Genomic DNA, 71,799 nt, shown 5'->3' with positions numbered 1-71,799 from the left:
GGAAATCAATCCTCAATATTCATTGGAAGAACTGATGCTGAAGTTGACGCTCCAACACTTTGGCTACCTGTTGCAAAGAGCCAACTCATCGGAAAAGACCCTGATGCTGGGAAAGATTGAAGGCAAGAGGAGAAGGGGATGACAGAGGATGAGATGGTAAGATGGCATCACAAACTCAATGGACTTGAGTTTGAGCAAACTCTGGGCAATGGTGAAGGACAGGGAAGCCTGGTGTGCTGCAGTCCATGGGGTCATAAAGAGTCAAACATGACTTAGCAACTGAACAACAACAAAGAATAGTTGCTTTACAATGTTATATTAATTTCTGCTGTACAACAAAGTGAACCAGCTATATGGACACATATACTCCTCCCTCTTAAACCTCCCTTCCACCCCACTCCATCCCACCACCCTAAGTTATCACAAACCACTGAGCTCCACTGCTATAGAGTCACTTCCCACTCGCTATCTGTTTTACACATGGCAGTGTATATATGTCAATGCTACTCTCCCAGTTTATCCCACCCTCCCATTCCCTTCCTGTGTTCACATGTCCATTCTCTGTATGCGTGTCTCTATTCCTGCCCTGCAAATAGGGAAATCTGTACCAATTTTCTAGATTTCATACATATGCTGTAATATACAATATATATTTTTCTCTTTCTGACTTACTTCACTCAGTATGACAGATTCTAGGTCCATCTACTTCATTACAAATTGTCCCGATTTCATTCCTTTTTATGGTTGAGTAATATACCATTGTATTATGTACTACATCTTCTTTATCCATTCATCTGTCAGCTGACATTTAGGCTGTTTCCATGTCCTGGCTGTTGTGAAAGTGCTGCAATGAGCAGACAGCTACGGGTAAAAGAATGAAATTAGAACACTTCCTAACATCATACACAAATTCAAACTCAAACAGATTAAAAACCTAAATGCCAGGCCAGACACTATAAAACTCTTAGAGGAAAACAGGCAGAACACTCATTGACATAAATTGCAGCAAGATCCTTTTTGACCCACCTCTTACAGTAGTGAAAATAAAAACAAAAATAAACAAATGGGACCTAATTAAACTTGAAAACTTTTACACAGCAAAGAAAACCATAAATAAGACAAAAAGACAGCCCTCAGAATGGGACAAAATATTTGCAAATGAATCAACTGACAAAGGATTAATCTCCAAAATATACAAGCACCTCATGCAACTTAACATCAAAAAAACAAACAACCCAATCAAAAAAAAGGCAGAACACCTAAACAGACATTTCTCCAAATAAGACATACAGATGGTGAATGAGCACATGAAAAGATGCTCAGTTTTGCTCATTATTAGAGAAATGCAAATCAAAACTACAGTAAGATATCATTTCACACGAGTCAAAATGGCCATATCAAAAAAATCTACAAACAATAAATCCTGGAGAGGATGTGAAGAAAAGGGAACCCTCTTGCACTGTTGGTGAGAATGTAAATTAATACCGCCACTATGGAAAACAGTATGGAGGTAAAAAACTAAAAACAGGACTACTATATGACCCAACAATCCCACTACTGTGTGTGTACCTTGAGAAAAACATAATTACAATTCTTAAGACCCTACATAAACTTTTTGTCCACACTGCCCCCCATGCATGGTCTTAGTTCTCTGATCAGGGATCAAACCTGTACCCCCTGCAGTGGAAGTGCAGTCTCAACCTCTGAACCACCAGGAAAATCCCCTAAGCTCTTTTCTTATTTGCAGGTCCCTGCATTATTTTTTGGTTGACACTAGGCAGAACAAAAACCAAGGGGTACACTGACTTGGAGCACCAGGGAACAAAAGTATATAAAAGAATTCTTAATTAAAAATGGGAAAGATAAGGAAATGTCCATGTTTCCGATGGTAGATAATCATTAACCTGAATTACTGTTGCCACCCTGAAAACTGAGATGAGAGAAAAGAGGGAACAACACTGGGTATTATATATCTCCTCCTGATCCTATAACCATTATCCTATAATCAGTAGGCTTCTCTGAATCTCAGTTTCCTTATCTAGAAAATATAGATAATAATTTCTACTTCATAGGTGCATAGTGGGATTAAAGATTAAAGGTAATCATGCATGAAAAGGGTTTAGGAGAGAATTTATTACATGATAATCATTCAACAAAATTTACCTAGGAAGCCATGCCTAATCATACACATTTCATTTGGGTCTGAGCCTTTAGACCTTTAAGTGTGGTGGTGGTGGTGTAGTTCCTAAGTCATGTCTGACTCTTGCGACCTCTCAGGACTGGAGCCTGCCAGGTTTCTCTGACCATGAGATTCTTCAAGCAAGAATACTGGAGTGGGTGGCCGTTTCCTTCTCCAGACCTCTAAGTATAAAGAGTAGTTGAAGACCTGGGAATAGCTGTTAATCAGACAATTAAAATAGTGAAGCATGTGACAAGAGGTGGTAGACCAGTGCTCACAGATCAAGTGAAGTACTTAACACTCTCCTCTGTTTCATTTATTTGTTCAGTCACACAGCCCAGATCAGAGCCATACTTCTCCTGTTTAAACCTGATACACATGATTTTGGAGCTGGAAGAGACCCTAAGGGGTAATTCAATGCAACCTCACGTTTCACAGATGAGAAACCAGAACAGACAGAAAACAAGGAACCCTGGCCTGAAGTTCTGGGTGCAAGTTTTTTTTTTTTTAACTTTTCAATATTGTATTGGTTTTGCCATATATCAAAATGAATCCACCACAGGTATACATGTGTTCCCCATCCTGAACCCTCCTCCCTCCTCCCTCCCCATACCACCCCTGTGGGTCGTCCCAGTGCACCAGACCCAAGCATCCAGTATCGTGCATCGAACCTGGACTGGTGACTCGTTTCATATATGATATTATACATGTTTCATGCCATTCTCCCAAATCATCCCACCCTCTCCCTCTCCAACAGAGTCCAAAAGACTGTTCTATGCATCAGTGTCTCTTTTGCTGTCTCGTATACAGGGTTATTGTTACCATTTTTCTAAATTCCATATATATGCGTTAGTATACTGTATTGGTGTTTTTCTTTCTGGCTTACTTCACTCTGTATAATAGGCTCCAGTTTCATCCACCTCATTAGAACTGATTCAAATGTATTCTTTTTAATGGCTGGGTAATACTCCATTGTGTATATGTACCACTGCTTTCTTATCCATTCATCTGCTGATGGACATCTAGGTTGCTTCCATGTCCTGGCTATTATAAACAGTGTTGCGATGAACATTGGGGTACACGTGTTTCTTTCAATTCTGGTTTCCTCAGTGTGTATGCCCAGCAGTGGGATTGCTGAATCATAAGGCAGTTCTATTCCAAGTTTTATAAGGAATCTCCACACTGTTCTCCATAGTGGCTGTACTAGTTTGCATTCCCACCAACAGTGGAAGAGGGTTCCCTTTTCTCCACACTCTCTCCAGCATTTATTGCTTGTAGACTTTTGGATCGCAGCCATTCTGACTGGTGTGAAATGGCCCCTCATTGTGGTTTTGATTTGCATTTCTCTGATAATGAGTGATGTTGAGCATCTTTTCATGTGTTTGTTAGCCATCTGTATGTCTTCTTTGGAGAAAAGTCTATTTAGTTCTTTGGCCCATTTTTTGATTGTCATTTATTTTTCTGGAATTGAGCCGTAGGAGTTGTTTGTGTATTTTTGAGAGTAGTTCTTTGTCAGTTGCTTCATTTGCTATTATTTTCTCCCATTCTGAAGGCTGTCTTTTCACCTTGCTTATAGTTTCCTTTGTTGTGCAGAAGCTTTTAAGTTTAATTAGGTCCCATTTGTTTATTTTTGCTTTTATTTCCAATATTCTGGGAGGCGGGTCATAGAGGATCCTGCTGTGATGTATGTCGGAGAGTGTTTTGCCTATGTTCTCCTCTAGGAGTTTTATAGTTTTTGGTCTTACGTTTAGATCTTTAATCCATTTTGAGTTTAGTTTTGTGTATGGTGTTAGAAAGTGTTCTCGTTTCATTCTTTTACAAGTGGTTGACCAGTTTTCCCAGCACCACTTGTTAAAGAGATTGTCTTTAATCCATTGTATATTCTTGCCTCCTTTGTCAAAGATAAGGTGTCCATAGGTGCGTGGATTTATCTCTGGGCTTTCCATTTTGTTCCATTGATCTATATTTCTGTCTTTGTGCCAGTACCATACTGTCTTGATGACTGTGGCTTTGTAGTAGAGCCTGAAGTCAGGCAGGTTGATTCCTCCAGTTCCATTCTTCTTTCTCAAGATTGCTTTGTCTATTCGAGGTTTTTTGTATTTCCATACAAATTGTGAAATTATTTATTCTAGCTCTGTGAAGAATACCATTGGTAGCTTGATAGGGATTGCATTGAATCTATAAATTGCTTTGGGTAGTGTACTCATCTTCACTATATTGATTCTTCCAATCCATGAACATGGTATATTTCTCCATCTATCAGTGTCCTCTTTGATTTCTTTCACCAGTGTTTTATAGTTTTCTATATATAGGTCTTTAGTTTCTTTAGGTAGATATATTGATAAGTATTTTATTCTTTTCTTTGCAATGGTGAATTGAATTGTTTCCTTAATTTCTCTTTCTATTTTCTCATTATTAGTGTATAGGAATGCAAGGGATTTCTGTGTGTTGATTTTATATCCTACAACTTTACTATATTCATTGATTAGCTCTAGTAATTTTCTGGTGGAGTCTTTAGGGTTTTCTATGTAGAGGATCATGTCATCTGCAAACAGTGAGAGTTTTACTTCTTCTTTTCCAATTTGGATTCCTTTTATTTCTTTTTCTGCTCTGATTGCTGTGGCCAAAACTTCCAAAACTATGTTGAATAGTAATGGTGAAATTGGGCACCCTTGTCTTGTTCCTGACTTTAGGGGAAATGCTTTCAATTTTTCACCATTGAGGATAATGTTTGCTGTTGGTTTGTCTTTTGCATACAAGCACTCTCTGAGCAAGTGAAACTAGACTAAGCACAAAGGAAAAGAAACAACTCCTCTTGAAGTGACAATTTCACTTAGCAAAGTAGAGCTTAGTGTGGTTGAACCTAAATTTTTTGCATGTACAGCAACTAGTGGACCTGAAAGTATAGATTAGTATAATCCTCAAGGAAAGAAGGTAATTTCAAACAGAAGGTAGTGGTACAAAAGGAAGGTATTAGGTCACAATTAACCATCTACGTTGTAAATATAGAAGATGCACAGATGTATATTGTCAAGTAACAAATGCCAAAGGACAGACACAGGAAGCTATTGTTCTTTTGGAAATTCACCAAAAGCTCACTTTCAGAGAAGTAGTTCAAACAGGAGAGAATGCCAAAGTGGTTTGCCGAGTTAGCAATGTATTTGCACCTGTTGTCAGCTGGTTGTATCGTGATGAGGAAGTCACCACTATTCCCCCATTAATTCCAGGGTGAAATGAAGCTGGAACTCCATTATAGTACTCCTTTCCTTGGTCCTGAAGCTTTGAACAACCTTTCTAACTGCTCTGTGCCTAATTCAGATTCTTTGTCTGTAAACAATAAATTATTATATACATTTACAAAAAAATCACTTCACTCATGACTGACTCTTTGCAACTCCATGGACGGTAGCCCACCAGGCTCCTCAGTCCATGAGATTTCCAAGGCAAGGGTACTAAAGTGGGTTGCAATGTTCTTCTCCAGGGGATCTTCCCCATCCGAGGATCAAACCCAGGTCTCCTGCATTGCAGGCAGAGTCTTTACCACTGAGACAGCAGGGAAGCATCTATTTTAAAAAGAGAGAGAGAGAGAAAATTATGAAAACAAAATCACAATGCAAACTAGTGACTTCAGGGTTTTCCAACAAATTATAAAGAAAGCGGATGTGAGAGTTGGACCATAAAGAAGGCTGAGTGCCAAAGAATTGATGCTTTTGAACTATGGTGTTGGAGAGGACTCTTGAGAGGCTCCTGGACTGCAAGGAGATCAAATCAGTCATTCTTAAAGGAAATCAAACCTGAATATTCACTGGAAGGACTGATACTGAATTGGAGCTGAAGTTCCAATACTTTGGCCACCTTATGCGAAAAACTGATTTATTGGAAAAATTATCCCAATGCTGGGAAAGATTGAGGGCAGGAGAAGGTGGGGCAGACAATGAGAAGGTTGGATGGCATTGTCGACTCAAAGGATGTGAGTTTGAGTAAACTCCAGAGACAGTGAAGGACAGGGAAGCCTGGTGTGCTGCAGCCCTTGTAGTGAGGACCAATGAACCCAAAAAAAAAAGCCCTGGGGTACACGTGTCTCTTTCAGTTTTGGTTTCCTCGGTGCATATGCGATGTATGGCAAAACCAATACAATATTGTAAAGTAATTAGCCTCCAATTAAAATAAATAAATTTATATTTAAAAAAAAAAAAAAGCCCTGGGTCAGCTTGCTGCTGCCCCCTCATGGTGTTAGCTGGAAAACCATGAGCAAATTCCTCCAATGTATTAGTCCGGTTTGAGCTTTTGTTTGTGTTTTTTTTTACAATTTAAAAATTCTATTTAGAGGATCCTGCTGTGATGTATGTCGGAGAGTGTTTTGCCTATGTTCTCCTCTAGGAGTTTTATAGTTTCTGACCCACCTCCCAAAATATTGGAAATAAAAGCAAAAATAAACAAATGGGACCTAATTAAACTTAAAAGCTTCTGCACAACAAAGGAAACTCTAAGCAAGGTGAAAAGGCAGCCTTCAGAATGGGAGAAAATAATAGCAAATAAAGCAACTGACAAACAACTAATATCAAAAATATACAAGCAACTCCTACAGCTCAATTCCAGAAAAATAAATGACAATCAAAAAATGGGCCAAAGAACTAAATAGACATTTCTCCAAAGAAGACATACAGATGGCTAACAAACACATGAAAAGATGCTCAACATCACACATTATCAGAGAAATGCAAATCAAAACCACAAAGAGGTACCGTTTCACGCCAGTCAGAATGGCTGTGATCCAAAAGTCTACACGCAATAAATGCTGGAGAGGGTGTGGAGAAAAGGGAACCCTCTTCCACTGTTGGTGGGAATGCAAACTAGTACAGCCACTATGGAGAACAGTGTAGAGATTCCTTAAAAAACTGGGAATAGAACTGCCTTATGATCCAGCAATCCCACTGCTGGGCATACACACTGAGGAAACCAGAATTGAAAGAGACACGTGTACCCCAATGTTCATCGCAGCACTGTTTATAATAGCCAGGACATGGAAACAACCTAGATGTCCATCAGCAGATGAATGGATAAGAAAGCAGTGGTACATATACACAATGGAGTATTACCCAGCCATTAAAAAGAATACATTTGAATCAGTTCTAATGAGGTGGATGAAACTGGAGCCTATTATGCAGAGTGAAGTAAGCCAGAAAGAAAAACACCAATACAGTATACTAACACATATATATGGAATTTAGAAAGATGGTAACAATAACCCTGTCTACGAGACAGCAAAAGAGACACTGATACATAGAACAGTCTTTTGGACTCTGTGGGAGAGGGAGAGGATGGGATGATTTGGGAGAATGGCATGAAACATGTATAATATCATATATGAAACGAGTCACCAGTCCAGGTTCGATGCACGATACTGGATGCTTGGGTCTGGTGCACTGGGACGACCCAGAGGCATAGTATGGGGACAGAGGAGGGTTCAGGATGGGGAACACATGTATACCTGTGGCGGATTCATTTTGATATATGGCAAAACCAATACAATATTGTAAAGTTAAAAATTAAATTAAATTTAAAAAATAAATAAAAATTCTATTTAGGAAAAGCCTCTTACTGAGTGCTCAGTCTCTTAGACATGTTGGACTCTTTGCAACTCCATAGACTCTATCCCACCAGGCTCATCTGTCTATGGAATTTCCCAGGCAAGAATATTGGAGTGGGTTGCCAGTTCCTGCTCCAGAGAATCTTCCTCACTCAGGGATCAAACCCAGCTCTCTTGTGTCTCCTATACTAGCAGGCGAATTCTTTACCATTGCACCACCTGAAAAGCCCCATCTCTTATTTAAAAACACAATTAAAAGAAATTGAAATATTTAGATACTAGGGTTGTAAGCTCAACATTCAGAAAACGAAGATCATGGCATCCGGTCCCATCACTTCATGGAAAATAGATGGGGAAACAGTGAAAACAGTGGCTGACTTTACTTTTGGGGGTCCAAAATCACTGCAGATGGTGATTGCAGCCATGAAATTAAAAGAAGGTTACTCCTTAGAAGAAAAGTTATGACCAACCTAAACAGTATATTAAAAGGAAAGACATTACTTAGCCAACAAAGGTCCGTTTAGTGAAGGCTATGGTTTTTCCAGTGGTCCTATATGGATGTGAGAGTTGGACTGTAAAGAAAGCTGAGCACCAAGGAATTGATGCTTTTGAACTGTGGTGTTGGAGAAGACTCTTGAGCATCCCTTGGACTGCAAGGAGATCCAACCAGTTCATCCTAAGGGAGATCAGTCCTGGGTGTTCATTGGAAGGACTCATGTTGAAGCTGAAACTCCAATACTTTGGCCACCTGATGCAAAGAGCTGACTCATTTGAAAAGACCCTGATGCTGGGAAAGATTGAGTGCAGGAGAAGGGGACGACAGAGGATGAGATGGTTGGATGCCATCACTGACTCAATGGACATGGGTTTGGGTAGACTCCAGCAGTTGGTGATGGACAGAGAGGCCTGGTATGTTGCGGTTCATGGGGTCACAAAGAGTCAGACACGACTGAGCGGCTGAACTGAACTGAATTGAACTGAGGATTGTATTTATCTGAACTACGAACATTTTAATAGATGATCATAGATTCTTATTATAGTCAGTTGTTTTTATATTTGCTCATTGAATGAAATATAAAAGCATATGAAAAATATCTGTACATTAAGCTTTATGAGAACTGGGAAAAAACATACAGTGTTTTCATGGAGTAAAGCTGCCAAATTGTATCTACTTAATCCTTCTGAGGGAAGAATATTGAGGTAACATAATCAGGAAAGAAGTCTAAAAAGAACACAGAGAAAAGAAGGCAGAAATGTAATTGTTCTAGAAGACACATAATTGCCGTAGAAGACTGATAAGAACTGTGGGATAGAAGATTTAGATACTCTGGAATTTCATGTCTATTTCTGAACTTTCTTATTGCTTCAAAATTTAAAATAAACATCTGTAAAGTTGTGGATACTGCCCAACTAGACTCTACCCGCTGCAGTGTAGACAAACAGAAATGATTGTGCTCCTTCTTCCACAGAGATTTTATTAATAATCCACTCATTCATTTTTTTAATTCACTCACTCAAGAAGCATTTAATGATCACCTATTGTGTTCTATGGGCTTCCCTGGTGGCTCAGTGGTAAAGAATCTGCCTCTCAACGAAAGAGATGTGGGTTCAAACCCTGGGTTGAGAAGATCCCCTGGAGATGGAAATAGCAACCCATTCCAATATTCTTGAGTAGGAAATCACATGCACAGAAAAGCCTGCTGGGCTACAGCCTATGGGATCACAAAAGGGTCAGACATGACTTAACAATGAAAGAACAACAATGGTGCTGTGTGCTATAGTCAAGAAACAGAGATAAATAAGGTGTAACTCCTAATCTCTAAGAGCTCTGATCTGATGAGAAAAGCAAATGAGTCAAGAAGCAGCTAGACAGATCTGAGTTTGGATAAAGAATTAAGGGAACAGAGAAGAGAGAAGCCAGCCAGATGGAGCAAGGGCAACCAGCCTTCTGGGCAAAGGGAGAAGCAGGTATGATATCAGAGGCACCATAGCAGCCACGGGGCATTAATGGCTGTACTTTGGAGTGCAGAGAGAGAACAGGTGGGGAAAGCTGTGCAGAAGCCACATTGTGGAAATCTGTTTACTTTTCAATGGAGAAAAACTAAGGAGGCTTTCCCAACAATTTGTTGCTCCATAGTCTAGACTGTCAATTTACTTTTTCATACCAATCATGGAATAATGGACCAGTTCAAAAATGGGAAAGGATTATGTCAAAGCTGTATATTGTCACCTTGCTTATTTAACTTATATGCAGAGTGTATCATGAGAAATGCCAGGCTGGATGAAACACAAGCTGGAATCAAGATTGCTGGGAGAAATATCAATAACCTCAGATATGCAGATGACATCACCATTATAGCAGAAAACGAAGAGGAACTAAAGAGCTTCTTGAGGAAGATGAATGAGGAGAGTGAAAAAGTTGGCCTAAAACTCAACATTCATAAAAACTAAGATCATGGCATCTGGTCCCATCACTTCGTAGCAAATAGATGGGGGGAAAAATGGAAACAGTGACAGGCTTTATTTTCTTGGGTTCCAAAATCAATGCAAATGGTGACTGCAGTCATGAAATTAAAAGACACTTGCTCCTTGGAAGAAAAGCTATGACCAAACTAGACAGTGTATTAAAAAGCAGAGAGATCATTTTGCCTACAAAGGTCCATATAGTCAAAGCTATGATTTTTCCAGTAGTCACATATGAGTGTGAGAGTTGGACCATAAAGATAGCTGAGCACTGAAGAATTGATGCTTTTGAACTGTGGTGTTGGAGAAGACTCTTAAAAGTCCCTTGGACAGCAAGGAGATCAAATCAGTCAATCCTAAAGGAAATCAATCCTGAATATTCATTGGAAGGACTGATACTGAATTGGAGCTGAAGCTCCAATACTTTGGCCACCTGATGCAAAGAGCCAACTCATTGGAAAAGCCCTTGATGCTGGGAAAGATTGAAAGCAGGAGGAGAAGGGCACAACAGAGGATGAGATGGTTTGATGGCATCACCAATTCAATGGACATGAGTTTGAGCAAGCTCCAGAAGTTGGTAATGGACAGGGAAGCCTGCCGTGCTACAGTCCATGGGGTCACAAAGAGTCAGACCCAACTGGGCAATTGAACAAGAACAATAATACAACTGTAACTAATTTACTTCTGAGGGTCAGTCATTCCTTCGTGTTCTCACCTCTTTTTGCAACACAGGAAGTGCTTCTGGCTGTACCCAACACTCAGACAACACTCAGGTCACACTTCAAACATAAAATAGAGTGTAATAAACACCCACTTTCCTCAGCTTTTTGTGGGTAAAGACCAGAGTTTGAGCCTCTTCTCATCTAGATTTCTGAGGGCTACAATAACTCAGGATATATTTATATACACACGATCTGTGCTGAGTCTTCTGTTGCCACTCGCAGGCTTTGTCTAGTTGCAGTGAGTGGGGATTACACTTCGTTGTGGTGTGCAGGCTTCTCTGCTGTGGCTTCTCTCATTGCAGAGCACAGGCTCTAGGTGCAAGAGCTTCAGTAGTTGCAACATACAGGCTCAGTAATTGTGGCCTGTGGGTCCAGCACCTGGGCTTCAGTAGTTGTGGTGCACGCTCTGCAGCATATGTGCACTCACAGGCAGGCTGATTCCCATCCACTGCACCACAAGGGAAGTCCCTCAGGATCGTTTCTATCAGGAATAAGCCTCCCATGTTGCTACCCAGCTGAGGTTAGTGATGAAGTACTCCACTCCCACAAACACTGGTGACTTCTGCAAGATCTCTAAAACAGACCCTGAACAAATTCTGCCTTCTCCCCCATATTCCAGTGCCAGCCTACAGCCCATGAGTGAAGGGTGCTGATTCTCTTCAGATGCAGAGATTGAACAGTGCGTTGTGACACAGGTTCACATTCTAAGTCTGTGCCGTCAATCACTGTGTATGTCCTGTCACAGAGCATGCTGTGTGGGGTGCCTGATAGACAGCTGTGTGGAGCAGTACACAAGATCACTGGCAGCCCCAGAATGACTTCCTCAGGACATTTCATTATCTTTATAATAAGCATAAATATTAACTCGTTAATAATGTTGAATTATGCTGAACGCATAATTGAAGCTGGATTTACTGAAAAGATATCCAACAGTGATTAAGTTTATTTGTTTCAACTAAAGCTTCACTGGTTATCCCTGCACCTTTGTTTAAACTGTTCTGAGGAACTTCCATCTCCGATCTAAGTCTTCCCATCCCCAATTTCCTAGAACTTTCAATTGTCTTGTTGTTGTTCCTTACCTCTTTATGGTTTTTAGTATTTTAATTTTTTAAAATATTACATATATACACACATATGGCCTTTAAAGTTCAACTTAGTAACATAAAACATAACAAAAAATAGTCAACCTCTGCCACAGGACAGAACTTCTCTCTCACATAGGTAACTATCATCAATTCTTTGTTTCTTGTATTCCCTTGATATATAGAAATAATATATCCAGTTCTGCTATTTCTTGAGTTCAGGCACTATTTATTGACTTCATGCTACGGGAATGGGTATTTGGCTGTCTTATACCCTACACTTCTTCACCTTGCTCACTGCCACCCCACATCCTCCCTATAGCCCTTAACAATGCAAAAAACTTTCCACAAAGTCTACCAGGAGAGTGGTGACATGCCTTTTTGTTAAACTAATATTCAATATTTAAGATAATATATTCTTGCATGTGAGTCACATAGAGCATTATGACTCCATTTCCTTTCTAACAGCTCTTGGTTTTTCCTCAAGCCAATCATTTCCACTGGTAAAACTTAGCTTAATGTGGTCAAACACAGGCATCAAGTAATCTAGCAATTCCACTTTTCCTGTGCCTTCAGAACTCTGAATCCTGCCAGTAGGGCTTCATAATATGTGACCTCAAAAAATGTCACTTTAGGATTTATCCTCTTAACTACTTTTACATGTAAATACATCAATGTTGATTATGTTTATCATGCTGTATATTACATCCCTATATTTATTTATCTTATAACTGGAAGTTTGTACTTTTTAAACACCAGTTCATCCAATTCTCCCTCCTACCTTACTGCTTCTGATAACCACAAATCTTATTTACAAAACAGAAGCAGAGTCACAGACATAGAAAACAAACTTTTGGTTACCAAAGGAGAAGGTGGAGGGGGTGATAAATCACTTTGCTGTATGCCTGAAACTAACACAATATTGTAACTGACTATACTTCAATAAAAATTAATAAGTAAAATTTTTAAAGGGTGGAGTCTCTATTCCCCACAGCTCTCCGGCTCTCCCACAAGTAAGCCCCAGTGATCTTCAAAGCCAAACATTCTGGGGACTCATCTTCCCCCAGTGCAGGACCTCTGCTCTGGGGATCTCGACATGGGGCTCAGACCACTCACTCCCTGGGGAGAACATTTGTAATTGCAATTGTCCTCTCATCTGTGGATTGTCTACCTGAGGATACTGGTCTTGACTATACATACCGTGTCTCACTGTTGTTACTTCCTTGCCTCTTTAGTTGTAGAAAATCTTTTCTGCTAGTCTTCCAGCTTTTCTCATTGATTGATAGTTCTCTGTAAATAGTTATAATTTGTGTGCCCATGGGCTTCCATGGTGGCTCAGAGGTTAAAGTGACTGCCTGCAATGCAGGAGACCTGGGGTCGATCCCTGGGTCAGGAAGATCCCCTAGAGAAGGAAATGGCAACCCACTCCTGTATTCTTGCCTGGAGACTCCCAGGGATGGAGGAGCCTGGTGGGCTACAGTCCACGGGGTAGCAAAGAGTCGGACACGACTGAATGACTTCACTTTCCTTCTTTCTTCATGGGAGGAAGAGAGTTCAGGGTCTTCCTACTCCATCATACTCCATTCTATTCCTTTTTAAAATGTAATATCTTCTCATGTTTCTAAGAATATTGAATACAGATTTGGGGGGAGTTTTTTTTTTTTTTCTCTTGCTCCCTGCATGCTCTCTCTTTCAAGTTTTTTTCTTTTTTCTTTTTTTAATTGATTCTGTTTGTCTGAAGACTCTCATTCACAGTTTTCCTCAAATATCTTGCGATCTTGGCTGCCTATTTATATTTCAGGATATATCACCAACTGCTTACTAGAATCTTTGTACTGGATGGAGTGTCAATCCTCACTGTAAGTGAAGTAGGAACTAAAGTAATCAGTTGAGAGTGAAAAAAAGAGATGTTCAAGGTCATTCTCTCACCTAAATTATACTTTTGGCTCCATTGTTTGCACATGGTTCTAATTCTAGAGCAATCTATTTAGCACTTCAAAGCAGCTTGCTGTCAAAACCTCCAACTTCTTTCTTTTGCTAACTATTGAACACTCAAGGAAATTTTAGATTAAAGATTCCATTTTCTTCTTCCTTTTATCAAAAGCAGAAAGGAAAAAAAAACACACAATCATATAGGACTCCACTTTTTATGAAGCTTCCTAATAGTCCTCAAATCTTAAAAAGAATTTTCTCAACTCCGATCCACCTAGTCATTCATGTGTTAAAATATATATATATATTGAAATATCTACCATGAGCCAAGAACCCTCAATGGCTGAATGTCTTGTGGGGGAGATAGACAAAAACAAGTAAACTAACAAATTAATATATACTTACAAATTGTGATAATTTGACAAAACCAACTGGGTACAATGACCCAGGAAGATTTGCTTAAATAAGGTGGTGAAAGAATGCTCCAAGGAGACAAAATTTAAGTTGAATCTGGGCTCTCTGAGCCCATTTACATAAATTTTAACAAAAAATAATATCTTATGCACAATATTTAACAATTTTATTATCATTATATTTCAAACCATTCAATTTTTCTTTCTGAACACATTAAAACACAATTAAACAAAACATAAGCAGATGGTTTTAAACAGAAAATACGTAGCTGTTTCTTCATTGTTTTGAACTCAGTTTGCAAACAAAATAGGTTTCCTGCTTTAATCAGTACAAGTGTTTCTCTCTCACACCTGCAGATTTGGGTATCAGGCCACATTCCTCTTTCTTTCTCTGTGTAGACTTCCTTATCTGTGTTTCACAGAGTGACCTTCTTTTCACATTCCCACTCTTGGCTTCTCCACATGTCAAGTTCAAATCTGTTTAATCTGCAAAGCTCCCAGGATCAAAAAGAGAAGAAACTCTTTCCTCAGGCAGCAGGGTAGGAAGGAACCTGAATTAACAATGATCACAGGTTAGGATCACAGTTTAAACATCTATTACAAGCTGGGAATTGGAGGTGTAGAGAAAGGTAAGCATGGGCTTTGTCATGATTCAGTTGAGGAGACAGACACATGCACAAAGGCCATTTTACAGCATGCTCCATGTTCTTCTAAAGTCATTTACTAGAGTTAGCTGAAGGTGGTGACGATTGTGAGTTCCCCAAAGGGTGGGAATTTATCCAGACCTCTTCTCCACCGTATCTTCAATGACTAGAACAACACAGGCCTTAAAAATGCTCTGTAAATGTGTGCTGCTTATGAACAAAGAGGTGCTAAAATATTTGTACTTTAGATACTGGGCAGACACCAAAGTGTTTGAAGCAGAAAAGAAACACAAGCATTTCTTTCACTTAGAAGTCCCCTAGCAGCACCATCAGGAGGGTGATTGGGAGGGGCGAGAAGTTAGGAGACCAGGTGAAGAATATGTGAAGCAAGGAAGGTGTGAGTAAGGGCAGGTAGCACGGGGAAGATAAGCGTTCTAAATAACGCCTGACTTTCTGCCTTTGGCAACAGGAAGAAAAGAAGAGGTGCAGGGAGAGGCCTGGGCAAAGGACAGCATCAGTCCTGAAAAGGATGGTGGCTGGAGAGAAAAAGTCCAGGAGAGAGCTGCCCAGGTGGCTGAGGAAAGCAGGTCAAGGATAACAATTGAGGAGTAACCCATGAGCTCAGCCATCAGGATGCCCCTGGGACAAACCAGCCACAAGGGGTTGAAGAGTGGATGATTAGTGAGGAACCAGAGACAGGAAGCAGAGACAACCTCTTCAGAAGTCAGCAGAGAAGACGAGAGGGACAGGTGTGTTGGGACTGAGGTGGTTTCCTGCCGTGGCCTGTGGAAGCCAGGAGAAGCCACCCTTGCCCACCAGAAGAACACAGTCCCAATGCCCTCTCAGAGCAGCTACAGGCAAGGAGAAGGGCAGAAGCTTCACAGGCAAGGAGGTCTGGGGCCCCTCCTCCAGGGGCTCTGCAGCACTGAATGGGGTGAATGAAGCAGCTTTCCTCAGGGAGCCCCAGGAACGAGCTGTTACCCAGCTGAGCCTGCTGCACATCTAGGCACAGGGCTGACAGAAGGTGAGCAGAGCTCCCAGGTTCTCATCTCCGGCCACCCCAGAGACGCTCCCTGTTGCAAACTAACCCAGCCCTCCTTTTCTTCAGTCATTCCCAGAACCCCAAGGAAGGCAGGCATGCTGAGAATCTGGACTGGGAAAGAAGGGTTCTCAGAAGGAAGCGGTTACCTGAGCAGAGGGGCTTGACGGAGATGGAGCTGGAGCTCTGGCTGACGGGGTTCTTGACTGTACAGAGATAGCTATCGCTGACCCCAGATCTCCAGGAGATGCTGAGAGTGGTGCCCCCGTGTGACACAACTGCCCCCTGGCCTTGGGGATCCCAGCTGTACTGAACATCCTCTCCAGCCTGGTCCAGCGAACAGGCCAGAGTGATGAAGCAGGTCCCATCCTTCATGATCTGAGAGCTGGCTGTGACTTTGGGCTCCTGCGGTCTCTCTGTGCCAAGAAAGGAAAGTTCAAGCTATGAGAAGGCTCCAGGCTGGCCAAGCAGAGGAGAGGGAAGGTCAAGTTCAAACGTAAGCTCTCTAACCCCCTCACCATAGACATACAGGATGAAATCCTTGGTGATGTTGACTGGGGGACAATGCAGAGTTATCCAGGGGGCCAGAGTCCTGCAGCCTCAGGGAGCTGATCTGAAGAGAGTAGTTGTGGCGGGGGATGCTCAGTCGCTGGCTGTAGGGTCCCTGAGTCCCAGCAACCAGGATTGGCTCCCCTGCCGGTCCTGGTCGCAAAATAGCAACAAGGCCTCGAGAGCTCCAGGTAACCTTTTCTACCTCCTGCCCCACTGGGACCTCCAGGGGCAGAGTGGCTGACTTCCCAAGAATGCCGATCACTGTCTCCCCTACTGATTCCTCGCCACCTAGGACTCCTGGCCCTGCAGATGGAGACAGAAAACCACAGCTTCTGCGTCAGGGCCTCCCTGCCTGCTCAGGGCAGCCACAGGTCCTAGCCAGCCCCTCCTGCCTAGACCCCTCCAGCCTCCCCCTCGACTCCAGTGGGTCTCCCTCTCCCCAACCACTGAGACACACCCTGGCCCACCCACTCTCTCTCGAGTGTTTGCCTTTCTCCTCGGGGCCTGAAGGGGACAGGACTCCTTCCTCCACCTTCCATTTCAGAGCTGTCAAGTAGGGTGCATGCTCGGATTCCAGGTACCTGTGCATGAAGGCGGCACCAAGATGGGAAGGGAGCTACTGTTACTGACTGGGTTCTTGACCGTGCAGGTGAAGTTCAGCGCGCTGTCCCCAGGCCGCAAGCTGACACTCAGGACAGACCCTCCATGGGACACAGCAGTCTGGGGTCCCAGGGGCGCCCAGCTGTAGGTCACAGTGCCTCCTCTGCTTTCTGCCACGCATGTCAGGATGATGAGGCAGTGTCCATTCCCACTAATCCTGGTGCTCACTGTGACACGGGGCTGGGCCAGCGGCTCTGTGTGTCAGAAAAAGAACCAGCTGAGGACTGGGAAATTGCTCTGGGCCTTCCCTTCATGGGGCAGAAGTAGGAAGTGCTGCCACCAAGACCCTGCACCACCCTGAATACACATAACAAGCAACAGAGGTAGAATCCACCCACATCTATTCTAGAGCTTTGGGCCTTATAAGATGTGTCACTTAATATCTCCTCTGATTCTCGGAACAATAGTATGAAGTAGTAGCTTCATTGATGGGTTTGATCTCCTTACAGCCCAAGGGACCCTCAAGGGTCTTCAACACCACAGTTCAGAAGCATCAATTCTTTGGCGCTCAGCTTTCTTTTATGGTCCAACTCTCACACCCATACCTGACTACTGTAAAAACTATAGCTTTGACTAGATGGGCTTTTGTTGGCAAAGTAACATCTCTGATTTTTCATATGCTGTCTATCTCCTTAGCCTAGAAATAAAAACCCTTTTTCCTACCTGGGCTTCCCTTGTGGCTCAGCTGGTAAAAAATCTGCCTGTAATGCGGAGACCTGGCTTCAATCCCTGGGTTGGGAGGATCCCCTGGAGAAGGGAAAGGCTACCCACTCCAGTATTCTGGCCTGGAGAATTCCATGTACTGTATAGTTCATGAAGTCATAAAGAGTTGGACACCACTGAGTGACTGGTACTTTCCTACCTGCCAGCAAAGCTGTCATGGGACAACCGTGACTTGGGAAATGCCCTGTGAAGCATGAAAATCTGGACTTTTATCATAACTGTTGCCCCAGAAACCATCTCTGGAAGACCCCAACTCTGATCAGTTAGCACAGCCCTATATCCTGTTCAGAATCCACACTGAGCTTGTCCTACCAGAACAGCCATCAGCACAGTGAGAGGGGATCTCCCACCATCTCTGGGTGAACAGCCCTACCCCAGGTCCCAACAGCCCACCACCCAGTGTTCCCTTGCTCTGTCTGAGGAATGGGCCACAGTCATCCCAAGCTAATTTATGACAGAAATGCTTTCACCCCAACCGTGCAAACCTGACCAGGGCAATTCTGTCAACCCAAGTTTAAAAAAAAAAAAAAAAAACCTTCATCTATTAATAATAGGAATATTCCCTGTTCCATAACCCAGGAAGTTGTATGAGAAGGTTCTCCACTTTCCCGCAATCACTCATCTTCCTGTGTTCATCCTCATGATTCATTGGTACATTCTGGCCACAGCATCCTGGTGACCTTGCCTGGTGAACTTGCCATCCACGGCAACCTTGTTCCTCAGGCAAAGACTGGAATCACATCTAATCCAAGTCTTGCAAAGGCCTTGTGATCCTCCCAGAACATGAGAAGTGGGTGGCCTGTGAGGCATTTCCTTGAAGCCATCTCCCACAGGCCTCCCACTGGTCCCTCCTGGGAGGCTGTCATGAGACTGTTTTTGTCTTGAGGTCCCAGACTTCCTGCTCCATCCCCACAGAACAGAGCTGCTGACTATGAAACTTCTCTGCAGTCTAGAATTGGCTTCTCAGCAACTCTCATTATGGTCATCTGGCCCCTTTAGCCTCAGGGTCATCCTTTCTGGGCTGTGGGATGAGGACCCAGGGATCTGAGCCCTTTGGCCCCTCTCCCTCTCTACATAAGTAATAAGCAGGCTAAATCTAAAAGTACCTGACTGTCTCCGCTGGCCAACATTGCTGCTGTGTGTGCCTGGCACCCTGCCCCACTCTATTCTTTGTAGATTCCCCTGCTAAAACAATCACTGACATTTCCTTGAGGAATATGATAGTAGTGTTCTCCTGCATCTGTACAGAGCTTTACAAAGCTCTTTCCCGTGAATTTTATTCTCACGAAAGGTAATGTTCTATTTTAGCAAGGAGGAGGCTTGAGACCTCACAAGTCGGTTGTGGCAGAAGCTGGTTCTCAGGGCCTGGAATCCCATTCTCTGCCCAAACGCAGGGATTCTACTGCAATTGGTCTGGGACACATCCCAGCCTTCAACATTTTTTAGGATATTTTCCCAGGCAACTCTACTTTCCATGTTTTTCTCAGTTAAGCCCATGTTAGTCTCATAATTAGAAAGAAAACTATAATTGTTTATAAAAGGGAAGTGGGAAAGGCTATAAAAGTGACTGAAAGACAGGCTCCACACACACCCACCTGTTGCCATACCCTGGACACTCACCATAGATGTGCAAGCTGTACTCCCTGGTGTGGGTGAGGCGGGAGCTCTGAAGATTAACGTGGGCTCGGTAGGACCCCGCGTCTGCCCAATTCAGGTGGCTGATCTGCAGGGAGTGGTCTGGGCCCACCACACTCAGACGACCCCAGTACCGTGATTCTGCCTGGTGAAAGGTGTCTGGTCCTCCAGCTTCTACCAAGGTTACCGTGGCTATTGCCCCAGGGACTGAGCGACTTACCCAGGAGATGCTCTCCACCTGCTGTCCATCCTGCAGCTGCAGAGGCAGAGTGACAGAGCCCCCCAGGGTCCCAGTTACCACCATGGGGGCTCTGGAAGCCCCTGGTCCTGCAGACAGAGAACAGCCTGTTACATTGAAGGCTCACAGCAGGCCTGAGGGAGAGTCAGGGCCATGATTAGTATTCCTATTTTATAGGTGAGAAAATAGAGACCCACAGAATATAGGTGCCTTGCTCAAAACAACATTGCTAGTTATAGACAGAACTAGAACTCAAGAGGGATTGATGCAGAAGTTGAAGCTCCAATACTTTGGCCATCTGATGCAAAGAGCCAGCTCATTGGAAAAGACCCTGATGGTGGGAAAGATTGAGGGCAAAAGGTGAAGGGGATATAAGAGGATGAGAGAATCCATCACCGACTCAATGGACATGAGTTTGAGCAAATTCTAGGAGGTAGTAGAAGATAGGGAAGCCTGGTGTGCTGCAGTCCTTGGGGTCGCAAAGAGTCGGACATGACAGTGACTGAAAAACAACAACCTCCACACCACAATGGTTTCCTTCCACATTTATATTAATTAATTAACATATAAGAAAATAATCAATGAAGGCTGTCCTGGAGAGTAAGCAAAATCCTTGGGAGGGGCTCTGGTGTGGGGGGAGGGAGCTGGATAATCTCTACTGTTTCTGTGAGTCCATCTCTTGCCAATTCAGGGAAAAGGAACAGAAATCATCCAGCCCAGTCGCATCCATGCAAGAATTGCCTTGCAGCATCCCCCATAATTGCTTATTTGGCCACTTCTAAGACAAAAGCTAGCTCCTCTCAGGTGCAGCCAGAATCTGGGAACACATCTTTCTAGAGCTGGAGGGCTAGTGTTGTGCTGGCCAGGCCACATTAAGCATGGTGAGAGGGACAAGCATTTGGATACCAGCCTATAATGCACTTGAGAGAAGAGTGTAACTCCAGGGCACTAGTCAGACTGCCCGAGTTCAAGCCCTTGCTCTACCAAGTGCTAGCTGTGCGATCTTGGGCAAGTTACTTAACCTCTCTGAGTCCAAGTTTTCTAACCTGTGAAACAGGGTTGTCATCTTCCAGGATTTTGTGTTAAATGAGACAATCATGTAAATACCTCACTATGGTATTATTCAAGACACTTAATGTCACTGAGGGTTTCCCTGGTGCCTCAGATGGTAAAGAATCTGCCTGCAATGTGGGAGACCTGAGTTCGATCTCTGGGTTGGGAAGATCGCCTGGAGAAGGGAATGGAAACCCACTCCAGTATTCTTGCCTAGAGAGTTCCCTGGGCAGAGGAACCCGGCTGTCTATAGTCCATGGGGTTGAAAAGATTCAGACACAACTGAGCAACTAACACTCACTCACTCTTTCAATGTCACTGAAGTAAGCTGGTGCAGGCTTTTCTGCTGAAAGTTGAACTGAGAAGTCCTGTGATAGTAGCTGTGGTGATGAGGAGCAGGAGAGAGCTTGCTATGCTGCGGGTGGGCACTCCACACTGGGGGACATGCAGTGTCCCCTGTGCCCACCACAGAATCCACCCTATGACCTGCTGTTCCTTCTTCCCATGCAGCTCTTCTGGCTCCACTTGGAGGAATGTACAAGTTGACTGGAAGCATGCCAAGGCAGTGCTGACACCAGATGTATCTTCCTGTCTCAAGTTGGCCCAGAACCTTCAGTCCAGCTTGGAAGAATTCCACCCTTGATCAAGGACCTATGCTCACCCTTGAGTACAGTGATTCCTTAAGCTTAGTTCAAGAGCTGCTTCCTTTCTGAGGCCTTAGCTGAGCTCCATACTTCTGGTCCAGCCATGCCTACCTCCCAGTTTCCTTCAGCCTATGGAAGCATCACTAGGAACAAAGCTAGTGGAGGTTATGGAATTCCAGCTGAGCTATTTCAAATCCTAAAAGATGATGCTGTTAAAGTGCTTCACTCAATATGCCAGCAAATTTGGAAAACTCAGCAGTGACCACAGGACTGGGAAAGGTCAGTTTTCATTCCAATCCCAAAGAAAGGCAATGCCGAAGAATGTTCAAGCTACCACACAATTGCACTCATTTCACATGTTAGCAAAGTAATGCTCAAATTTCTCCAAGCCAGGCTTCAATAGTACATGAACCGAGAACTTCCAGATGTTCAAACTGGATTTAGAAAAGGCAGAGGAACCAGAGATTAAATTGCCAACATCTGTTGGATGATCGAAAAAACTAGTGAGTTCAGGAAAATAACTACTTCTGCTTTATTAACTATGCCAAAGCCTTTGACTGTGTGGATCACAACAAACTGGGGAAAATTCTTCAAGAGATGAGAATACCAGACCACCTGATTTGCCGCCTGAGAAATCTGTATGCAGGTTAAGAAGTAACAGTTAGAACGGGACATGGAATAACAGACTGGTTCCAAACTGGGAAAGGAGTACATCAAGGCTGTATATTGTCACCCTGCTTATTTAAGTTATATGCAGAGTACATTGGAGAAGGCAATGGAAACCCACTCCAGTACTCTTGCCTGGAAAATCCCAAGGACGGAGGGGCCTGGTAGGCTGCAGTCCATGGGGTGGCTAAGAGTCGGACACAACTGAGCGACTTCACTCTCACTTTTCACTTTCATGCATTGGAGAAGGAAATGGAAACCAACTCCAGTGTTCTTGCCTGAAGAATCCCAGGGATGGCGGAGCCTGGTGGGCTGCCATCTATGGGGTCACACAGAGTTGGACACTACTGAAATGACTTAGCAGCAGCAGCAGAGTACATCATGTGAAATGCCAGGCTGGATGAAGCACAAGCTGGAATCAAGATTGCCAGGAGAAATATCAATAACCATGGACATGCAGATGACACCACCCTTATGGCAGAAAGCAAAGAACTAAAGAGCCTCTTGTTGAAAGTGAAAAGGAGAGTGGAAAAACTGGCTAAAAACTCAACATTCAAAAAATTAAGATCATGGCGTCCAGTCTCATCAGATCAGATCAGATCAGTCTCTCAGTTGTGTCCGACTCTTTGCGACCCCATGAATCGCAGCATGCCAGGCCTCACTGTCCATCACCAACTCCCGGAGTTCACTGAGACTCACACCCATCGACTCAGTGATGCCATCCAGCCATCTCATCCTCTGTCATCCCCTTCTCCTCCTGCCCCCAATCCCTCCCAGAATCAGGGTCTTTTCCAATGAGTCAACTCTTCCCATCAGGTGGCCAAAGTACTGGAGTTTCAGCTTTAGCATCATTCCTCCCAAAGAAATCCCAGGGCTGATCTCCTTCAGAATGGACTGGTTGGATCTCCTTGCAGTCCAAGGGACTCTCAAGAGTCTTCTCCAACACCACAGTTCAAAAGCATCAATTCTTCGGCGCTCAGCCTTCTTCACAGTCCAACTCTCACATCCATACGTGACCACAGGAAAAACCATAGCCTTGACTAGACAAACCTTTGTTGGCAAAGTAATGTCTCTGCTTTTGAATATGCTATCTAGGTTGGTCATAACTTTCCTTCCAAGGAATAAGCGTCTTTTAATTTCATGGCTGCAGTCACCATCTGTAGTGATTTTGGAGCCCAGAAAAATAAAGTCTGACACTGTTTCCACTGTTTCCCCATCTATTTCCCATGAAGTGATGGGACCGGATGCCATGATCTTCGTTTTCTGAATGTTGAGCTTTAAGCCAACTTTTTCACTCTCCACTTTCACTTTCATCAAGAGGCTTATGAGTTCTGCTTCACTTTCTGCCATAAGGGTGGTGTCATCTGCATATCTGAGGTTATTGAGATTTCTCCCGGCAATCTTGATTCCAGTTTGTGTTTCTTCCAGTCCAGCGTTTCTCATGATGTACTCTGCATAGAAGTTAAATAAACAGGGTGACAATATACAGCCTTGACGAACTCCTTTTCCTATTTGGAACCAGTCTGTTGTTCCATGTCCAGTTCTAACTGTTGCTTCCTGATCTGCATACAAATTTCTCAAGAGGCAGATCAGGTGGTCTGGTATTCCCATCTCTTTCAGAATTTTCCACAGTTTATTGTGATCCACACAGTCAAAGGCTTTGGCATAGTCAATAAAGCAGAAATAGATGTTTTTCTGGAACTCTCTTGCTTTTTCTATGATCCAGCGGATGTTGGCAATTTGATCTCTGGTTCCTCTGCCTTTTCTAAAACCAGCTTGAACATCAGGAAGTACATGGTGCACGTATTGCTGAAGCCTGGCTTGGAGAATTTTGAGCATTATTTTACTAGCGTGTGAGATGAGTGCAATTGTGAGGTAGTTTGAGCATTCTTTGGCATTGCCTTTCTTTGGAATTGGAATGAACACTGACCTTTTCCAGTCCTGTGGCCACTGCTGAGTTTTCCAAATTTGCTGGCATATTGAGTGCAGCACTTTCACAGCTCATCTTTCAGGATTTGGAATAGCTCCACTGGAATTCCATCACCTCCACTAGCTTTGCTTGTAGTGATGCTTTCTAAGGCCCACTTGACTTCACATTCCAGGATGTCTGGCTCTAGGTCAGTGATCACACCATCGTGATCATCTGGGTCGTGAGGATCTTTTTTGTACAGTTCTTCTGTTTATTCTTGCCATCTCTTCTTAATATCTTCTGCTTCTGTTAGGTCCATACCATTTCTGTCCTTTATCGAGCTCATCTTTGCATGAAATTTTCCTTTGGTATCTCTGATTTTCTTGAAGAGATCCCTAGTCTTTCCCATTCTGGTGTTTTCCTCTATTTCTTTGCATTGATTGCTGAAGAAGGCTTTCTTATCTCTTCTTGCTATTCTTTGGAACTCTGCATTCAGATGTTTATATCTTTCCTTTTCTCCTTTGCTTTTCGCTTCTCTTCTTTTCACAGCTATTTGTAAGGCCTCCCCAGATAGCCATTTTGCTTTTTTGCATTCCTTTTCTATGGGAATGGTCTTGATCCCTGTCTCCTGTACAATGTCATGAACCTCATTCCATAGTTCATCAGGCACTCTATCTATCAGATCTAGGTCCTTAAATCTATTTCTCACTTCCACTGTATAATCATAAGGGGTTTGATTTAGGTCATACCTGAATGGTCTAGTGATTTTCCCTACTTTCTTCAATTTAAGTCTGAATTTGGCAATAAGGAGTTCATGGTCTGAGCCACAGTCAGCTCCTGGTCTTGTTTTTGCTGACTGTATAGAGCTTCTCCATCTTTGGCTGCAAAGAATATAATCAATCTGATTTTGGTGTTGACCATCTGGTGATGTCCATGTGTAGAGTCTTCTCTTGTGTTGTTGGAAGAGGGTGTTTGTTATGACCAGTGCAGTTTCTTGGCAAAACTCTATTAGTCTTTGCCCTGCTTCATTCTGTATTCCAAGGCCAAATTTGCCTGTTACTAATAGATGGGGGGAAAATGGAAACAGTGGCAGACTTTATTTTCTTGGGCTCCAAAAGCACTGCAGATGGTGACTGGAGCCATGAAATTAAAAGACGCTTGCTCCTTGGAAGAAAAGCTATGACAAACCTAGACAGCATATGAAAAAGCATAGACATTACTTTGCCGACAGAAGTCCATCTAGTCAAAGCTATGGTTTTTTCAGTGGACGTGTATGGATGTGAGAGTTGGACTATAAAGAAAGCTGAGCTCCAAAGAATTGATGCTTTTGAACTGTGGTGTTGAAGAAGACTCTTGAGAGTCCTTTGGACTGCAAGGAGATCAAACCAGCCTATCCTAAAGCAGATCAGTCCTGAATATTCACTGGAAGCACTGATGCTGAAGCTGAAAGCACCAATACTTAGGCCACCTGATGTGAAGAGCTGACTCATTAGAAAAGATCCTAATGCTGGGAGTAATTGAAGGTGGGAGGAGAAGGGGACAACAGAGGATGAGATGGTTGGATGGCATCACGACTCGATGGACATGAGTTTGAGTAGGCTCCAGGAGTTGGTGATGGAAAGGGAAGCCTGGCATGCTGCCGTCCATGGGGTCGCAAAGAGTCAGACACAACTGAGCGACTGAACTGAACTAAACTGTGCTTTTTGTTGGCTTGTTTGTTGACTTACTTCATTCTGCTTCATACAAATAGCTGTGTTGTTTGTCTTTCCCCATAGCTCATGAGTTTCCCAAGGAGAGGAGAAGATAGAAGGGCATTTGTTATCTGAGCAATAAAGTTGAGTAAGGCTGATGGTTTAGCCAAGTGGCTAGGTGCAGTGGGATGTGTGCAGAGCTTCCTTTTCTGAACCCTGTTTCTGGATTCAAGTGGGGGAAAGAGACAGAAAAGGATCAGCTCAGGACATGAGTCCTCGGTGCCAAACACTCTGCCAAGTGCATGAAGCACATTATTTTGTTTAACCTTCACAGCAATCTAGTAAGGTCAATATTCTTATTCCCACTTCACAGATGAAGACCATGAGACTCAAAGAGCTTAAAAAGCCTACTTGCCCAGAGTCACTGGCTATTGGAAGCAGCAGAGTCCACATGAAACCCAAGTTCGCCTGCCCGCAAAGCTGATGCTCTGTCGACTACCCTGTGCTGCCAACAGCAGGACTGTACCCCACCTCATTCCTCCCTGTGTACCACTCACCTCTACCCCATCACACACAGCCCAGCACCAGCACACGAGAGGCCTCAAAAGACAGTTCTGGAACTGAACCCAAGAAATATGAACTTTTTTTTAAGGCAAGATCTGTCTCACCCATTTCTTCATGTGCCCAAAGGAAGGCCCCATGGACAATGATCTCCAAGGGCCTGACCTGGACACCACAGAGGAAGGGAAGCTCATTGATTCATTTACTCTGTGGGAGGACAGAAAAGTGGCGGCAAGGGGAACCTGACAGGAATCCATTCTCTGAGTTTTCAGTTCTGTGAATATGGCTGAGTTTCCTTGTTGCTTCTGCATTCCCACAGCAGCACTGACTTCCATTCTCACAAGTCACCAGCTGTGTGCCAGGAGGTGTCGCCTCATGTCTTAGTTCATCTTCTGTAAAGTGGGCTTAATACTTTCTGCCTTATCTATACCACAAGATTGTTGGGGGAATCAGACTATTTTAAATTTGAGTAAAAGTTCTTTATAAACTGCCAAGTTTTAAACACCTCTAGGTAGGCTGCAGTCCATGGGGTTGCTAAGAGTCAGCACAACAGCGATTTCACTTTCACTTTTCACTTTCATGCAATGGAGAAGGAAATGGCAACCCACTCCAGTGTTCTTGCCTGGAGAATCCCAGGGATGGGGGAATCTGGTGGACTGCCATCTATGGGGCCGCACAGCAGCAAGGGATTCTATGGCAGGCTTAGGGCACATCCTAAAGGCTAGGGTGGGGGCCACCCTGAAGTCAGGTGACCCTGATAACTAATACAAGCCACATTCCTCCCAAAGGAGGATGAAAGAAAGACTGAAACTCAGAGGATTAAGAGCAGAACCTGGTCCCTCACCGTGGGTTTCTCAGGAGTTCTGTTCCCCTGGCCTCCAGTTCCCAAGCCTGTCTTCTGCCACCACTCAGGCCCTTGGGGACAGGGGAAGGAGCAGTAAGAACTCAGAGTGACAGGACCTGTCACAAGGTGCTAGGTTCGAGATCACCTAAAGATGTCATTTGTGGGACAGGAAAGCCCAATTCACAGTAAAGGTGACTCACAGGGGCAGAAGGGAAGAGATTATGCTTGAGATGGCAAGATGCAGATGAGGTCCAGGAACTGACTATGGCAGATCCTCTATCTCAAGTCCCCAGCTTCAGTCTTTCTGGGGACGTCCAGGCTCCTTGTGACTCACTAGCAGTGTGAGAGTGACAAGACACAATCAAGGTTTTCATGATCTGAGATGATAGTACACACACCTCACACACATTACTTCCCTCCCCACCTCACACACATATACAAGCACTTACACACAGTCTGGCTCCCAGGGAAGCAACATCTTCAGTGAAAATGACCTATTGCTAGAGAAGCCTAATGTGTAAGGAGGTAGAGATGCCTGGGAGGTAGTGACAGGGACAGACTCACCAGTGAGAAGACCAAGGAGGAGCAAGGACCAGAGGAAAGAAAAACCCATTCTACACAGCAGACTGGCCCGCCTCAGGACAGCCAATGGACTGTATGCGTGTAAATGTCAGCCCACAGACTTTCATTTCCCATTTTTAGAGCTCAATTTAATCACATGTAGCTTTTGAGTCACAGGATGTAAAAATGAACATGAAAGAAAGAAGCACGAGAAGCAGCAGAGTAAGCTATTTAAAAAGCAAAGCTGACAATGTCTCAGCCTTGCTTTAAAGCCTTCCAAAGTCCCCCACCCCTTATAAGCTAAAGTCTAACTAAGGTCACAGTCCTGGAGGACAAAATCCTTCAGGCTCTGCTGGCTTCCCGTCTTGAGCTTGGTCTCATGTTCTGTCACCAAGTCTCCCATCTAGGACTCCCCACACACGATTTCTTACTGCTGGAAATGGTTGCTGCAACTTGGTTTACTGGGCTACCCTAGTCCCTGCCACCTAGTTCACCTTTCTCCACCACCCTCCCGTTCTCAAGTTGTGACCACCTTAAGAAAGACTTCCCTGAAACCCCAGGCCAGAGCAGGTGCCCTCTTCTGGGCCTCTCAGTTTCCTCCTATTCACCTCTATGGTTATATCCACCTTGCTTACTATAAAAGTCTGCTTACTCACATACTCTTTCCCCAGTATACTCTCAGCTCCTTGATGGTAGGGTCTACCTTTTTCATCTTTTAGTTCCTAGTGACTAGCTCAGTATCAGCATATAATATGAATTTAGTTCCTACATACTGTACCTTCTTTAGCACAGAGACAAGGCTGGAAGGATCCAGGAGAAAAGACTTTTGGGCCCACATCTACCTCCAACCATGAAGGACTACCAGATATTATTTTGCTCTCTTGGCTTGTTGGTGGTATGGTTGACGGAGTTGTCTTAAAAGTCCTGATCCATGGGTGGATGGAGGGAAAAGGTAGAGCTGGGGCAGGTATAGAGATCCCTCCCTTCTTCTCCACACCTAAGAGTCCTGATGGCTTTGCGAGGCTATGCAAACTCCACTGACATCTCCGTGATGATGTGATTTGACTAGTGTCCCCCGTTGGCTCCCTTACTTCTCAAATTTTGACAAGCATCTCCCTAGTCATCAGTGTATGGTGGCTATATGTCCTGACAAGACTTGGAGAGAATCCATGCTGCTTTTAAGAAGGTCACAAGTGGTCTCCCATTGGTCACATGCTATAGACCCTTTGGCTCTTATCTTATGTGACTGCTTGGTGGAATTTGATATTGCAACCCTTCCTGCTTGAAACCTTCTCTTGGGGGTGCTCCAGGATGCTATTCTCACTGGGTTCTCCTCATTCATTTATTCAAGGCATTGCACTGAGACTGCTGATTCAAAGATGAAAAGAAGTCTCTGCAAGCATGTTGCTCATAGGCCAGTGGGAAAGAAAGTCACATCAATAGAAAAATAAAGTGATGTGGATGACTTAGCCTGGGGATTGGGTGCAGTGGGATAGATGGGAAACTTTTTGATCTGAATCCTGCCTCTGCTGCTTCCTAGCCCTGTGATCTTAGCAAACTACTTTCCAATCAATAAGACTCCCCCATTACCATTTATTTCCCTAAAGATGGTTTTAGTGCATAGAAAATCATTCATAGGCTATATTTTTAAGAATTCATATTCAGTTTATTAAAAATAAATTAAAAACCTTGGTTTTTAATCAATAAGGCCAGTTCAGCTTACAAATCATGTTGGTCTATTTACTAATCAAGAAACTTTTAACAAACCTTTTTAGGGACTTTTGATAATATTTGACTGATTTTACAAATGTATAAATTGATTCTCTTAAGGACTTCAACCTATTCACAGATCACTGCCTTGTCATGGCAAAGGGGTTTGCATAACTCAATGAAGCTATGAGACATACCATACAGGGCCACCCTAGATGGACGGGTCATAGTGGATAATTCTGACAAAACATGATCCACTGGAGGAGGGAATGGCCAACCACTCCACTATACTTGCCATGAGAACTTCATGAACTGTATAAAAAGACAAAAGGATATGACACCAAAAGATGAGTCTCCCAGGTCTGAAGGTGTCTGATATGCTAAAGGGGGAGAGCAGAGGACAGCTACTAAGCCCCAGAAAGAATGAAGCGGCTGGGCCAAAGCAGAAATAATGCTCAATTGTGGATGTATCTGATGATGAAAGTAAAATCCAATGTTGCAAAGAACAGTATTGCATAGGAACCTGGAATACTAGGTTCATGAATCAAGGTAAGTTGGATGTGGTCAAACAGGAGATGATAAGAATAAACATCAACATCTTAGGAATCAGTGAACTAAAATGGACAGGAATGGGCAAATTTAATTCAGATGACCATTATATTTACTATTGGAGTAAGAATCACAAAGAAAAAATGGAGTAGCCCTCATAATCAACAAATGAATCTGAAATGCAGTACTTGGGTGCAACCTCAAAAAAAAAAAAAAAAAAAGAATGATCTCGGTTCCTTTCCAAGGCAAGCCATTCAACATCACAGTAATTCAAGTCTATGCCCTTACCACCAATGCTGAAGAAGCTAAAGTTGATCAGATCTATGAAGACCTAGAAGACCACCTAGAACTAACATCAAATAAAGATGTTCTATTCATAATTGGGGATTGGAATGCAAAAGTAGGAAGTCAAGAGAGTAGCAGGCAAGTTTGACATTGGAGTACAAAGGGAAGCAGGGCAAAAGCTAACAAAATTGTGCCAAGAGAATGCACTGGTCATAGCAAACACCCTTTTTCAACAACACAGAGATGACTTTATATATGGACATCACCAAATGGTCAATACTGAAATTGAACTGATTACATTCTTTGTAGCCAAAGATGGAGAAGCTGTATATAGTCAGCAAAAATAAGACCTGGAGCTGACTGTGGCTCAGATCATCAGCTTCTCATAGAAAAATTCAGGTTTAAACAAAGTGGGGAAAACCACTAGGCTAGCCAGGTAAAACCTAAATCAAATCCCCTATGAAGATGCAGTGGAGATGAAGGATAGATTCAGGGAATTAGATCCAATAACCAATGTGCCTGAAGAACTATGGATGGAGATCTATAATATTGTACAGAAGACAGTGACCAAAGCCATCCCAAAGAAGAAGAAATGCAAGAAGGCAAAGTGGTTATCTGAGGAGGCTTTACAAATAACTGAGGAAAGAAGAGAAACAAAAAGCAAGGGAGAAAGGGAAAGGTACACCCAACTAAACACAGGATTCCAGAGAATGGCAAGGAGAGACAAAAAGGCCTTCTTCAATGAACAATGCAAAGAAATGGAGGAAAACAACAGAAGGGGAAAGACTAGAGTTTTCCTCAATAAAACTATATATATCAAGGGAACATTTCACCCAAAGATGGGAACAATAAAGGACAGTAATGGTAGAGACCTAGAAGAAGCAGAAGAGATCAAGAAGAGACAGAAAGAATACACAAAAGAACTGTACAAAAAATATCTCAATGACCCCAGTAACCATGACAGTGTGGTCAGTCACCCAGAGACAGTCATTCTAGTGCATGAAGTCAAGTAGGCCTTAGGAAGCACTCCTGTCAATAAAGCTAGTGGAATTGCTTTAAAGTTATTTAAAACCCTAAAAGACAATGCTATCAAAATGCTGCACTTAATATGTCAGCAAATCTGGAAGACCCAGCAGTGGCCACAGGACTGGAAAATGTCAGTTCTCATTCCATTTCCCAAGAAGGGCAGCACTAAATAATATTCAAATCATGGGACAATTGCACTCATTTCCCATGCTAGTAAGGTCATGCTCAAAATCTTACAAGCTAGGCTACAGGATTACATGAACCAAGAACTTCCAGATGTCTAAAGTGAAGTCTCTCAGTTGTGTCCGACTCTTTGCGACCCCATGGACTGTAGGCTACCAGACTCCTCCCTCCATGGGATTCTCCAGGCAAGAGTACTGGAGTGGGTTGCCATTTCCTTATCCAGATGTCTAAGCTGGGTTTAAAAAAGAAAGAAGAATTAGAGAAAAAATTGCCAACATTTGCTAGATCATAGAGAAAACAAGGGAATTCCAGAAAAACATCTACCTCTGTTTCATCGACTACGCTAAAGCCTTTGACTGTGTGTCTCATAACAAACTCTGGAACCCTCTTAAAGAGATGGGAATACCAGACCATCTTACCTGTATCCTGAGAAACCTGTATGCAGGTCAAGAAGTAAGGTAGAACCCTGTATGGAACAACTGACTGGTTCAGGATTGAGAAAGGAGTACAAGGCTTTTTTTTTGGTCACCCTGTTTATTAAATTTACACGCTGAGCACATCATGAGAAATGCTGGGCTGGATGAGTTACAAGCTGGAATCAAGATAGATGGGAAAAACATCAGCAACCTTGTATATGCAAATGATATCCCTCTAATGATTGAGGGCTGGAGGAGAAGGGGTCAACAGAGGATGACATGATTGGATGGCATCACCGACTCAATGGATATGAGTTTGAGTAAGCTCTGGGAGTTGGTGATGGACAGGGAGGCCTGGTGTGCTGCAGTCCTTGGGGTTGCAAAGAGTCAGACATGATTGAACGACTGAACTGAACTGAATGGAAGAAAGCAAAGAGGAACTAAACCTCTTGATGTGGGTGAAGGAGAGTGAAAAATCCAGCTTAAAACTAAATATTAAAAAAACTAAGATCATGGCATCCTGCGCCATCATATCATGGCAGTTAGAAGGGGAAAATGTGGAAGCAGTGACAGATTTCCTCTTCTTGGGCTCTAAAATCACTGTGGATGGTGACTGCAGCCACGAAATCAGAAGATGGTTGTTTCTTGGCAGGAAAGCTATGACAAACCTAGACAGTATATTGAAAAGCAAAGACATCAGTTTGCCAAAAAAGGTCTGTATAGTCAAGGCTATCGTCTCTTCAGTGGTCACATATGGTTGTGAGAACTGGATTGTAAAGAAGGCAGAGCACCAAAGAACTGATGCCTTTGAACTGTGGTGCTGGAGAAGACTCTTGAGAGATCCTTGGAGAGCAAAGAGATCAAATCAGTCAATCTTAAAGGAAATCAACGCTGAATTCTCATTGGAAGGATTGATGCTGAGGCTGAAGTTCTAATATTTTGGTCACCTGATGTGAACAGCTGACTCACTGGAAAAGACCCTGATGCTGGGAAGGCTTGAGGGCAGAAGGAGAAGAGGGAGTCAGAGGATGAGATGGCTGGATGGCATCGCTGATGCAATAGACATGAAGTTGGGCAAACTCCAGGAGAAGGTGAAGGACAGGGAGGCCTGGTGTGCTACAGTCCATGGGGTATCAAAGAGTCGGACAAGACCAGGCAATTGAACAACAAGAACTTCAAATCTCACTATCAAGTGTTAAATATTTAATTTCCTTTTAAAGGTCTGATCAACAAATAAGCCCTCCCAAATACTTAAAGAAACCTTATAAATCTAACCCATTAAAGTTTTAATTATGGTAATTCTTAATTTGTTTTAAAATATTCAATACCTCATATATACTTGATAAGATTTCCAACTAAAATCCTAAATGTAAATGAATTACTCAACTACATAGTTCAAATCAGAACCACAAAGTTAACTATTACTTTAATAAGCTGCATTTCTCAAACAATACCTATGCTTAAACAAGTGTATTAATTAATATCTTGAATATGTCTATTCTGAATCCTTTGTCTTTCCAGGACTGAAAGATTCATAACTACAAAGGAAATAATAGTCTCAAGACCAGTTATTCCTTGGGGAAGCTTCTCAGCCAAGTGGTTTAGTCACTCAGTCACGTCCCACTCTTTGGAGTGGGACTGTAGCCTACCAGGCTTCTCTGTCCTTGGGATTCTCCAGGCAAGAATACTGGAGTAGGTTGCCATTTCATTCTCCAGGGGATCTTCCTGACCCAGGGATCACACCCGCATCTCCTGCATTGCAGGCAAATTCTTTTACCACTGAGTTATCAAGGAAGTCCTCTCAGCCAAAGACAGTTGCTTAATGACCAGGCATCACTGAGACATTAGCTGAGGTTCTATTTGCTTGCTTTGCTGATGCCCTCTAAAACGCTGGTCTCATAGCTTGTGTCCTCTAGATTCAACTTGCTCACTGTGGCATAACCTAATTCTTCCTCTACCTACAGCTACAGAACTTGATTTTTCTTTTGCATTTCTTTTGTTCTTAAGATATTTAACTCTCTTTCCATTTAGGTGTAAAGAGTTTTGAACTTGTCAAAATCCTATACTCTTTTCATATTATTCCAATCTTTAGGAGTTTATTCATATTAAAACCCCACACAACGTTAAAAGTAAAGTCCCAAAAAAGTGCAGTTGCGTAAAATGCAGGGTCACCTTAATTGCAGAGTTCATGATGAACTGACTAGGGGTTCATGGTGAGTCTATGCAACTAAATTTAGCACTGTGGCTTCAGGATCCAAATCATCTGAGGGCAATGCCCAGTAGATAAAAGCCTATGACTGGCTAGATTCCAGGACAGCAGCTGGGATTCGAGACATTTTCCAGGCATTTTTACCCTTTGCTGATTTGGTTCAAGGACACAGAGAAACTGGGGGTGCTGGGACCAATCTCCCTCCTCTCTGCTTCCCAGCACTAGGTGCCTTTGCATCCACAGCCCAATGAGAACATTAGCCTTCCCTGTATGAGCACAAGGGCTAGGATGATACAAGACCCCATTTGCTGACTACATTATATCAAAATTCACATTACTTTAGATTTTTACTGTACTTAATTACTATACTTAAATGATGCTTCATTTGGAGTCTATGTATCACAAGACTCATCTATGTTCACAACTTCAAAGAAGGTCCTTCCAATGACATTTCCCTCAATAAGCCTCAGTTGGCTTCTCTGGTGGCTCAGACAGTAAAGCGTCTGGCTGCAATGCGGGAGACCGAGGTTTGATCCCTGGGTCAGGAAGATCCCCTGGAGAAGGAAATGGCAACCCACTCCAGTATCCTTGCCTGGGAAATTCCATGGATGGAGGAGCCCTGTAGGTTATAGCCCATAGGATTGCAAAGAGTCGGACACGACTGAGCGGCTTCACTTACACTTTTCCTCATCTCTAAAATGGGGATAACAGGAGCATCAGTGAAGTAGGGTTGATTTGAGAATTAAAAGAGAAAACATATTAAAATTTTGAAAGAAATTAAAGAGAAAAGGAGAAAAAGCTCCAAGTACAAAGCCTTACCTACAGTAATTACTCAACAGATATTAGTGATTATTTTTATTATTATCAATACCTTTGTTCTCTCCTCCCACGCAGGCTGTCCCTACTTTTATGCTCTTACCTGGGCTCCCTAAAATCCCCTTACCTGTCTTCTCATACTCCAGTCTCCTTCCTTCCATCCACCTTTCACTACTGCTGTTGGAGTAAGCTTTCTACTAGTCCTTGAATCATGTCATGCCTCTGCTTAAAAACACATGCTAAGGCATTCTCTGCTTACTCAGTGGTAAGGAATCCATCTGCCATTGCAGGAGACATAGGTTTGATCTCTGATCCAGGAAGATGCCATGTGCTGTGGAGCAACTAAGCCCATGCATCACAACTACTGAACCCACATGCCACAACTACTATAGACCAAGCACCATAGAGTCTGTGCTCCACAACAGGAGAAGCCAATGCAATAAGAAGTTTGTGCACCTCAACTAGAGTATCCTCCACTTGCCACACTTAGACAAAAAGTCCAAGGAACAGTGAAGACCCAGCACAGTCAAAAATAAATAAAATTATTTTTTAAAAAAATCACCTGCTGGATCACTACTGCCTTTAGTCTGTTGTCTTAGTCCATTTGGGCCACTAAAACAAAAATACCATAGACTGGGTTCCTTATAAATAAGAAATTTACTTCTCACAGTTCTGGAAGCTAGGAAGTCAAGGTTTAAGTCACCAGCAGATATGGTGTCTGGTGAGAGTCTACTTCCTGATTCATAGACAATCATCTTCTCGTTGTGTCCTCACATGGCACAAACTCTGGGATCTCCTGTATACGGACACTAATTCCATTCTTGAGGGCTCCAGTCTCTTGACCTCATCATCGCCCACTTCCTAATACCATCATATTTGGAGTTAGATTTCAACATGTAAGTGTTGGGGAGACACATTTATTCCCTAGCTCCTAGGTTGTAAGACCCTTTATCTGGGCTTGGCAACCATTCTTGGCCCCACTTCCTGCAGCTCCTCCCTAGACAGCTATGTTCTAGCCACAGGGCCAGTACTAGTGTGAAGTGAGAGAGGCACCTAGAGCAGGGGTTCCCCACCCCTGAGCCATGGACCAGTACCAGTCCATGGCCTGTTAGGAACTGGGCCATACAGCAGGAGGTGAGCAGTGGGCAAGTAAGCAAAGCTTCATCCATATATGCAGCAGCTCCCCATCACTGGCATTAACACCTGAGCTCCACCCCCTGTCAGGTCAGCAGTGGCATTAGATTCTCAAAGGAGCACAAACCCTACTGCACTTGAATCACCCCAAAACCATCCCCCAACCCCCGCTCTGTGGAAAAATTGTCTTTCACAAAAAACGGTCCTGGTACCAAAAAGATTGAGGACCACTGATCCCCAAATTTAAGGAGACATTCTCTCTCTCTGGATTGCACATCATCAGCATGACCAGCCTCTGGAGAAGCTCTCCATGGGCAGAGGCTGCTATCCTAATTGTCCTCCTCTTCCTCTCCTTTCTCTTAGACTTCCTGGGTTCAAATTCTCATTGACTACAAAACTCAGAGCAAGCTACTTAATCTCTTTGTACTTCAGTTTCCTCTTCTATTCAAGCTAAGTCACTTCAGTTGTGTGACTCTTTGCTACCCTATGGACTGTAGCCCGCCAGGCTTCTCTGTCCATGGGACATACAGTGTCCACTCTGTCTATAGAGTAGAAATGATTTTTTAAAATAAAATATTTTTTAAAATAAAGCTGTTGTGAGGACTAATGAATTAATACATGTCAAATATTAGAAGAGAACTTAGCACCCAAGAAGCACTCATTGAATGTTAACTAAAACTACACACTCCACCATCCTGAAGTTTTCAAGTCCTCTAATGTTACAGCCTAAGTAAATATATGAATCTCAAGATACAAGAAGTTACAGCTATTACACTGTCAATTAAAAAGAAGCCAGTTTCCCAAGGCAAGATGAAAGGAATTATTTCACCCCCAACCACCAGGACCCAGTGACTCCACAGAGACTGAGCCAGACCTGACTTTGAGTTTTTGAGTGTTTCCTGCGGAGGCACAGGTCAGCAGTGGCCTGCCACAGGGACAGGGGCTCTGGCTGCAGCAGACCTGGGACATGAAGCATGTGGCATAAGCCCTCTTGGAGGAGGTCACCATTAGCCCCACCATAAAGCTGCCGAGCAGATGATGCACAAACTGCAGAACAATTATACCAAAGAAATTCTTGCACTGTTAAGAAAGTTCTTAAGGACCCACAACAGATTTTCCAACCTGGCAATCTGGCAAAGGGACTGAGAAATCCCAGGGAATTTGACCTTGGAGGCCAGTGAGATTTGATTACAGAACTCCCACAGGGATAGAGAAACAGACTCTTGGAGAGCACAAGCAAAACCTTGTGTGTACCAGGAGCCAGGAGAAAGAGGTAGTGTCCTTATAAGAGACTGAGCCAGACTTGCCTGTGAGTGTCCAGGAGTCTCTAGCGAAGGCATGGGTTGACAATGGCCTGCTGTGAGATTAGGGGCACTGAATACAACAGTGCAGGAGTAAGTCCTTTTGAAAGAGGTCGTCATTACTCCTACCATAGTTTGGTCTCAGGCTAAACAGCAGGGAGGGAACACAGCCCAACCCATCAACAGCATATTGGACTAAAGGTTTACTGAACATGGCCCCGCCCATTAGAATAAGACCCAGATTCCCCTACAGTCAGTCTCTCCCATCAGGAAGCTTCCATAAGCCTCTTATCCTTCTCCATCAGAGGGCAGACAGAATGAAAACCACAATCACAGAAAACTAACCAAACTGATCACATGGATCACAGCCTTGTCTAACTCAATGAAACTATGAGCCATGCTGTGTAGGATCACCCAAGATGAACAGGTCATGGCAGAGACTTCTGACAAAATGTGATCCATTGGAGAAGGGAATAGCAAGCCACCTCAATATTCGTGCCTTGAGAACCCCATGAACAGTCTAAAAAGACAAAAAGATATGACACTGAAAGATGAACTCCCCAGGTCGGTAGGTGCCCAATATGCTACTGGAGAGCAGTGGAGAAATAACTCCAGAAAGAATGAAGAGACAGAGCCAAAGTTAAAACAACGCCCAGTTGTGGATGTGACTGGTAATGCAAGTAAAGTCTGATACTATAAAGGAAAATGATGCAGAGGCATCTGGAATGTTAGGTCCATGAATTGAGGTTAATTGGAAGTGGTCAAATAGGAAATGGCAAGAGTGAACATCGACATTGTAGGAATCAGTGAACTAAAATGGACTGGAATGGGCAAATTTAATTCAGATGACCATTATGTATACTACTGTGGGCAAGAATCCCGTAGAAAAAATGGAGTAGCCCTCATAGTCAGCAAGAGTCTGAAATGCAGTACTTGGGTGCAATCTCAAAAATGGCAAAATGACCTCTGTTCGTTTCCATTGTAAACCATTCAATATCACAGTAATCCAACTCTATGCCCCAACCACTAATGCTGAAGAACCTGAAGCTGAATGGTTCTATGATGACCTACAAGAACTTCTAGAACTAACACCAAAAAAAAAGATGTCCTTTTCATCATAGGGGCCTGGAATGCAAAAGTAATAAGTCAAGAGATACGTGGAGTAACAGGCACGTTTGGCCTTGGAGTACAAAGTGAAGCAGCACAAAGGCTAACAGAGTTTTGCCAAGAGAATGCACTGGTCATAGCAAATACCCTTTTCCAACAACACAAGAAATGACTCTACACATGGACATCATAAGATGGTAAATACTGAAATCAGACTGATTATATTCTTTGCAACTGAAAATGGAGAATCTCCATACAGTCAGCAAAAACAAGACCAGGGGCTGACTGTGGCTCAGATCATGAACTCCTTACTGCAAAATTCAGACTTAAATTGAAGAAAATAGGGATAACCTCTAGATCATCCAGGTATGACCTAAATCAAGTCCCTTTACAATTATACAATGGAAGTGAGAAATGAATTCAAGGAATTAGATCTGACAGACAGAGTACCTGAAGAACTATGGATGGAGGTTTGTGACATTGTACAGGAGGCAACTGTACATAGTCAACAAAGTGATCAAGACCATCCCCAAGAAAAAGAAATGCAAAAGGCAAAATGGTTGCCTGAGGAGGCCTTACAAATAGTTGAGAAAAAAAGGGAAGCTGAAGGCAAAAAGAAAAGATATACCCATCTGAATATAGAGTTCCAAAGAATAGCAAGGAGAGATAAGAAAGCCTCCTAAAGTGATCAATACAAATAAATAGAGGAAAATAATGGAATGGAAGACTAGAGATCTCTTCAAGAAAGTTAAAGATACCAAAGGAACATTTCATGCAAAGATGGGCACAATAAAGGACAAAAATGGTATGGACCTAATAGAAGCAGAAAATATTAAGAAGAGGTGGCAAGAATACACAGAAGAACTATACAAAAAAAAATCCTAATGACTCAGATAACCATGATGGTGTGATCACTCACCTATAGCCGGACATCCTGGAACGCAAAGTCAACTGGGCCTTAGGAAACATCACTATGAACAAAGATAGTGGAGGTGATGGAATTCCAGTTGAGCTCTTTCAAATCCTGAAAGATGATGCTATAAAGTGCTGTTGTAGCTATGCCTTCTGGGAAACAAACTCACTCAGAAGGACGATGCAGATAGTGAAGAGCAGTTTACTACACCAGTGGGCCCAAGGTAGAGTCTCCTCTTAGCCAAGGACCCTGACCAGCTTCTGTGAAAACCTTTTATACCCTATGTGTAGGCGCTCAAACCCATCTCCCCAAATTCCTTGAAACCTGCATAAACAAAGAAAGGTAGATACAATCACAATAGCCCCATCACTCATGTGTCATGTGCTTAAACAGCTAAACAACTGGTCATTAATCAATAAGCCCAAGGTTATACTCTGATAAGTACAGAAAAAAATTTATGACCTGTCCAGAGACAGGGGTAATTAGTATATGTTTTCTCTTAGGTGATGAGTAACCTAGATACGACTCTCAAGGTTCCTTTGTCTGGAGAGGGTCTTATCTTTCTGTTGGTATGTCGTTTCCATAGGCACTGAGCACAGAGTTCCGAGTCCACGGAAAAGGTGGCCAAGCATGGCCAGCACTGAACAGGCCTACGATGGAGTCCAGGCCCTATGGTTTCCTCCTTCAGTGCTATACTCAATATGCCAGCAAATTTGGAAAATTCAGAAGTGGCCACAGGACTGGAAAAGGTCAGTTTTCATTCCAATCCCAAAGAAAGGCAATGCCAAAGGATGTTCAAACTACTACACAATTGCACTCATCTCACACCCTAGCAAAGTAATACTCAAAATTCTCCAAGCCAGGCTTCAACAGTACATGAACTGAGAACATCCAGATGTTCAAGTTGGATTTAGAAAAGGCAGAGAAACCAGAGATTGTATTGTCAACATCCATTGAATCTTAAAAAAAAAAAAAAAAAAAAGGCTGAGAGCTCCAGAAAAAATCTACTTCTGCTTTATTGACTATGCCAAAGCCTTTGACCGTGTGGATCACAACAAACTGTGGAAAATTCTTCAAGAGATGGGAATACCAGACCACCTGACCTGCCTCCTGAGAAATCTGTATCCAGGTCAATAAACAACAGTTAGCACTGGACATGGAACAACAGACTGGTTCCAAATCGGGAAAGGAGTATGTCAAGGCTGTATATTGTCACCCTGCTTATTTAACTTATATAAGTCCATATTGCAGAGTCCATCATGAGAAATGCTGGACTGGATGAAGCACAAGCTGGAATCAAGACTGCCAGAAGAAATAGCAATAATATCAGATATGCAGATGACACCACCCTTATGGCAGAAAGCAAAAAGGAACTAAGAAGCCTCCTGATGAAAGTGAAAGAGGAGTGAAAAAGCTGACTTAAAACTCAACATTTGGAGGGAGAAGGGTTCAGGATGGGGAACACATGTATACCTGTGGCAGATTCATTTCGATATATGGCAAAACCAATACAATATTGTAAAGTTTAAAAAAAAAAACTCAACATTCAAAAAACTAAGATCATGGCATCTGGTCCCATCACTTCATGGCAAACAGATGTGGAAATAATGGAAACAGTGACAGACTTTATTTTCTTGGCTCCAAAAGCACTGCAGATGGTGACTGCAGCCATGAAATTAAAAGATGTTAGCACCTTGGAAGAAAAGCTATGACCAACCTAGACATCATATTAAAAAGCAGAGACATCACTTTTCCGACAGAGGTCTGTCTAGTCAAAGCTATGGCTTTTCCAGTAGTCATGTTTGGATGGATGTGAGAGTTGGACCATAAAGAAAGCTGAGTACCAAAGAATTGATGCTTTTGAACTGTGGTGTTGGATAAGACTCTTGAGAGTCCTTTGGACTGCAAGGAGATCAAACCAGTCAATCCTAAAGGAAATCAGTCCTGAATGTTCATTGGAAGGACTGATGTTGAAGCTGAAGCTCCAATACTTTGGCCACCTGATGCGAAGAACTAACATCACTGACAGCATTGAAAAAGACCCTGATGCTGGGAAAGATTGAAGGCAGGAGAAGGGGACAAAAAGGATGAGATAGTTGGATGGCATCACCGACTTGATGGACATGAGTTTGAGCAAGCTCTGGGAGTTGGTGATGGACAGGGAAGCCTGGGGTGCTGCTGTTTACAGGGTCACAAAAATTCAGACACGACTGAGTGACTGAACTGACAACCTACCTTCTCAACTCGATTATACAACTGCCACTTACAATATCCATCCTCAGTGCAGTTTCCCTGGTGCTTTTTCCAGATTAGTTAAAAGTCTTTCAGTTGCATTGCCAGGAATTCAACACAAACTGGCTTAAACAAAGTAGGGAATTCGTTGGATCATTGTATTATTTATCCACTGCTAGGTAACCAATTATGAAACTTGGCAGCTTAAAACAGTAAACATTTATTATCTCACAGTTTCTATGGATCAAGAATCTAGGCACAGCTTAGCTGGGCACCTGTGGCTCATAGTCCCTCACTAAGCTACAGTAAAGGTGTCAGCCAGGAATATAGTCATTTCAAGGCCCTCCCAGGGGAGGATTCACTTCCAGTTTCACCTCCATGGCTCTTGGAAAGCCTCAAGGTCTCATCAACTATTGACATTAGTTCCTTGCTGGCTGGAGGCCATCCTTACAACATAATACCTATCTCCTTGCATGAGGTCAGGGAAGGATGGGGGTGTGAAGGGAGGGTAGAGAGGGTCAGCCCAAAATGGAAGCCACATCACATCCCTTCTGCCACATTCTACTCACTAGAAGCAAGTCACTAAATCCATCTCATACTCAAGAAGAGTTGATTACACCAGGGCATGTATTAGTTATCTCTACCAGGAGGTAGAGATCTTTAAGGGGCAACTTCAGAGCCAAGTTTAGAACCTAAGTCTCCTGAGACTGAAGCAAGTTATGCCCATTATAGGTTTGAAAGTACTGTGAAGGTTAATAATAGACTTGGGAGCTCTACCCCAGCCTGAGCATATGGGAGGAGTCTGTGGTGCTCGGTATAAACAGCCCTCGCTGGAACATGCACACACACACAGTTTGCGGAAGCTGTGTTAAGTGCTTCCTCCTTCAGCCCATGATCTGAAAGTAGATCATCATGGCGAGTCCAAGGAGACATACAGATGACTGGGCTCTGCAGCCTTTCTCCAATAAGCCACCGAAGAGTCAACCACACATATTCTCTCCCTATCTATGGACCCCGCTCCTCTTCTTGCTCTTGGGTAAGTCCACACTGTGGCCACTGGTATTCCCAGGAAGCTGGTCACATTTTTTGCTGGGGATTCTAGTTATTTAAGGGCTTCCCAGGTGGCACAGTGGTAAAGAATCTGCCTGCCAATGCAGGAGCTGCAGGAGCTGCGGGTTCCATCCCAGGGCTGGGAAGAGCTCCTACAGGAGGAATGGCATCCCACTCCAGCATTCTTGCCTGAAAAATTCTGTGGACAGAGGAACCTGGTGGACTACTGTCCTTGGGGTCACAAAGATTCAGACATGACTGAGCAACTGAGCATGGCACACAGCACTAGTTGTTAAAACCAGGAAACTGTCTCCTTTTGGTAACTTTTCTGCGGGTTCCACCTTACTGTGAGCTGTGTGTGTGTGTGTGTGTGTGAATATACATAGTTACACACCATGAGTAGGTGAATTTCTAGCCCCAGACTCAAATAACCCCAGGTTCAGACTCTATTCCTCTTGCTCTCACATTTTCAGGATAAGAAATGCTGCACAATGAGTTTGTTCCCTATGCAATGTGGGTAAAACTTGCAGAGGGATACCAGAAACTTGTCCTAATAACAAATCACCTACCAGTTTCCAAGGGAGGGATAGGACTGCTGCTGCTGCTGCTGCTGCCGCTGCTGCTGCTGCTAAGTCGCTTCAGTCGTGTCTGACTCTGTGCGACCCCATAGATGGCAGCCCACCAGGCTCCCCCGTCCCTGGGATTCTCCAGGCAAGAACAGTGGAGTGGGTTGCCATTTCCTTCTCCAATGCATGAAAGTGAAAAGTGAAAGTGAAGTCGCTCAGTCGTGCCCGACTCAGCGACCCCATGGACTGCAGCCTCCCAGGCTTCTCCGTCCATGGGATTTTCCAGGCAAGAGTACTGGAGTGGGGTGCCATTGCCTTCTCCGGATAGGACTGCTGGAGCTTCTTTTTATATCCTGCCTTGTTTATCACATGTTTGGAGGCTTCACCAGGGATCTGAAGATGGTCTGGTGGCCCTCAGCTAGTTGGCTTCTATCTAAATATCCTTTCTCCCCAACATTCTACCTCCCCATGAAGGCCCAATTTCTGCTAGTTTCTGGGAACTTTTCTCAGGAGCATGGCCTGAGCCACCTCTCTCCAGTGGGCAGAGCTGACCCAGTACCCAGAAAGGGTCTCAACCACTGACACAGTGGTAGCTACTGTCCCTCTGGAATTCTGCTTCCTCATCAGGGATTTAGGGAGGATAATGCAGGAGCACTAAGGGCCTGACAGCAGTAAGGATGAAGTTAGTGGCCGAGCAGTGAGGAGAACTCTAGAAAACTCTCAGATGCATGTGTAGTGGTAGAGGGACCCTAGACCTCAGGCTGGATTTCAGTCTAACCTCTCTTCACTTTCTATTTCATCTTTGTTCACCATAAGAACACAGGTAGAAGCAAAGCTATTTATATTCACACTCAACTCCTGGGGTGCTTCCTGGTTGTGTTGGATAAACCTGGAATTAGCCACACTCAACAGCATCCAGATGGTCAACACAGTGAATTTACAACAGTTCAGGGCAAAAAGACATCTCCCTCTGTCTGACACCACCAGTTAGGGCGACCTCAAGCCTCACTGTTTTGGTCTAGAAGGCAGTTTTCTTGATGCTTCTGTGTTTCCAAGGAGTGATTTCAGGAACTTAGGAGGCAGTAGGGTGAACAAGTCCAACCCCCTGCCCCCACCTTTAATATAAGGAATATTCAAAATTAAGTCCTTGTTCCATCATTTATCAGGTGTGTGAGCCTCTATTTCTTAAGTGTAGAATGCAAACTATAAAATGTACTATGCAAGACTGTTTTATAGATTAAGGATGTATGTGTAAGTGCTTGGCATACAGCTGGTGGAAGCTGTGTTTGTTATTATAATAATCACTGTTATAAGTACATTATTCAGAAAATATTAAAGGATGGGCAAGTCAAATTCAGTTATCAAAATCTTTAAACCTTCCCTTTAATAATTTGTCAAACAATGTAGTTTAAGATAAGATGGATGATACCTGCAACTCCTCTATGGGACCTATGTAGCACTGCTTGCTGCAATAAGATCTGACCTGTGGGAACCACATCCTGCTCCTCCTCCCACTGACATGTGTGAGTTTTTGTTTACCATTGCTGTGAGGAGAGACAAGGTCAAGACATATTCATATGCTCCCAGCCAAGATCTACCACCTTCTGGGCTCCCAGGATGGGGTAGTCAGTGCTCCCAGCCTCTATACCCCAAGGTATCATCTACCCAGAATCTGGGTTCTGCCACTGATCAACCCTGTAATCTCAGGCAAGTGGCTTAAACTCTCTAAATTTCATCTCTTTATCAGAAAAAAGGGCTGCTTATGAGATTAATTTTGAGAATTCAAATGAATGATTTCTACAAAGTGCCTAATACACACGTAGCAATCATAAGCAGGGTCTTCTGGATGACAAGAGCTCTCTTTTAGGCAACCAAATCACCATAACATCAGCTGAGCTTCTGTCTTCTGAATCTGCCCCAGAGTCTACCTGAACAGATCCCTTCACGTCCAGGGTGTCTAGTCCTGTGTCCTTCCTGGCAGCCTCTCCAGAAGGTCCAAGTGCTCAGCTGATGGGGGTCTGAACAGAAACCACTCCCCTGGCCTGCACCAGGCTCTACTCTGTTTCTGTGTTTTCTGTGACCTTTAAGCTTTAAGAACACACTTCAAATTTTCCCATCCTTCCCAGCTATTCTTTGGCCTCTCTACTCTCTCCAACATTCTCTACATATTTTTCTTTCTTTCTTTTAATATAAATTTATTTATTTTAATTGGAAGCTAATTACTTTACAATATTGTATTGGTTTTGCCATACATCAACATGCATCCGCCACAGGTGTACACACATTCCCCTTCCTGAACCCCGCTTCTACCTCCTTCCCCATACCATCCCTCAGGGTCATCCCAGTGCACCAGCCCCGAGCATCCTGTATCATCTATCAAACCTGGGCTGGTGATTCGTTTCACATATGACATTATACATCTTTCAATGCTATTCTCCCAAATCATCCCACCCTTGCCCTCTCCCACAGAGTTCAAAAGACTATTCTATACATCTGTGTCTCTTTTGCTGTCTCGCATACAGGGTTATTGTTACCATCTTTCTAAATTCCATATATATGCGTTAGTATACTGTATTGGTGTTTTTCTTTCTGGCTTACTTCACTCTGTATAACAGGCTCCAGTTTCATCCACCTCATTAGAACTGATTCAAATATATTCTTTTTAATGGCTGAGTAATACTCCATTGTGTATATGTACCACAGCTTTCTTATCCATTCGTCTGCTGATGATTCGTTTAGGCTGCTTCCATGTCCTGGCTATTAGAATTGTGTTGCGATGAACATTGGGGTACACGTTTCTCTTTCAATTCTGGTTTCCTTGGTGTGTATGCCAGCAGTGGGATTGCTAGGTCATATGGCAGTTCTATTTCCAGTTTTTTAAGGAATCTCCAGTGGTCATGTATGGATGCGAGAGTTGGACTGTGAAGAAAGCTGAACGCGAAGAATTGATGCTTTTGAACTGTGGTGTTGGAGAAGACTCTTGAGAGTCCCTTGGACTGTAAGGAGATCCAACCAGTCCATTCTAAAGGAGATCAGCCCTGGGTGTTCTTTGGAAGGAATGATGCTAAAGCTGAAACTCCAGTACTTTGGCCACCTCATGCAAAGGGTTGAATCATTGGAAAAGACTCTGATGCTGAGAGGGATTGGGGGCAGGAGGAAAAGGGGATGACAGAGGATGAGATGGCTGGATGACATCACCGACTCGATGGACGTGAGTTTGTGTGAACTCCGGGAGATAGTGATGGACAGGGAGGCCTAGCATGCTGCGGTTAATGGGGTCGCAAAGAGTCGGACACGACTGAGCGACTGAACTGAACTGAACTGAACTGAAGGAATCTCCACACTGTTCTCCATAGTGGCTGTACTAGTTTGCATTCCCACCGTGTAAGAGGGTTCCCTTATCTCTACACCCTCTCCAGCATTTATTGCTTGTAGACTTTTGGATCGCAGCCATTCTGACTGGCGTGAAATGGTACCTCATTGTGGTTTTGATTTGCATCTCTCTGATAATGAGTGATGTTGAGCATCTTTTCATGTGTTTGTTAGCCATCTGTGTGTCTTCTTTGGAGAAATGTCTGTTTAGGCCTTTGGCCCATTTTTTGATTGGGTCATTTATTTTTCCGGAATTGAGCTGCAGGAGTTGCTTGTATATTTTTGAGATTAATTCTTTGCCAGTTGCTTCATTTGCTATTATTTTCTCCCATTCTGAAGGCTGTCTTTTCACCTTGCTTATTGTTTCCTTTGTTGTGCAGAAGCTTTTAAGTTTAATTAGGTCCCATTTGTTTATTTTTGCTTTTATTTCCAATATTCTGGGAGGTGGGTCATAGAGGATCCTGCTGTGATGTATGTCGGAGAGTGTTTTGCCTATGTTCTCCTCTAAGAGTTTTATAGTTTCTGGTCTTATGTTTAGATCTTTAATCCCTTTTGAGTTTATTTTTGTGTATGGTGTTAGAAAGTGTTCTGGTTTCATTCTTTTACAAGTGGTTGACCAGTTTTCCCAGCACCACTTGTTAAAGAGATTGTCTTTTCTCCATTGTATATTCTTGCCTCCTTTGTCAAAGATAAGGTGTCCATAGGTGCGTGGATTTATCTCTGGGCTTTCCATTTTGTTCCATTGATCTATATTTCTGTCTTTGTGCCAGTACCATACTGTCTTGATGACTGTGGCTTTGTAGTAGAGCCTGAAGTCATGCAGGTTGATGCCTCCAGTTCCATTCTTCTTTCTCAAGATTGCTTTGGCTATTCGAGGATTTTTATAGTTCCATACAAATTGTGAAATTATTTGTTCTAGTCTGTGAAAAATACCATTGTAGCTTGATAGGGATTGCATTAAATCTATAGATTGCTTTGGGTAGCATATTCAATTTCACTATTATTGATTCTTCCAATCCATGAAAATGGTATATTTCTCCATCTATTAGTGTCCTCTTTGATTTCTTTCTATATATAGGTCTTTTGTTTCTTTAGGTAGATGTATTCCTAAGTGTTTTATTCTTTTTGTTGCAATGGTGAATGGAATTGTTTCCTTAATTTCTCTTTCTATTTTCTCATTGTTAGTGTATAGGACTGCAAGGGATTTCTGTGTGTTGATTTTATATCCTGCAATTTTACTAGATTCATTGATTAGCTCTAGTAATTTTATGGTGTAGTCTTTAGGGTTTTCTATGTAGAGGATCATGTCATCTGAAAACAGTGAGAAATTTACTTCTTCTTTTCCAATGTGGATTCCTTTTATTTCTTTTTCTGCTCTGATTGCTATGGCCAAAACTTCCAAAACTATGTTGAATAGTAGTGGTGAGAGTGGGCACCCTTGTCTTGTTCCTGACTTTAGGGGAAATGCTTTCCATTTTTCACCATTGAGGATAATGTTTGCTGTGGGTTTGTCATATATAGCTTTTATTACGTTGAGGTCTCCCTGGAGTCAGGAGTTCTCTGGTGTTCTCAGGATTTGGACTTAAGCCTCCTGCTTGTGGTTTTCAGTCTTATTTTTACAGTAGCCTCAAGACTTCTCCATCTATACAGCACCATTGATAAAACATCTAGGTTAAAGATGAAAAGTTTCTCCACAGTGAGGGACACCCAGAGAGGTTCACAGAGTTACATGGAGAAGAGAAGAGGGAGGAGGAGATAGAGGTGACCAGGATGAGATGAGGTGGAATCAAAAGAGGATAGAGCAAGCTATCCAGTAATCACTTCCTTATGTGAGCTCCACAGTCTGGACCGCTCAGAGATGTTCACGAAGTTACACAGAGAAGAGAAGAGGGAGGAAGGAGACAGAGGTGGCCAGGAGGATAAAGGGGGGAGTCAAAAGAAGAGAGACAGATCCAGTTAGTAAGCAGTTCCCTAAGTGTTCTCCACAGCCCAGAACACACAAAGAGATTCACAGAGTTGGATAGAGATGAGAAGGGGGAGGGAGGAGATAGAGGTGACCTGGTGGAGAAAAAGGAGAGTCCAAAGGGGGAGAGAGCAGTCAAGCCAGTAATCTCACTCCCAAGTAAAAATGGGTACTGAAGATTGGGTTCTTAAAGGTACAAAATTGATAACAAATACCAAAAAGCAAAGATTAAAAATCTAGCGTAGAAGTTGGATTTTCAAAAATACAATATTAAATTTTAAAAAGTCACAAAAATTATAAAAAATATATATATATATGAAGTTTGCTTTAAAAAAAATAGAGTCTCTCTTTTTTTTTTTTGCAAAGTAATAGTAGGTTATAAAAATGAAAATTAAAGGAATAATAGAGGACTTAAAATTTTTTTTTAATTAAAGAATGATAGTAAAAATATATCTAGGACTTTGGTGTTGTTGTGGGCAGTGTGGGGTCAGTTTATTTTTGGATAGTTTCTCGATCTGGCTTATATTTCTCAGGATCTATAGGCCCCTTCCTATGTAGTCAGTACTAACTACAGGGTTTTAATCTATTGCCTCCGTCACTTCCAAGGAGGTTCCCTCTGTTTTAGCTTCTTCTGTTTGCTGGTCTCTTCAGTGTCTAATTTCCACCCTGACACAAGGGGGCGGTGGTGGACACTTTTCTTAGGCTCACTTGTTCAGTCTTGCTGTGGGGAGGGAGGGACGCTGCAAACAAATAACACTGGTGTGTGCTTGCAGTGTCTCAGCCACACTAGGTTTGCCACCTCTCACGGCTTAGGCTTAGGCTCTAGGTTGCTCTGCTGGGAACTGTCTAAGGCCGGCCCTGGGCTGCATGCACCTCCCAGGTCTAAACCGCTCAGGTTCAGGCACTCGGGTACTCCTCCAGGCGCAGACTCGGTTGGGCCTGCATTTTGTGCCCTTCCCAGCTCCGAGAAGCTCAGATGACCAGGTGTTTGGCGAGCGTGGTTGCTGCGATTTATCACCTTCCCCATCCCTGCTGCTTGGTTTTCTGGGTGTACATCCGGCGCACCTTCTCAGGCGGATGTTGACTTCCAGAATCCCAAGAAGTCTTTGTTAACAATGAAGCATGCTTGCAGTTTGGTAGATAATGCCTCTCTGGGGCCGTGATTGCCCCCTTCTGGCTCTGGCTGCCTGTCACAGAAGGGGGATGGTCTGCAGCCAGCTAGCTGTGTTCAGTCCTTAGTTCTGTGAGCGGGCCTGGCGGTGTCTTAGGTTAGGGCTTTTCACGTGGTAGCTATCCCACAGTCTGATTTGCTAGCCCAAGTTAGTTCTCTCAGATTGCCCTCAGAGCATTCAGGCCCGGTCCTTATTCTAAGCAATGCAGCCCGCTCCTCCCTGCCCAGCCCCCGCGTGCTAGTGGCGGATGCAGGCATCTGTGCTGCTTCTCTGCTGGGGGAGTTACCATTGGGCACGTAATCTGTGGCTTTTAATTATTTATTTATTTTTCCTCCCGGTTATGTTGCCCTCTGTGGTTCCAGGGCTCACCACAGGCTTGGCAGTGAGAGTGTTTCCTGGTATTTGGAAAAGTTTCTCTTTTTTAAGACTCCCTTCCTGGGATGGAGCTCGGTCCCTACCTCTTTTGTCTCTCTTTTTATCTTTTATATTTTTTCCTACCTCCTTACGAAGACAATGGGCTGCTTTTCTGGGTGCCTGATGTCCTCTGCCAGCATTCAGAAGTTGTTTTGTGGAATTTACTCAGCGTTCAAATGTTCTTTTCATGAATTTGTTGGGGAGAAAGTGGTCTCCCCATCCTATTGCTCTGCCATCTAAGGACCGCCCCTCTCTACATATTTTTCGACCCAAAATTCCTGTTGGGAGTAGTCTGAGTCCTGAACCCATCTGATTTAGTCTAGGGTTTACAGAGCACTCTTGAGAGCCTTAGAAACCTGGAATCTGGGAATCCAAGCTGGAGTCACTCAGCAGAACACGCAAGGCCTCTTCAAGGAAATAAGCTGCTGTAGCCAAATGTCAGGCCTCTGGAAGCCTTGGAAATAATGGTTATCAGATCTGAGTCTTTCCTGAGAAGAGGAAATCAGGTGCTTAATCAATGCTACCTACTATTCCCAACCCCAAGTCTTTTTTCTAAGGATAGACCAGATTTTCCTGGCCATGCCAAAGTTAAGTAGAGATTCCCTGGACATTGAGGAAAAGGTAACGTGATAATAGAGGTGAAAGATGCTTTTTTTGTTCCCAATATTTTATTATGAAAACTCTCAAACATACAGAAGACTGGAAAGAATTTTGCAGTGAACACTCAGATATCTCCCATCTCAGTTCTCCCATTGGGGTTTTACTTTTCTTGCTATATCACACACCTATTCATTTATCCACCAGTTTAGTCATCCATCAATATATCTTGGGTTTTTTTAAAGGTGCTGCTTTTTTACTTCATTAGTCCTTTATGATTTATAGCAACCTGATTTTATTTCATCTCTAACACATTTCTGGAGGAAGATGGTACAGGTGGGACATTTCTAGCTTATAGATGAGTAAACTGATTCTCAGGGAAATTCAGAAATTCATCCAAAGTCACTATTCTCATTTCTTTGTGGAATAGAAGCCTATAAAGTCTTTTGTACTGATTATTGTAGCTACATTCATGAGAGAGAACATCAGGTGAATGAATGAATAACTTTGCTAAGCAATGGACCTAGAGGGAGGGTGGCCAAAATATCATCTCATTTCTCAACATCTAGCATTTATTATCAACATGTGTTTTTATAATGAATGAATGACTGCATGCATGCATGCATGAATAAACAAACGAATGAATGCTGGCTAGAGGATCCCAGCTGCTTCTCCAAATCCCTCTTTTGTCTCTGCAGGGCAAGGAGCCTCTGAAAAAGACTCAGCCTCAACAGTGGTGAAAGCCATTGTAGGCGGTTCAGTGATTCTCTCCCTGAACATTTCAGTGGATGCAGAAATTGAGCGCATCACCTGGAGTGGTCCCAAAGACACTTTGGTTTTAGCATTCCCAAGTGGAGCAATTTTGTTTTTAGACAAAAGCTACGAAGGGCGAATAAACATTCCAAAAAACAACTCTTTGTCTATTAACAAGCTGACTCTGAAAGATGCTGGTTCATACAAAGCCCGGATAAACCAAAAGGGATCTGAAGACATCATTGAGAGATTCATCGTATATATCTATGGTGAGTTCTAAAGAGCATGTGTGAGCTTTGACCTTTTATTTTTAAAAGCAGTCTTTTTTCCTCTCCAGGAATTTATCTAATATGAAGAGAGCAATGATATTGGCCATTTTCACCCAATTTCATAAATACAGATGTCAAGAGTGAAAAACAACCAAAATATGGTTAAGAGCCATTTGGATTTTTCTCTCTGTTAATATCCTTTATCCATCTGTATTAGCTTGTTAGAGTTGCCATAACGAAATATCATAGACTGGGTCATTTAAACAACTGAAATTTGTTTTATCACAATTCTGGAGGGTTGAAGCCCGAGATCAAGGTGTGAGCGAGCTTGATTTCTTCAGAGCCTCACTCCTTGGCTTGCAGATGGCCACCATTTTGGCGTGTCCTCACATGGTGTTCCTCTGTCTGCACTGTCTGTGTCTTAGTCGCCTCTTTTTACAAGGATACCAATCATACTGGATTAAGGCCCACATTACAACCCCACTTTAACTTAATTATCTCTTTAAAGGCTCTGTCTCCAAATACAGCCACATTCTGAGGCACTAGGGATTATGACTTCAACATAGGAATTTTTATTCAGCCCACTGAATAAAAATAAAAATAGCACTGTGGTCTCTGGTCCCCCAAAACTCTTGTCTTTGTCACAAAATACATTCACCTCATCTCAACAGCCCCCAAAGTCTTTACTCATTCCATCATCAAATTCAAAATCTTATCTAGATATCATCTAAATCATATGTAAGTGAGATTTGAGGCAAAATTCCTCTCCAGTTATGGACCTGTGAAACCAGACAAGTTACCTGCTTTCATGTTGGCACAGAGACACGATAGACATTTACATTCCAAAAGGGAGAAATTGGAAAGAAGAAAGGGATCACAGGTCCCAAGCAAGTCTAACCCTATTAAGGCAAATTCCATTAGATTTTTAAAAAATTTTTATTGGGGTATAGTTGATTTACAATGTAGTGTTAGTTTCAGATGTACAGCATAGTAAATCTGTTATACATGTATGTATATCCACTCTTTCTTAGATCCTTTTCCCATATAGGCCATTACAGAATATTGAGTAGAGTCCCTGTGCTATACACAGGGAACTATACAGTAGTTCCCTGTGCTATATGGTAGGTCCCTATTCGTTAATCTATTTTATATGTAGTACTGTGTATATGTCAATACCAATCTCCTAATTTATCCTTCACCCTCTCTAGTAACCAGAAGTTTATTTTTTACATCTGTAACTCTATTTCTGTTTTACAGATAATTTCATTTTTAAGATTCCATGTATAAGCAATATCATATGCTGTCTTTCTCTGTTTGACTTATTTCACTCAATATGACAATCTGTAGGCCCATTCATGTTGCTATAAATGGAATTCGTTCTTTCTTTTTTTTTTTATGACTGAGTACTACATCTTTTTAAGGTTCAAGAACCACTCCCACCAACACTCCCCGGGCCTACATCCTTTAGGCCCATGATGCCAGTGGCAGACCCATTAACCTCTGAACTTCCCATGGGGTCATTCTCCCTTTTCCTGAAGGATAAGGGATGATATCAGCTGGATATCTCTACTGGCTCATTCTTGAAAATCCCCCAAATCTGATAGCCTTCCTTCATTTAGTGCCATCTGTGTCTGTTTAGTCCAAGCTGGCAGAATTTCTACTTGGATAGTTAACTGGATCCATGAATTACACCATTGTCTATCCATACTCTCAGTGTTTTCTCCAGACACAAATTCTCATTTTTTTGCAATATAGATAGGCTGAGACTTTTCCAAATCTTCAAATTCTGGTTTCTTCTTGCTTAACAATTCCTTCCTCAATTTATCTTTCCTTTCTGACATTTTACTATGAGCAAACGGAGAAAACAGGCTTCCGGGGTAGCTCAGTTGGTAAAGAATACACCTGCAATGCAGGAGACCTGGGTTCAATCCCTAGGTTGGGAAGATCCCCTGGAAGAGGGCATGGCAACCCACTCCAGTATTCTTGCCTGAAGAATTCCACAAACAGAGGAGCCTGGCAGCCTATGGCCCACGGTGTCGCAAAGAATTGGGCTCAACTGAGCGACTAAGCACAGCACAAAAGGAGAAAACAAGTAGTGCCCTCAGCGCTTTGCTTGGAGATCTCTTTAACTGAACAATAAGTTCACCATTTAAATGTTCAAAAGTAGAACACAATTTGTCTAAGTTCTTTGCTGCTTTATAGTAAGTATCACTTTTCGTCCAATAACATGTTCTTCATTTTCAACTAATACCTTACCAGGAATACCGTTAATGTTTATATTTCTACCATTGTTATGTTGATGATAATATATGTCTATCTCTGAGATAATAGAGGCTTTCTCTACAGCTGTCTTCTTTCCTTTTAAGCTCTTACCAGAATCACCTAACCCTAACATCCCTATTTTTATTAACAGTCTCTTGAAGACAGTCTAGGCTTTTTCTCACATGAGTCTTAAAACTCTTCCAGCTTCTATCCATTAACCAATCCCAAAGTCACCTCAACATTTTTGGGAATTTGTCACAATAGCACCCCAGGTCTGGTGCAAAAGTCTGTATTGGTTTGCTAGGGTTGTCATAACAAAACAGCACAGACCGAGTGACTTAAACAAGAAAGATTTATTTTTTTCACAAGTCAGAAGGTTAAGATGTCAGCAGGTTTGGTTTCTTCTGAGGCCTCTTTCCTTGGCTTGCATACAGCCACCTTCTTTCCCTATGTCCTCAGATGGTTGTCTCTGGCTGTATTGTCTTTATCTCAGTCTCCTTTTTAGTTTTTTTAATTTTAATTAATTAATTTATTTAATTGGAGGCAAATTACTTTACAATATTGTAGTGGTTTTTGCCAAACATCTACATGAATCAGCCACAGGCCCACATGTGTTCCCCAACCAGAACCCCCCTCCCACCTCCATCCCCATCCCATCCCTCTGGGTCATCCCAGTGCACCAGCCCTGAGCACCGTCTCATGCATTGAACCTGGACCAGTGGTCCACTTCACATATGATAATATACACGTTTCAACGCTACCCTCTCAAATCATCCCACCCTCACCTTCTCCCACAGAGTCCAAAAGACTGTTCTTTACATCTGTGTCTCTTTTGCTGTCTCACATATAGGGTCATCATTACCATCTTTCTAAATTCCATATATACGCATTAGTATACTGTATTGGTGTTTTTCTTTCTGACTTACTTCACTCTGTATAATAGGCTCCAGTTTCATCCACCTCATTTGAACTGATTCAAATGCATTCTTTTTAATGGCTGAGTAATATTCCATTGTGTATATATACCACAGCTTTCTTATCCATTCTTCTGCTGATGGACATCTAGGTTGCTTCCATGTCCTGGCTATTGTAAACAGTCCTGTGATGAACATTGGGGTACACAGGTCTCTTTCAATTCTGGTTTCCTTGGTGTGTGTGCCCAGCAGTGGGATTTCTGGGTCATATGGCAGTTCTATTTCCAGTTTTTTAAGGAATCGCCACATTGTTCTCCATAGTGGCTGTACTAGTTTGTATTCCCACCAACAGTGTAAGAGGGTTCCTTTTTCTCTGCATCCTCTCCAGCATTTATTGTTTTGTAGACTTTTTGATAGCAGCCATTCTGACTGGCATGAGATGGTACTTCATTGTGGTTTAGATTTGCATATCTCTGATAATGAGTGATGTTGAGCATCTTTTCATGTGTTTGTTAGCCATTTGTATGTCTTCTTTGGAGAAATGTCTGTTTAGTTCTTTGGCCCATTTCTGTATGTCTTCTTTGGAGAAATGTCTGTTTAGTTCTTTGGCCCATTTTTTGATTGGATCATTTTTTTTCTTGAATTGAGCTGCAGGAGCTGCTTGTATATTTTTGAGATTAATTCTTTGTCAGTTACTTTGTTTGCTATTATTTTCTCCCATTCTGAAGGCTGTCTTTAAACCTTGCTTATAGTTTCCTTCGTTCTGCAAAAGCTTTTAAGTTTAATTAGGTCCCATTTGTTTATTTTTGCTTTGATTTCCATTCTGGGAGGTGGGTCATAGAAGATCCTGCTGTGATTTATGTCAGAGAATGTTTTGCCTATGTTTTACTCTAGGAGTTTTATAGTTTCTGGTCTTACAGTTAGATCTTTAATCCATTTTGAGTTTATTTTTGTGTATGGTGTTAGAAAGTGTTCTAGTTTCATTCTTTTACAAGCGGTTGACCAGTTTTCCCAGCACCACTTGTTAAAGAGTTTGTCTTTTCCCCATTGTATATTCTTGCCTCCTTTGTCAAAGATAAGGTGTCCATAGGTGCATGCATTTATCTCTGGGCTTTCTATTTTGTTCCATTGTCTATAATTCTGTCTTTGTGCCAGTACCATACTCTCTTGATGACTGTGGCTTTTTAGTAGAGCCCTAAGTCAAACAGGTTGATTCCTCCAGTTCCATTCTTCTTTCTCAAGATTGCTTTGGTTATTCAAGGTTTTTTGTATTTCCATACAAATTGTGAAATTATTTGTTCTAGTTTTCTGAAAAATACGATTGGTAGCTTGATAAGGATTGCATTAAATCTATAGATTGCTTTGGGTAGTATACTCATTTTCACTATATTTATTCTTCTAATCCATGAACATGGTATATTTCTCCATCTATTTGTGTCCTCTTTGATATCTTTCATCAGTGTTTTATAGTTTTCTATATATAGGTCTTTAGTTTCTTTAGGTAGGTATATTGCTAAATATTTTATTCTTTTTGTTGCAATGGTGAATGGAATTGTTTCCTTTATTTCTCTATTTTCTCATTGTTAGTGTATAGGAAGGCAAGGGATTTCTGTGTGTTAATTTTATATCCTGCAACTTTTTTTTTAAGGACATCAGTTATGTTGGACTAGGGACCATCCTAATGACCTGATTTTAAATTAATTATCTTTGTTTCCAAATACAGTCCTATATTCAATCACAGTCCGAGGTACTGGGGGTTAAGACTTCAACATATGCATTTGGAGGGGGGAGAAAATTAAGCCTATGGCTTAATTTTTATATCATATCATTTGACCTTTTTTACTGATTTGTAGGGAGCTCTGTGTATATTAAGGAAATGGAATTCTATGCAGTTAAGAGAAACAGAAAGAACCAACTTAATATATACTAATATACAACAATTTCCAAAACATTAAAATTTTTTAAAGCTGCAGGACTATATGTATAATATGCTATCATACATGTGTCTATAACTAGAATATCTCTGAAAAGATCAACAAGAAATTCATAACATTAATTCCCTCCAGGAACAATAATTCCTAAGGAGAAAAATTAGTTGGCTAGGGGCAAGAGAGCTTGTTTCTTTGTGTGTGTGTATGTATACCTTTTGTATCTTTGCAATTTCAATTTTATATATTGGCTATTCCAAAAAAAAAAGAAAGTGAACTTACACACACACACACGTACACACACTGTGAACAGAGGAGGTGGCACAAAAGGGAAAGAGAGGACCAGGAAGAAAGTCCGAAACCAAAATGGGTTCCAAATTTAGACCAAAAGCAAGGGCAACTCAAATGATAGACGCAGAGCTTCCAACTCCCTAGAGTCTGAGGCTAGCTCAATTCATTCATTTATTAATATTTACCAGATTCATGAGTGCCTTTCATGGGTCAGGCAGGTGCTGGATGTTCAGGTATGGATTCTGGCTCTGTCTTTGAGGAATTCACAGACTGGTGGGGGAGATAGAGTATTCAGACTATTGTTATGTTGAGTCACAGTGATAACACCTGTAGAGGGTACTAGGTAAGCACAGAGGAAAGGCACTCAACCTTTGTGGGAAACTAAGTAAAAAAGAAAGAAAAACTTCCCACAGGAACAGACAATGCTGGCCTCTCCCTTCTGCCCTCTGCTGCTCTACCATCCCCATCTTTTTTCCTTAGCCCTTTCCTGCTGGGGAAGCAGTCAGAGTATTTTCATTGCCATTGTCCTTGCAGAACAGCTTCAGGAGCCCCAAGTCACCATACAATCTGTGAACGTGTCTGAGAACGCCTCCTGTACCATCACCCTGGTATGCTCTGTGGAGGAGGCAGGGGGAGATATTCAGTACAAATGGACTTCGAGGGATCCTCATGCTTCTGAATCCTGGGGGCACCCTACTCTCACCATCTACTGGTCGCCCTGTGACGCAGACCTACCATATACCTGCACAGCCAAGAACCCGGTCAGCCAGAGCAGCTCCCACCCTGTCCATGTCTCGCAGTTCTGTACAGGTAACTGGCTCCACTAAGGCCCAGAAATAGTCTAAGCAGCTATAGAGTCTAAACCCCAGGATTCTGTCAGGACACAGATGAAGTAGCAAGGTAAGAGAACAGACTTGCAGATTACTTTTTCTCTACCCTCAAGAGGCTAAGAGAGACTGACAGGGGACTTAGGCACTCCCAGGGCACTGTGAAACCCTAAGAGTCTGCAGAGAGAGGGAAAGAAGGTATGGATGCAGAAATCTAGATTGCTCTTTGCTGGGTTAGGGGTGTCTCCTAGGGTGTCCTCAAAAGGGCAGAGAGGCAGGAGAGGCCTGGGTATGCACTAGGCAGAGCCAGGTGCTTACTTGTGCATGACAAGTGGCCATGTGAAAGCAGCAGGGATGCCTCATCAGAAAAGGGGGGAAGGGATCCTGGGCAGGAGGGTCTCTGGGACTTAAGTCCCTTCAGGCAGGCTGAGGGTCAAAGGGTCAGGACCAGTGGCTGAAATTGCAATATCTCATCTCTAACTACAGATCTAGGAGCCTCCCAAGGAGGACCAATGGGGAAGACGGTTCTGGGGGTCCTGGGGGAGTCCATCACCCTGTCCCTGGCACTCCTGGACAGTCAGCACATAGACAATGTTGTCTGGATGCTTAACACATCTATTATCAGCAAAGAGTGGAGAGAAGAAGCAACAGCCAATCAGCTCATGGAGTTCAAGGATCCAGATCAGAACACAGTGTGGGTCTCGAGCCAAGACTACTCTCTAAAGATTGTCCAACTGAAGATGGAGCACGCTGGCCTCTACCAAGCTTACATGTGCTCAAATGCCAGAGTTGCCAGTGTGAAGCACATCAATCTACGCATTTACCGTGAGTTTCTGAGTTGAACACCCATCATTAGATTCCTTTCCTGAAAGATTTCTCTCTTTGCTTCCTATCCTACCTCCCTCCTCCTACAAAATGCCTCAGACCACTAGGACGACTACTCAGTTCACACCAGTCAGTTCACAGGAGGACAATACAACCAGCAGATAGGCAAAATCTCCCTGCTCAGAGCCCTCTTCTTCTAGGCTTCCAGTTAACCCTCAACCAAGCAACTTTCAGTAGTTGCCCTGTCCTGCATTGATGGTAGGACCAGGAACTCCCCAACCTGTATTTTTATAGAACATTGCAATTTTGTATAAAGGCAAAGCTGGCTGGGATAAAATCATAGAAGACTGTGGAGAAAGTCTTTAATATCCTGTGAGCTCCAAGAGCTTGGAAGGGTACTCACCTTCCCTAAGTGTGAGGGACAGAACTCATAGTCTCCCTCCTCCACCTTGGGCTTCACTGGAGCTTGGCTGGACAGTTTGTATAATTTGTATTTGCCAGCTCCTTCACCTGTACCATTCAGACATGGTCAACCTATTTCATGCGTGGGCGGCTTGGTGTCTCAGTACTTGGGAAAGGAGTCACAATCCAGGATCCTGTTAAAATATGTAAGTCAGCTAGTTCACATCTATTGTTGCCTACTGTGACTCAAATATCAAAGAACCAGGAAGAAAACCAAGTAAAAGGAATAAGAAACTGGGAACAAAGGGTGCCAGCCATATGTTGCTTTTAAAATTGCTAGTATTTATTAAGTACTTACTCTGTGACAGTGCTCTGCTCTCCTTTCTGTATTCCTCATCTTGTGTAAGTAAACAAATTCAATGATGGGACCTCAGAATGTAAGCCTTGGACGGTCTCAGGGCAGGTGGAAGCATTGTGCTTATCTGCGCTGATTGGTTTGCTTGTTCTTTGCAGTATACCATATAGAATGATGCGGTATGTTTTTTCACCTTTCATTAACTCCTCTATTTCACATATCTGAGCATCAAGTGATAAGCTGAGATTTCATAGCAACCAAAGGAAAGGCCAGGTGAACCTTCCCAGCCCTAAGGCAGTGTCAACACATAACTTCATGAATATATTTTGAATGGTCCCTGCCCGTAGGCGGGCCTGACTCCACATCTGGTCTGCCTTTCTCCTCACACAGAGAGGCTGAAGAAGCCAAATGTCACAAGAAGCCTCAGGCTCACAAAGGACGGCATCTGCAAGGTCAGCCTGACATGCTCAGTGGAGGACAGTGGACACAATGTGACATATGGATGGACCCCTCTGCTTAAAGGAGCTGTCATTTCCCAAGGGGGCGCTCACCTCAGCATCTCCTGGAGAAGTGGAGAAAAACACCCCAACTTCACCTGCACAGCCAGCAACCCTGTCAGCAACAGCTCCCAGCAGTTTCTTTCTAGGGACCTCTGTCCAGGTTGCTCCCTATCTTTGTTCAGCCAGACCTCAGACAGGTCCTTGGACCCAGGAGTTTTCCTTCCGAGTGGTTCTTTATGAAGTGCAGCAAGCGAAGTGAGAGTCTTTAAAGCAGCACAAGCCAATAGAAATATAACAAAAATCACATAGTGAGTGAAGTGAAGTCACTCAGTCGTGTCTGACTCCTAACGACCCCATGGACTGCAGCCCACCAGGCTCCTCCATCCATGGGATTTTCCAGGCAAGAGTACTGGAGTGGGGTGCCATTGCCTTCTCCATATAAAAGTCACATAGGTAATTTAAATTTTTAAGTCATATGGAAAAGGCAAAAGCAAAGGTAAAATTAATTTTAATCACATATTTTATTTTACCCAACATATCCAAAATATCATCCTTCAACATGTAATCAATACAAAGAATTATTCATGACATAATTTGCATCTCAGTTTGTATGAAGCCTTTGAAATCCAGGATGTACTTTACCCTTATGGCACATCTCAATGAAGATCCTAATTTCTCATGGGAAGTACTTGATCTGTATTCAGATTTCATAAAATTTGCCATTGAAAAAATATATTTATATCCAACTTGTTCCAAATATACTTAACACTTTTTCAATTAGGAATTGAGTAACTGTTTTAAATTTAAATTTTAATTAATTTAAATTAAATAGTTTAATTCCTCAGTCATACTAACCAAGATCACACAGAAAAAGCAGAATTGAGATTCAACATTCTGTGCTCTGCTCTTCCCTAGGGAGAAGTAGAGGGGGGAAAAAAAGGAAATTTACCCAGGGTGTGAAAATGCTGAGTCAGGCTGTGACTGGCAAATGGGTTTAGAGCTCTGATCAATAGTAATCTGGACTCACTACCTAGAACTCTTCTTATGCTGTTTTTAGAGAAGGGCAGTGGTGTGACAGATAAGGGTGTTTTAGAGTCTGGCAGCCCACATTCAAGTCCCAGCTCAGGTTCTCTGTGATGCTGGGCAAGATAAACCTCTCCATCAGGGGTGGTGCCTGCCTTACTGCTATAATTTCTTGCTTAGAGGATGACTGCTCAATACATAGTTGTAGAATGAATGAATGAAAAGGAATATTTTCTGCAATAGTGTGGGATTTTAAGAGGCAGGTAGGATGGCCATTCTGTTCTGTCCACAGTTTGCCCTAACTCTCTCGTTATTACTTATACTAATACCCCCCATTTCCTCTTCACAGGACCTGAGAGAAGCACAGAGTTTTGGATCGGGCTCTCCCTAGTGGTTCTCTTCATCCCTCTGGGCTTTGGGATCTCTGGCTGGCACTTTTGGAAGCAACAAAGACGATGTGAGTCTGAGATCAGTGACATCTGCCAGCACTAGGCCATCTCCTTGGGCCCTTTGGAGACGTCCTTGTCCTCTTTTAATCCCCTTCTCTCTCAAGACCTCCTTTCTTCTCAGAGTGATCGGGGGGGGGGGAGGTGTCAGTGGGGGCTCTTTAGTCGCAAATAATTGAAACCCAACTCAAACTAGCTTAGACAAAAAAGGGTGAGGAGAAGTACAAGGGGAGTGAGTTGTTATCTGAGGGCTTATATGGTCAGTCTTTGGGGAAGGAAGGGAAGAGCTGGCCTAGAGACAAACATCACCAGAGACTCAAAAGTCACTAGAGTGCTCCATCTTTCATCCCTATTTTTCCCTTTGAGCCAGCTTAGCTCTCTTTCTTCAGCCAACTGAAGGGCAGGGTGGGTAAAATGTACCAAAACAGAGCAGCTAGTAGCTCCAGACTCACATGTACTAGTAGTTCAGACACCAGGAGGGGGAGAAAGATGTTTCCCCACCAACTCAAATTTGAAGAACCTTAGAAACCTGATTGGCTCCACTGAAGTCATGTGACAATTGCTTGGACTCATCACTGTGGGCAATAAGATGAACTTTTGTGATTGGCAGCTCTTCCTGGGATATTGAAGGGAGATGGAGTAGTTTCCAGGAAGAATAGATTGGTTAGAACACAGGGTCCCTGGAAGAATTACTGTGAGTCAGCAAACCAAACTGATAAGTGGCTACCACAGAGGGATTATAGCTCTCCCTTCCAGAGAGATGGCAGGAGGTGCAGAGCAGTCTCCTCAGCTGAAAATGACCCTAGACTCTGGCCATCCCTTCCTGTGGGCTTGTACTCACATCAGGGTTCACCTTCCTCCCAAAAGCCTTTTCCCTGTCTACATCTTCAGAAATCTCTCTCCCTCTCCTCTGACTCTCACAAAATCAGAGACCCTCTCCTCTCACAGCCCTGTTGACACTCCTTCTCTAACTTGGTTTCCCAGGTTCAGCCCGAGCTTTCAGTTCCAGTCAAGCCGAGACCTCAGTTGACACACCAGGTAATGTGTCACCAATGACACAGGCTATGCGGCCTCAGGCCACATGGAAGCTCCAGAGCATGGCTACTTAGAGCGTGATCTGCATGTGTGACCAGCAACATGAGTATCCCCAGGAGCTCGTTAGAAATGCAAATCTTGGGCACCACCCCATAACACTGAACATGAATCTGTATTTTAACAAGATCTATAGGTGAATCACAAAACTGTTAAAGTTTGAGAAGCAACATGCTAAAGGAAGGTGATTTGGGGAACAAAAGACACAAGGAGGCTGGACTCCTGAAAGATGGTAAACAGAGCTAGGGAAAGTTGTCTGTCCTCTGGCATCTCTAGGATTCCTCAGGCATTGGCTGCCATTACTGCAGTGTGCCCCATGCTGAGGATGAAGTCGCTGGCTCCACTCCAAGAATGGAGAAACAAAGACCAGATGCAATAGTAAATCTGTGACAGAAGCAAAATTAACACTTCATTGAAATTAAAATTCATAAGACTTTCTAGTTACCTATTACCCAAGAGTATTACTGAGGCAGTGGTTTTCTGATTTTTGAAAAAGCTAAGGAATGCTTTCTTCAGACAAAATATTATGCAACACCCCAAAAGTACAATGCATGTAAAAGTGGAGCTGTTCTGCTGAGCTTTGGGATGGAGAGCTGAGATGCCTGCACCCTACTCTCCCACTCTGGAATCTCAGTGTTCTAAATTGCCACCTTGAACTCTGGAGCTCTGGAGTTCTAAGGAATCCCCAAACCCTGACCACTCAGTCAAACCCTTCTTTTAAAAAAATGCTGTGTCACCTCTCAAGGAGGGGATGCCCCGAGGGGATAGAATAAGAGGAGGGCCTGTTGGGGGGAGCCAGGGGTTCAGTGTCTAACATTGTAGTCTTTTCTGATAGGAAAGTGTAACCAAGTAAAAAGGGGCAAGAAATGGAAATAAATCTGGACTTTGGAGATTCCCACCAGCTTCCTCCTTAGAGCTGGCAGGACAGACCCTGGTCTCCGCTAGCCTGAAGTCTCCTTCCTTGGCATCCTGGGCACAAGAGGAAGAGTGAAAAAGTACTAGGGACACCACTGTCATCCGTGGCCCTCCTGCCTCCCCCAGCACCTCTCCTCAGTGCCCAAGTCCTGCTTCTTTCATGTCTCCATTATCTCTTCAGCTTCCTTTTCTCTAAAGACTCTGCCACTGCCTGAGTTCATGCTATCACTAATTTGTTGTTTTATTGAATAGGTTCTTTTTTTTTTTAATTGAAAAGTCAAATATTCACATGGTATAAATTAAAAATAATCCCCTCCTCCACAGAGTCCAAAAGATTGTTCTAAACATCAGTGTCTCTTTTGCTGTCTCCATATATGAAATGAGTCGCCAGTCCAGGTTCTATGCACGATACTGGATGCTTGGGGCTGGTGCACTGGGACGACCTAGAGGGATGGTACAGGGAAGGAGGAGGGAGGAGGGAGGAGGGTTCAGGATGGGGAACACGTGTATACCTGTGGCGGATTCATGTTGCTATATGGCAAAATCAATACAATATTGAAGTTAAAAAATAAAATTAAAAAAAATTAAAAATAAAAATAATCCCCTCCTTCTAAATCCCAATGCCCAGGTATTTCCCTGAAAAGACCCCTGTTGATAAGATATATGTATGTTTACATCCTTTGAGAGCATTTTCATGCATTTACAAGCTGTATATTTTTCCTTTGATCACATATGTGAGAGTAATCCATCACATTTTTCTGAGTCTGCTTTTTTAACTTAATTGTAGATTAAGACTGACTCTCATTTATTCCATTCTACAGATATACCTTAACAAGTCTTTATTAACAGACATTCCCATTCCTTGTAACTTCTTCTCTAAAATATAATAGTTTCCTAACTAGCCATTCCCTCTTCAGATTTTCTCCTTTTTAGCCCTTCTGATCCCACTTTGCAAAGCCCAATTATGACTGTTCTATAACCATCAATGGCTCCTTGTGGTCTTTGTCTGTTATTCAAAAGACAAGGTAACTTAGTGGTCATGTGTGTAAATTCTTTAATATTTATTTATGTATTTATTTTTGGCTGCATTAGGTCTTAGTTGCAGACACTGGATCTTCGTCGTGGCACACAGGCTTCTCTCTAGCTGTGGCACAGGCTCCAGAGCCTGTGGGCTCTGCGGTTGGTGGTATGCAGGCTCTCTAGTTGCGGAGCATGGGTTCAGGAGTTGTGGTGCGCAGGCTTAGTTGCCCTGTGGCCTGTGGGATCTTAGTTTCCCAACCAGGGATCCAACCTGCATCCCCCAGTTGGAAGACAGATTCTTAACCACTGGACCACCAGGGAATTCCCAGGTGTATAAGACCTGAGGTCAGATAATGCTGTGTTTCAATCTTAGCTCTCCTTTTTAGTGATCTTGGGCATTTCAGTCTCTAAACCTTAGTTTCCTTACTTTGCAAAATGAGGGCATCAACCTCTCAGCGTTGCTGTGAGGACTGCAAGGGACAGCAGGGAGTCCACAGTATGCACTCACTAGGAGATAACTCTGTGTGTCAGGGTAGGGAGGCTCAGACATGTCTGACTCTTTGTGACCCCATGGACACAGGAGCCGGGGCTTCCTCTGTCCATGGGATTCTTCAGGCAAGAATACTGGAGTGGCTTGCCATTTCCTTCTCCAGGGGATCTTCCTGACCCAGGGATCGAACCTGCATGTCTTGTGTCTCCTGCACTGGCAGACACGTTCTTTACCACTAGCACTACCTGGCTTCCCAGGTAGATAAGTACTATTATCACTCATTATTGGGCCAGGTCACCTTTCGTCTACTTTTTTCCTACGTAAAACTCACAGGGGCAGTATTGAGTAGCAGGTAAGAACATCAGGGACCAGACTACCTGCATTCAAATCCTGGCCCTCCCACTTAAACTTGCAAATATTCAACCTTAATGTACTCCGTTTCTTAACCTGTGAAACATAAATAAGGACAGTTATTATCTATGCTTAATGGGGTTTTATGCAGGTTGAATGAATTTATTCATGAAAAGCATTGTTTTTAGAACAGTGCCTGACACACAGTTGGCACCTAAAAAGCATAAGCCGTTATTATTCTACATGTAGATCAAATGGATTGATTGATATGCCCTAAAGGCAGTAGAGGTCCACCCAGTTGTTTAAAGCAGCCACCCATTCTGATTGTCCTATGCCCAAACCAGGTGGTTGCTAAATATTTTAAATATCATCCTTTCCCAAAAGAGAGGATGCCTCAAGTTTCATATCTGCCTTTAATTATGCTGTTCTCTCCGCCAAGAATCCACTTTCACTCATTGAAGTCCCAGTGTGAAGGCCCACCTGAATTCCATCCTTTCATAAGCTCTTCTCTGCTCCTGAACTGGAGACTATGTCCACTCACACGCTTTCCTCCTAGTTTTCCTATGACACTGTCAGAGCTGGCCTGACATAATTTGATTTATGTATGTATCTGACTCCCAGCTAGAGAGTGTACTCCTTCAACACCAGGTCTAATTCACCTTTATGTTTCCCCAGAATACCTAGTTTACTTTATTCAACAAGGTCAGTTTTGCTCACTGAAAGATGCTAAGTCCATCACATGTCACACTCGATGAATGCTTATCAAATGAATGAATAAGTGAGTGCTTGAAAGAAAGGCGGAAGGGGGAGGGGAATGGAGCCCCATGAGGGAAGACAGGAAAACACCTTCCTTCTCCTCCAGTTCTCTAGGCCTCATCTGGGGTAGGAGTCAGAGCAGCTTGAATCCTTACACAAAGCAAGAGAGAGGGGGGTGCTGGTACATCCTTTACCAACCCTGAACAATGTGTTCCAGAGCCCACTGCTGGCCACACACTATACTCCATGCTTTCCCAAGGGTATGAGAAGCTGGACACTTTCCCTAAGACTACCAGGCACGCCTCCGACAGCAGCTCTGACAGCAATGGAACGACTGAGGAGGATGAGGAGAGGACAGGGATGCACCAGCCCGTCAATGGAAGAGACCAGGTGTGTGACTCAGTCACTCGGGAGGACGCCGGACTTTACTCGGACTCTGAGGGCCAACCAGAGTACGATCTCGTCACTCCAGATAACGTGGCACCAGCATTTGTGGTTGAAGGGGAAACGGTGTACACACAAGTGTTCCTTAACTTGCAGGTGAGCTCTTTTCATCAGTACACCTTCCCTTGCCCTTCCCTTTGAGGACCATCCAATATCCTAGAAGGCTAATCCCTCCAAACTGGGGGACAGGCACAGTGATGCGTGGGTAGAGAATTGTGATTCTATCCATGTTTACCAACCTCAGGAATCCTCCCTCAGCTCCCTCCCTCAGGGAACCCATCCCTCAGCTCCCAATCTTCTGCCATAAATAAGGGAGGTGCTGGGAAAACAGAGGTGCTGTCTCCACTGCACTAGGGCAGTGCCACCCTCTGTGTGAAATCAGAACCTGTAGAGGTGTTCCTTCACCTCAAGGGCTGAGGGCGAATCTCTGGAAAACTCTTTTTGGGTGATTATAGACAGTCTGGTGTTGATCTGTTACAGGGAAAGACTCCAGTTCCTCAGAAGAAAGAGAATTCAGCCACAGTCTACTGCTCTATACAGAAACCTCAGAAGGTGAGAACAATTTTCTCTGCATCCTGAGGTCCATAAAGTGAGAGCCAGACCATTTTAACTGAAAGCAGAGGAACTTAAGCTCCACCCACTGTGCACCCCCTGACACACGCCTTGGTCCATAGAGATATTGAAACAATTATTCCTGATTTACATCTGTGCAGCCAAAAGCTGAACATTTCTAATTAATTTAATAATATCTTATATTGCTTGGTCTTAACACTGACGAGAAGGAGAGTCTGTAAACACAAACACTAAATGGTCCATATATGTTTCTAAATCTCTCTCTCATCCATCAAAATGGAAACTTTCCAAAACAACTGGAATATAACCAACAGTATAATGTCAAGATTTTTTGGAAAATGTGCTATTAATTACAGCACATTGGTCTCATTATAGTATTAAAAGATCCCTTAAACATAGAAATGGAGAAGGAAATGGCAACCCACTCCAGCATTCTTGTCTGGAGAATCCCATGGACGGAGGAGCCTGGTGGGCTACTGTCCTTGGGGTCGCAGAGTCAGACACGACTGAGTGACTGAGCACTAACCATAGAAATTCCTGTTAATAATAAGTTCATATAAACTTTTATAGTTTATAAAACATTGACAAACATAGTCTCATCTGATCCTTATAATACCTCTGTAAGTGTGCTATCATGCAAATTTTATAGCCAGAGAAGCTGAGATTGAAGAAACTAAGTTTGCCTAAGTACACAGAGCTAGTGGTTAGGAAACCAGAGTTTTTAATTAATCCTGAAAACTCTTAAACAATTAACTCTGATCTGAATCTGGCTGTCTGCTCCACTTTCATTTTCCTGAAAATATTGGGCCCATTCACAGTTTAGCTTTCAAGTCTCCCCCAGAATTCCCTCCCTGTAAAATGTTCAAATAAGATTTTTTTTTAGCTCTCAAAGTTTTTCAGTTATGCTCCTTCTCTATAGTTGATGAATCAAACAGTAGATATTTATTGAATACCTTTTGTTTGCCCAGAACTGGGCTGAGTGCTCTGGGGATTCAGATATGTTTAAGGCACTAACCTTGACTTTTAAGACTTGTTATATTATCTATCTTTGATCTAGGAGAGTTGGAGTGATTTAGTAACTTGGATGGGGAGAGAAAATACTCTTCATGACTACATATTATGTATGCAGTTTCCAAGGGTTTTTCATACATTGGAAATGGTAGATAGGAACGACTTCAGAGGTAGACAGGAACGACTTCATGGAAAAAATAGTTTGGACTAGACCTTAAAAGACTGATAGAATCTGCTTGGTAAACACTTGTGCAACTATATAGTTTGATTCAATCATCTTCTGCCTCATGTCCTGATTTCTAGAGCATGGCCTAATGCTTAACCAGCTAAGAACTTTATCTTTGGCCTTGAAGCCAAATCTGTATTATTCACTACATTCCCAAAGCTGCTTAGGACTGGCCTTTCGTGTTTCAGTCAATTCTAGTCAATCTCAAAGTCATGGACGTCAGTCCCTGCTCCGAGTTTCAGACAGGTCATGAGACCTCCTTTGTCTGATCAGTCCTGAATGACTTCTACACCACTCTAGGAACTTAAGATCCCTAAAACCACCCTCACCCACAATATAAGAGAAAAATCAATGCATTTCCTGAGCCAACCTCCAGATAGAATTTATTCTTTACCTTCAGAATTTTAAGGAATCCTAGTTCTGGGTTTCCTAAAGCCACTATTTCCCACTTGATCAGGAAATCCTCACGTCTTCTTTAGTTATTATTTTCTGACACTTGTATCTGCACGATATCTCAAAGAAGGTTGTGCTATTCCCAAGCTATTGCTGGTACCTAACCTCCTCTCTGGGCTTCCCAGGTGGCTCAGTGATAAAGAATTCACCTATAATGCAGGAGACTCAGGTATGATCCCTTGATTGGGACGATTCCCCGGAGGAGAAAATGGCAACCCACTCCAATATTCTTGCCTGGAAAATCCCATGAACAGAGGAGCCAGGCGGGCTACAGCCCATGGGGTGGCAAAAGAATGGACACGACTTAGCGACTAAAGAACAATAGACCTTCCTTCTGCATCAGCTTATGTCTCATCTGCTCTTTTGAGCCTTTCCTGAACACTCACAAACAGGGGATTCCCAGAACCCTTGGAACATGAAGGTCTGATGGTTTGGACTATTACTATGGAACTCAGCCTCTAAAACTTGAATTATCTTTATATAAATGTTTCTCTCGCTAGGGTGAAGACTGGGGTCCCAAATTGTAGCTTCTTGAGAGCAAGGCCTTTTATTGTCATTTATGAACCCCCTCAACTTGTTGCACAAAACTGTCCTAAATCTCCCTTCCAAAGAGCCTGGCACATGATGCTTACCATTAGGAGATTTTCCATAAATGCTTATCATCAGCTTGAATGATTGCTCCATCCCTAGGCCAATCCATATGACCTTACTTCACAGGATGGATCAATCATAGCCTGGCCTCACCTTCCTCTCTCCTGCCAGCACAAGGCTGAGAAAACTGGTACCTTCTAGGCTTTATTAACCATATCCTTGTGTGTCTTTTGCCTCACAGGTTGTGCCACCATCGCAACAGAATGACCTTAAGTCTCCTGAAATACCTACCTATGAAAATGTCCCCTGAAAAGAAAAGCAGCTACCTCCCTCGGTGAGGTTGGATAGGCTGCTAGACCTAATAAGGCCCAGGCCCCTGAAGACAGAAGAACTTCAGAATTTCCTTCATTGTCTCAGATATGCCTGGATTTGGGCCTTCTCTTTTTCTCACACCTCATGACTTCCCAAATCCATTAACCGATCAGACAGACTCTGGCCTCTGTTTGTCTCCTTCTATGCTCATACTGTACAACCTCTCAGCTCAGATGCATGCCTGAAGATTCTGCCAAGGCTTGTCATGTCGTCGAAGGGGACCAGGATCTTCACATGGTCCTATAAACAGCTGCTAAAATAAATCCAACAGATAGTCTCACTTATGAACACATAGATCTAGGTGAAATCATGACCACTGTAGTATTTTTCAAATAAAAGACTAGAAATAACCTAAGTGTGCATTTAGTAGGAATCTGATTAAACGCATGAAAGTGTACCCATGCAATGGCAAAGCCTGCCACTTTTTTAAAGAAGGAAAGTAGAGATTAATATGCGCTAATATAGAAGGAGCTCTAAGATACGTCATTTGATGGACAGAACAAAGTCCTGGTGTATCATATGTCACCAGTTGAATAAAAAAGAAATAGATAGCTGTATGTTTACAAAAAGAAAAATTTTGAAAGGAAATACAAAAAAATTATCAGTGGCTGCCTCTGGGAGGAAGCTGGGTTGGTTTGGGGATTTTTTTACTGCATATATTTTGTACAGCTGGATTTTTTAAACCATTTGTGTGTATTACTCTTTTTAACAGTATTCTTGGGCTTCCTTTGTGGCTCAGCTGGTAAAGAATCTGCCTGCAAAGCAGGAGGCCTGGGTTCGATCCCTGGGTTGGGGAGATTCTATGGAGAAGGGAAAGGCTACCCACTCCAGTATTCTGGTCTGGAGAAGTCCATGGAGTCGCAAAGAGTTGGACATGACTGAGCGACTTTCAATTTCACATTACTCTTTTTATATATTTCTAAGCACTTAAAGTTGACGGAATTTCAGTTGAGCTATTTCAAATCCTAAAACATGAGCTGTGAAAGTGCTGTACTCAATATGTCAGCAAATTCAGAAAACTCAGCAGTGGCCACAAGGCTGGAAACAGTCAGTTTTTATTCCAATCCCAAAGAAAGGGCAATGCCAAAAAATGCTCAAACTACCGCACAATTGCACTCATCTCACATGCTAGTAAAGTAGTGCTCAAAATTATCCAAGCCAGGCTTCAGCAATATGTGAACTATGAACTTCCAGATATTCAAGCTGGTTTTAGAAAAGGCAGAGGAACCAGAGATCAAATTGCCAACATCCACTGGATCATCGAAAAAGCAAGAGAGTTCCAGAAAAACATCTATTTCTGCTTTATTGACTATGCCAAAGCCTTTGACTGTGTGGATCACAATAAACTGTGGAAAATTCTGAAAGAGATGGGAATACCAAACCACTTCACCTGCCTCTTGAGAAACCTGTATACAGGTCAGAAAGCAACAGTTAGAACTGGACATGGAACAACAGGCTAGTTCCAAATAGGAAAAGGAGTACGTCAAGGCTGTATATTGTCACTCTGCTTATTTAGCTTATATGCAGAGTACATCATGAGAAACACTGGGCTGGAGGAAGCACAAACTGGAGTCAAGATTGCCGGGAGAAATAGCAATAACCTCAGATATGTAGATGACACCACCCTTATGGCAGAAAGTGAAGAAGAACTAAAAAGCCTCTTGATGAAAGTGAAAGAGGAGAGTGAAAAAGCTGGCTTAAAGCTCAACATTCAGAAAACGAAGATCATGGCATCTGGTCCCATCTCTTCATGGCAAATAGATGGGGAAACAGTGGCTGACTTTATTTTTCTGGGCTCCAAAATCACTGCAGATGGTAACAGCAGCCATGAAATTAAAAGATGCTTACTCCTTGGAAGGAAAGTTATGACCAACCTAAACAGCATATTTAAAAG

General features: G+C 42.9%; 2 protein-coding genes across 5 annotated transcripts; one reads left to right on the top strand and one right to left on the bottom strand.

Annotated features, from left to right (window-relative positions):
- Positions 1 to 14,531: 14,531 nt before the first annotated feature.
- LOC102400446 (T-lymphocyte surface antigen Ly-9) lies at positions 14,532 to 27,931 on the bottom strand. Its single transcript, XM_006060302.3, has 5 exons — positions 27,805 to 27,931; positions 19,620 to 19,961; positions 17,198 to 17,470; positions 16,214 to 16,480; positions 14,532 to 14,932 (listed from the first exon to the last, which is right to left on the bottom strand). The coding sequence occupies exons 1-5, from the start codon at positions 27,851 to 27,853 to the stop codon at positions 14,853 to 14,855; spliced, it is 1,011 nt and encodes a 336-aa protein (XP_006060364.1). The 5' UTR covers positions 27,854 to 27,931; the 3' UTR covers positions 14,532 to 14,852.
- A 14,590-nt stretch (positions 27,932 to 42,521) lies between these two features.
- On the top strand, positions 42,522 to 70,255 carry LY9 (lymphocyte antigen 9). Of its 4 annotated transcripts, none has more exons than XM_006060297.3 (10): positions 42,522 to 42,718; positions 51,515 to 51,838; positions 57,768 to 58,043; positions 58,547 to 58,885; positions 60,033 to 60,302; positions 61,515 to 61,622; positions 62,596 to 62,649; positions 66,495 to 66,775; positions 67,160 to 67,231; positions 69,775 to 70,255. In XM_006060297.3, exons 1-10 carry the CDS (start codon positions 42,595 to 42,597, stop codon positions 69,841 to 69,843), a joined length of 1,917 nt encoding a protein of 638 aa, XP_006060359.2. In that variant the 5' UTR covers positions 42,522 to 42,594; the 3' UTR covers positions 69,844 to 70,255. The 4 variants fall into 4 exon arrangements, with proteins under 4 accessions (XP_006060359.2, XP_006060357.2, XP_006060362.2 ...); XM_006060295.3 differs by having other exon boundaries at positions 66,453 to 66,775; XM_006060300.3 differs by lacking the exon at positions 60,033 to 60,302 and having other exon boundaries at positions 66,453 to 66,775.
- The last annotated feature ends 1,544 nt before the right edge of the window (positions 70,256 to 71,799 follow it).

This window comes from Bubalus bubalis, chromosome 6 (assembly GCF_019923935.1).
Source record: "Bubalus bubalis isolate 160015118507 breed Murrah chromosome 6, NDDB_SH_1, whole genome shotgun sequence".
Classification (NCBI taxonomy): Eukaryota; Metazoa; Chordata; class Mammalia; order Artiodactyla; family Bovidae; genus Bubalus; species Bubalus bubalis.
Note: the sequence above shows the minus strand (reverse complement) of the source record. Positions and strands in the feature narration are given on the sequence as shown.

Bases quoted from the DNA above. Each gene is read 5' to 3' on its own strand.
- LOC102400446 (XM_006060302.3), bottom strand. From the start codon at position 27,853: ATGGGTTTTTCTTTCCTCTGGTCCTTGCTCCTCCTTGGTCTTCTCACT. The intron at 19,962-27,804 runs GTGAGTCTGTCC...CTCTGTCTGCAG, and splicing joins CCTCCTTGGTCTTCTCACTG to GACCAGGGGCTTCCAGAGCC. The intron at 16,481-17,197 runs GTACCTGGAATC...TTCTTGGCACAG, and splicing joins GGTGCCGCCTTCATGCACAG to AGAGACCGCAGGAGCCCAAA.
- LY9 (XM_006060295.3), top strand. From the start codon at position 42,595: ATGGCGAGTCCAAGGAGACATACAGATGACTGGGCTCTGCAGCCTTTC. The intron at 58,044-58,546 runs GTAACTGGCTCC...CTCTAACTACAG, and splicing joins TGTCTCGCAGTTCTGTACAG to ATCTAGGAGCCTCCCAAGGA. The intron at 66,776-67,159 runs GTGAGCTCTTTT...GATCTGTTACAG, and splicing joins AAGTGTTCCTTAACTTGCAG to GGAAAGACTCCAGTTCCTCA.